This window comes from Cornus florida, unplaced genomic scaffold (assembly GCF_030987335.1).
Source record: "Cornus florida cultivar Cherokee Brave unplaced genomic scaffold, ASM3098733v1 CherokeeBrave_3.0.0_Hap2_Chr04, whole genome shotgun sequence".
NCBI classification, from domain to species: Eukaryota; Viridiplantae; Streptophyta; class Magnoliopsida; order Cornales; family Cornaceae; genus Cornus; species Cornus florida.
The window spans coordinates 70,414,909-70,480,861 of record NW_026775574.1 but is presented as its reverse complement, the minus strand read 5'-3'; the positions used below and the strand labels follow the sequence as shown (position 1 = coordinate 70,480,861).

At 33.6% G+C, this 65,953-nt stretch overlaps 3 protein-coding genes across 3 annotated transcripts; all 3 read right to left on the bottom strand.

Annotated features, from left to right (window-relative positions):
- Positions 1–14,162: 14,162 nt before the first annotated feature.
- LOC132303475 (non-functional pseudokinase ZED1-like) lies at positions 14,163–16,210 on the bottom strand. Its single transcript, XM_059800742.1, has 2 exons — positions 16,068–16,210; positions 14,163–15,467 (listed from the first exon to the last, which is right to left on the bottom strand). Exon 2 carries the CDS (start codon positions 15,447–15,449, stop codon positions 14,469–14,471), a length of 981 nt encoding a protein of 326 aa, XP_059656725.1. The 5' UTR covers positions 15,450–15,467; positions 16,068–16,210; the 3' UTR covers positions 14,163–14,468.
- Positions 16,211–19,306: 3,096 nt separating this feature from the next.
- Positions 19,307–19,612, bottom strand: LOC132305088 (putative disease resistance RPP13-like protein 3). The gene has a single exon (XM_059802770.1). It carries the CDS (start codon positions 19,610–19,612, stop codon positions 19,307–19,309), a length of 306 nt encoding a protein of 101 aa, XP_059658753.1.
- Positions 19,613–22,816: 3,204 nt separating this feature from the next.
- Positions 22,817–25,290, bottom strand: LOC132303474 (serine/threonine-protein kinase ZRK1-like). Its single transcript, XM_059800741.1, has 2 exons — positions 25,063–25,290; positions 22,817–24,169 (listed from the first exon to the last, which is right to left on the bottom strand). Exon 2 carries the CDS (start codon positions 24,143–24,145, stop codon positions 23,054–23,056), a length of 1,092 nt encoding a protein of 363 aa, XP_059656724.1. The 5' UTR covers positions 24,146–24,169; positions 25,063–25,290; the 3' UTR covers positions 22,817–23,053.
- Between the last annotated feature and the right edge of the window lie 40,663 nt (positions 25,291–65,953).

Genomic DNA, 65,953 nt, shown 5'->3' with positions numbered 1-65,953 from the left:
CAGTTTCATTTTGCAAAACCCAAACTAATATATATAAGAGAAAGGATAATATGTGCTGAACAAAGAATTACTCAAAAATGAATCTCAGCTTCTTTCACATAAACAATAAATACAGGAAGCAACCATAAAAAATGTAAAATATATAGTATCTCAGTTACAATTGATATAAAACTTAAATTTATTGAATTCCTTGTACACTGGAACAATGTTGAGTAACTTGAATTGGACTTTTCATACCATTATAGCCAACTAAACAAGATCACTAACAGAATACAACATTGATCTAGCAGAGCTCTCTCCTTTGATGGGAGGCTGCAGCTCATAAGGGCTGTACTTTTCTGCACACAAATGTATTGGAGCACTAAGTTCCTCCTTCCTAAGAGCATTATATTGAGCTTAATGGTGTTTTCAGGGCCTTCCTGTGGTCAGGTCCAATGCTTTAAACAAGAAGGTGCCAAGGTGGCCTGGGAGAATTTTTGTTTAGCAAGAAGGGCTGGTGGGTTAGGTCTTTCTAGTCTCTTCTTTTCTTTTCTTTTTTTATTTATTTATCCTAAGGTGAGGGGAGACTCGAACACAGGCACATCCACTTGGGGAGCTGGCCACTCTACCAACTAGGCCACCGGGTAATACCTTCCTAATCTATTCTCATGGAATAGGATTGCGGTCATGAAGAATTTTTGGAAAATCATCAATTCTAAGCACAACATGCTATGGATTCAATGGGTGAAAGCATACCTTTTGAGAGGTATATGTATTTCGGAAGTTCATGTTCCTGGACAGTGCTCTTGGAATTGGAGGAAGCTTATCCAACTTAGGCCAGCTGTTCAGACCCTTCTCAAACTCAAAATTGGTTTGACAGTTGGTGTCATCTTGGTCCACTCCACCAAAGAGTCTCTGCTCAGCAACTTGGAGACTCCAATTTTGATAGTAAGACCACTGTGAGCTCCTTCATTATAGGGTAATGATGGTCCTTTCCAGCCACCATTAACACAACCTTGCCACACCTGCAACTATTAGCCAACCTTCCCCCACTCCATGTCCACACAGGGAAGACAACTTCAAATGGACCCCCTCACCTTCTCGGAATTTCTCAATTGCGCAAACCATAAAACACCGAAACCAGCATATTCCCTCTTTACCTTGGCCACATCTTGTATGGTCTATTCCCTCAATTCCAATGCATTGTTTTACTCTCTGGGTACAGAAGATGCACATCCCTCTTGAACAAACCACTTCGTGTCCTCTGCAACAACGAACCCGAATCCAACAACAAACCTTTTTTTTTCAAATGCTCCTTTGTGGCTCCCTTGTAGTCATTTTTACAAGCACGTTGTGGGTTCTATATCCTTCCATCATCCCGTACAGAGTTGATTGCTTGAAGTGCTCATCACTGGCAAGGGAACTCAGCAAACTACAATGCTTCTATTTCGAGACTTACTCTTGCATTCCTTGCATGCCTACAATGTCTGGTGTGAGAGAAATCGCAGAATTTTCATAAAGAAAAAGCTATCTACAAATTCAGTTCTTCACCGATCCATGGAATGTCTTGCATTCTCATTGATTCTCCGATGGCCGGACGCCATTGCCAATGAATGGGAGCTTTCGTCCTGTGTTATCCGTCCTCCAGCAAGACCACCAGACCATCCATTTTGAGGAGCCATGGGTTCCACTACTGTCTCTGAAACCGGATTTGGGGAATTATGACTGTTCCAACGGTTAAATACAATTTAAATGATGCCAGATGGGCTTGGGATACCTTTTTGGGTTTGGGTTATGTTGTATTTTTAAATCTCACCCGTGTCAAATGGCTGGTACGGAAGTCCTCCAATTAGAAATTATTTTTTTAACATGGGTTAACTCATATATCATTTAAATTCAAGTATTTTTGGGATATGTGACCTTAATTAATGTCCCGTCTCTTTCAATTACTCCCTCCGGCCAGAAAGACTGTCGTATGTGGGGAGTAAAAATTTTTAAGAAAATATGTGGAACACGTATCGTTCTCTTGAAAAGTTATTAACTTATCATTTTAAGTTTCCAATATTCAAGTTTGAAATTTTAAGTTCTAAGGCCATATATGGAAGTATGTGAAATGTATTGTTTGAAAAACGAAAGTGGACAATTATTTTGGGATAGCTTCAAAAGAAGTATGACATTTTTTTTTTTATTTTTTTATTTTCACGAAGAGAGTAATAAATTCGTTATAATGTTAGAAAACACGTGGTTAATGTCTTGGAATTGTTTAAATTAAATTTCATACAATTCAGACCCAATTAGAATAAAAACCATAGGCCTAAAATGGTTAGTGTCTTAGAAGTGTGCTCGATGCACTGGGCTATCACAATAGTCTATTCTCGCGTGACACTGCACACACCCGTACCCGTGCATGTAGTGCACGAATGATTGTGATGTGCCCGGTGCACGATGCTAGTAGGGGCGGAGTCAGGATTCTATGATTGGGGGGCTGAACTTATAAGCAACATTATCATCTAATATTAGATTATTTTAGCCAAAAATATTTTATTAACGACAATATTCTTAAAAAATTATACCTAGCCAAACTTTGGTCAAATTTTTTCATTTTTTATTTTAAAATGATCTATATCTAGTCAAATACTACACAAATATGTACAAAAATTAATCAAAAAAACTAAATATGTACTACAAAAGCTAAATTCAACGATTTTGAGACAATAAAAATCTTCTATTATGGAATTTGAACTGAAAGTCTTAACAATTAAGCCACCAAATTTTGAAGAACTTTCAATTAAACCTATAAGATGTCTAATTTATAAACAAATACGAAATTAATGTAATAATTGCACAAATCAATAATCAAGCAAAACCTGAAACACGTCGTGTGTAATATCATGTCAACACATCATGTGTGTATATCTATACTATTATTAAATGTACAAAGTGTTTCAGTATTTTAGTATTTCAGTATTTATTTATTAACTGATATAAATTCTATAAAACTCAAAATTACCTAATAAAATTAAAATTAATTAAAATTAACAAAATATAAAAAGTGTTTAATTCAAATTATAAAGTCCCACATTGATTTTGAGTAAAAAGGATTACATGAAAGCCTCTTATAAAACTATAGAGCTAAAGAAATAATAATCACACCTTCTCGGCCTTTTCGCTAAGATTAAGTGTAGTATTAAATTCTTTTAGATCAGCCTTTTGGCTAATCTTTCTTGGTCTTTTGGCTAATATCAAGTATAGTACTACTTTTTTGGTCTTTATGCAAATTAGTATTTATTTATTAATTGATATAAATTCTATAAAACTCAAAATTACCTAATAAAATTCAAATTAATTCAAATTAACAAAATATAAAAAGAGTTTAATTCACAATAAAGAGCTCTCATTAATTATTATATCCCACGATATAAATTCTATAAAACTCAAAATTACCTAATAAAATTAAAATTAATTCAAATTAACAAAATATAAAAAGAGTTTCTCGACCTTTATGTAAAGAGTTTCAGTATTTATTTATTAATTGATATAAATTCTATAAAACTCAAAATTGCCTAATAAAATTCAAATTAATTCAAATTAACAAAATATAAAAAGTGTTTAATTCAAATTACAAAGTCCTACATTGGTTTTAAGTGTAAAGCCTCTTATAAAACTAAAGAGTTAAAGAAATAATAATTACACCTTCTTGGCCTTTTGGCTATGATCAAGTGTAGTACTAAATTTTACAGTATACTACTATTCACACAAAATATTATAAATTCAAATTATACTATACTACTCAGACAAAATATAATAATAGTAATTACCTAATAAAATTCAAATTAACAATTTATTTATTAATTGATATAAATTCTATAAAACTCAAAATTACCTAATAAAATTAAAATTAATCCAAATTAATAAAATATAAAAAGAGTTTAATTCAAATTACAAAGTCCCACATTGGTTTTAAGTAAAAAAGATTATATAAAAGCCTCTTATAAAATTATAGAGCTAAAGAAATAATAATCACACCTTCTCAGCCTTTTCGCTAAGATCAAGTGTAGTACTAAATTTTTTTGGGTCGGCCTTTTGGCTAACCTTTCTTGATCTTTTGGCTAAGATCAAGTATAGTACTACTTTCTCGGCCTTTGTGCAAATAGTTTTAGTATTTATTTATTAATTGATATAAATTCTATAAAACTCAAACTTACCTAATAAAATTCAAATTAATTCAAATTAACAAAATATAAAAAGATTTAATTCTCAATAAAGAGTTCTCATTAATTATTATATTCCATGATATAAATTCTGCAAAGAGTTTCAGCATTTATTTATTAATTGATATAAATTCTATAAAACTCAAAATTACCAAATAAAATTCAAATTAATTCAAATTAACAAAATATAAAAAGAGTTTAATTCAAATTACAAAATCCCACATTGGTTTTAAGTTAAAGGATTACATGAAAGCCTCTTATAAAACTATACCGCTAAAGAAATAATAATCACACATTCTCGACTTTTTGGCTAAGATCAAGTGTAGTACTAAATTTTGCAATATACTATTACTCACACAAAATATAATAAATTCAAATTATATTATACTACTCACACAAAATATAATAACAGTAATTACCTAATAAAATTCAAATTAACAAATTATATTAATTATTATATCTCACGATTGCAGCAGGAACGGATTCAAAACCTAAACCAAACCCAAATGGACCAAATAATTCTTTCCACACTTGAGAACAAACATATTTAAATTAAGTATCATATTTGATCTGAACATTTCGAAATAGCTTTAGAGTTACTGTTGAAAATTCAATCTATAATCAATTGTGCTTGACCAAATGGTCCATATATTAAATTATTTGTCAATTTTTATATTTTTTATTTAATAAAATCCTTGATGTAAATGAGTCGTGAGTTTATTGCTGTAAGTCACACTAAAAATGATATCTTGGAAAGTAAAATTAATACATCAAACGACAGAGACCAACCAATATGCAATAACCAACCAAGCGGGAAGAGTTTAATTCAAATTACAAAGTCCTACATTAGTTTTAAGTAAAAAAGATTACTTGAAAGTCTCTTATAAAAGTATAGAGCTAAAGAAATAATAATCACACCTTCTTGGCCTTTTGGCTATGTAGTACCAAATTTTTTTGGGTCGGCCTTTTGGCTAACCTTAATAAATAGTTTCAGTATTTATTTATTTATATAAAAAATATTTATTAAATGTGCAAAGAGTTTCAGTATTTATTTATTTATATAAAAAAATATTTATTTATTGATAAGAAAAGAGTTTATATATATATATATATATATATATATATATATATATATATATATAACTCTAAAATCTACCTAATAAAATTCAAATTAACCTATTTATCTATTTATTGTTAGGAATCTTTTAATAAAAGAAAATTTAATTTTCAGAGAAAAATACAAAGCTCTACCAAAGTGTTTAAGTATTTATTTATTTATATAAAAAATATTTATTAATAGATATAAAAAGAGTTTTTATCTATATTATTATTAAATGTGCAAAGAATTTCAGTATTTAAGTATCTATTTATATAAAAATATATTTATTAATTGACATGAAAAGTGTTTTTATAAAAAAAAAAAAAAAAAAAAAACTCTATCAAACTCCAAAATCTATCTAATAAAATTTAAATTAACCAATTTATCTATTTATTAAATTATTATTACAAATTTTTTAGTAAAAGAAAATCTAATCAGACAAGAATTATTAATATAAAAAATATTTATTAATTGATATATAAAATAAAATAATTTTTCTAAAACTCTACCACAAATTAGCTTTTATTATGATTATGAGTTTCTTAATAAAATTAAATCTAATTAGACAAGGATATATTTTTAAAAAATAAAATATTAAATGTGTAAAGAGTTTCAGTAGTTCAGTATTTTTTTTATTTATATAATTTTTTTTTATTAATTTATATGAAAAGAGTTTTTATAAAAAAAAATAAATAAAAGAAAAAAAACTCTATAAAACTCTAGAATCTACCTAATAAAATTCAAATTAACCTATTTATTATTATGAATTTTTTAATATAAGAAAATTTAATTTTCAGAGTAAAATACAGTAACTCTACCAAGATGTTTTAGTATTTATTTATTTATATAAAAAATATTTATTAATTGATATAAAAAAAGTTTTTATCTATACTACTATTAAATATGTAAAGAGTTTAAGTATTTAAGTATCAATTTATATATAAAAAATATTTATTAATTGATATGAAAAGAGTTTTGATAAAAAAAAAAAAAAAAAAGTCTATCAAACTCTAAAATCTATCTAATAAAATTTAAATGAACCTATTTATCTATTTATTATTATGTATTTTTTAATAAAAGAAAATCTAATTAGACAAGAATTAATAATATAAAAAATATTTATTAATTTATATATAAAATAAATTTTTTTTCTAAAACTCTACCACAAATTAACTTTTATTACGAGTTTATTAACAAAATTAAATCTAATTAAACAAGGATATATTTATAGAAAATAAAATAATTTTTATAAAATTCTGTCACAAATTACATATTTTATTTTCAATAAAACTCTATCACACTAGACAAAGATATATAATATTTCAAGAGTTTTTATAAAATTTTAACAAAAATTACCGATTTATATATTTATTAAGAGTTTTTTTAATAAAAGGAAATCTAATTAGACAAGTATTATTAATATAAAAAATTATTTATTAATTGATCTAAAAAGAGGTTTTAAAAAAGTTTCTATAAAACTTTAACACAAATTACCTATTTAACTATTTGTTATGAGTTTTTTAATAAAATAAAATCTAATTATACTACAATTATTAAAATAAAAAATATTTATTAAGAATTATTAATATAAATAATATTTATTAATTGATATAAAAAGAGTTTTTAAAAGAGTTTCTATTAAAATCTAACGCAAATTACCTATTTATTTATTTATTATAAGTTTTTTAATAATAGAAAATCTAATTAGATTATAATTATTAATGTAAAAAACATTTTTTTAATTGATATAAAAAATAAAATAGTTTTTCTAAAACTCTACCACAAATTACCTTTTACTGTCTAAAAATTATCTAAAAAAGAAAAATCACAATAAAATATTTATTAATTGATATAAAAATAATAGTTATTTTTTATGGATAATTATCACAATATAATCGGCCCAGTCCAATTATGATTATGTCATTATCAGGAGAGGACACATGTCATTATCCTATTAATCGAAGAAAACTATAAATAGAGGTATGGAGGAAGGGAAAAAAAAATTGAGAATTCTAGAAATCCAGAATTCCAGAGAGAAATTTAAAGGGGGCATAGACCCAGAATTACAAAACTCTGCCAAAGAGTTTCAGTATTTATTTATTTATATAAAAAAATATTTATTAATTAATAGAAAAATATTTTTATCTATAAAATACAGAAGCCCTGCCAAAAAAGAGTTTTATTATTAAATGTGCAAAGAGTTTTGGTATTTCAGAAATTATTTATTTATATAAAAAAATATTTATTAATTGATATGAAAAGAGTTTTTATAAAATAAAAAAAAAACTCTATAAAACTCTAAAATCTACCAAATAAAATTCAAATTAACCTATTTATTTATTTATTATTATGAATTTTTAAATAAAATAAAATCTAATTTAACAAGAATTATTAATATAAAAATATTTATTAATTGATATATAAAATAAAATAAATTTTTTCTAAAACTCTACCGCAAATTAGCATTTATTATGAGTTTCTTAATAAAATTAAATCTAATTAAACAAGGATATATTTAAATAAAAAATAATAATTTCTATTAAACTTTATCACAAATTATAAATTTTATTTTTATTTTTCCTAATAAAATTAAATCTAATTAGAAAAGGAAATATTTAAAGAAAATAAAATAATTTCTATAAAACTCTATCAAAAATTATATATTTTATTTTCAATAAAACTCTATCACATTAGACAAAGATATATTTACAGAGTTTCTATAAAATTCTAACACAAATTACCTATTTATCTATTTATTATGAGTTTTTTAATAAAAGAAAATCTAATTAAACAAGCATTATTAATGTAAAAAATATTTATTAATTGATATAAAAAGAGTTTTTTAAAGAGTTTCTATTAAACTGTAACACAAATTACCTATTTATTTATTTATTATAAATAGATTTTCAGAAAATAAAATAATTTCTATAAAACTCCACCACAACAAAGTATCTATTTTATTTTCTTTAATGCTCTATCACATATAACCTATTTTTATCTATTTATTATGAATTTTTTAATGAAGAAAATCTAATTAGACAATGATATATTTACAGAAAATAAAATATTTTTTTAAAAGAGTTTATATAAAACTCTAATACAAATTACCTATTTATGTATTTATTATTAGTTTTTTAATAAAAGAAAATATAACTAGAAAAGAATTATTAATATAAAAAATATTTAATAACTGATATAAAAAAATTAAATAATTTTTCTAAAACTCTACCACAAATTACCTTTTATTATTAGTTTTTTAATAAAAGAAAATCAAATTAGACAAGTATATATATATTTAAAAAAATAATAATTTATATAAAATTATACCACAAATTACCTATTTTATTTACAATGAAACTCTATCACATTAGATAAGAATATATTTAAAGAATTTTTATAAAACTCTAACACAAATTACCAAAACTTTACCACAAATTAACTATTTTTTTTTTTTTTAAAACTCTACACATATAACTTGTATTTATCTATTTATTATGAGTTTTATAATAAAAGGAAATCTAATTCAATAAGGATATATGTAAAGAAAATAAAACAATTTCTATAACTTTATCACATTAGGCAAGAATATATTTAAAGAAAATATATAATAATATAATAATACATATAAATAAAATATAAATGTTAAAGAATTTGAACATTTCAGTATTTATTTTTTAATATAAAAAATATTTATTAATTAATATAAAAAGAGAACTCTATCACATATAAGTATATAACCCTTGTATTAATCTATTTATTATGAGTTTTTTAATAAAAGAAAATCTAATTTTACAAAGATATATTTAAATAAAAAATAATAATTTCTATAAAACTGTACCTCAAATTACCTATTTTATTTTCTATAAAACTCTATCACATTAAATAAGGGTATATTTAAAGAAAATAAAATATAAGCTAGGGTCTTCCAAAAATGACAAACTTCATATAATAAATTTTTATATCAATTTCAATCTAATGTATGATTAGTATAATTGAAATTTTATTTTAAAATTTAATTAAAAATTAATATAATTGAATTTCTATTGTAAATTAAAAAGTATACTAAATTACAAATTACCTAATAAAATTCAAATTATCTAAAAGAATTTGTTACTTTGCAAAACTCAAATATTTCACTATTAAAATAAAAAAATTATTAATTAAGAAAAAATAAAATATGAAAATAAAAATTGTATAAGTTACAAAACATTCCCCACGTGCATCGCACGTTCCTTTTCCTAGTATATATATATATATATGTATATAGTAAACAATATGAAATTGAAGAGAAATATCTTGTGTTCTTCTACAGGGAACTCTTAATCCCCAAATCAACAAACAAATTCATCATTTATAAATGTAAGTTAATCATTTTTTATATCAATAATCTTGAATTAAAGCATTTCCAAAAAAGAACAAAACATCCAAAAAGAAAAAAAAGAAATTGATATACATGTAATTGTGTGTGTGTGTGTGTGTGTGAATATATACACACACATCGTAGAAAATAGATCAGACAAATAACAATTTTTACTTGAAGCAACTTGAAAGTTTTGAAAGACAAAAAAAAAAAAAAAAATCAATAATCAGATCTATAATCTTTAAATTATTGACATTTTCAAATACAGTAATCAAAGAGCAAAATAAATAGTAAAACTGTAAAAGTGATTAATTAATAGTAAAGCAGCAAAATTTCACTAGTCCACTGTTGGTTTGACATGCTAGTCTTTTTTTTCTTTTTTTTTTTTAAACGTAGTGAAACAACAAATGAAACCATTTTGGGGAGGAAAGAGAGTGAGTGGGAACATTTTTTTTTTTTAGATCTATTTATAGATTTTAATGTACGAAAACAACAAATGAAACCATTTTGGGGAAGAAAGAGAGTTACACACACACACACTGAAACAACTAATGAAATCCACTTTTGTCCGCACAAAAAAACATAGGCAAAAAAGTATAAAACCTTCCTCAACTATTAAAAAATTAGCATTTTACTTTTTAAATTACAAAATGGAGCAAGTCAGTACTACAACTATAAAAAATTGTATAATTTGACCCCCCGGTAGTCCTTCCTGTCACCGCCATTGCACATTTACAAAATTGCACATTATAATTAACATTTTAAAAAAGACAAATAAAACTAAATTTGGGAAATACCATTAATACCCTCATGCTATATACATCTTATATTACTAAAATTTCGTAGTGTAAAATCCAGAGGTCTTCGGTGCTTAGAGAAGAGAAGAAAATGGAGATGACGTCGCATCGGGTGTTGTTGACAGATCCGACGTTGGTGATGCGGGTGATTGATAGAGTGAACGGAGGTACTAGAGGACGACGTCGTTGCGAGTTCCGATGAGGCTACCGGGATTGTTGATTCCGATGAGGCCACCGGGACTGTTGAGCAATAGTGCTTGTCAAATTCTAGGTATGGCGGATTTAGGTCTGTTTCGTTTATGAATTTCACGGACTTTATATCGTCGGCGAATTTCTTGTACAGTTTAGGGATGTTGTTGGAATTTGCATGATTTCGTTGCCCAAATCAGCCTCCGCTCCTTCCCGTGCTTGACAACGGCAGAGAGTTGATGTTGAGGGAGTAAAGGATAGGCTCAATTTTGGTGACGCAATTCCGGCGACGTCGATGATGGTGGAGATGATGACGACGACGACGCCGATGACCTCTTTGTCATAGTTGTACAACAAATTTTCAAGAAATTCGTTATCATTCGATTATCTGTCCTAGAATAAGAGATCGAAGCTTCAACGATTGATCAAATCAATGATTAGAGAGCTGAGAAAACATGAGTTGTGGTACTGTTGTGGTAATCGGAATCCCCGTCCGGTGGTCATTGTTGGTTGGGGTTTCGCCCAAGGAAGATGTTGTACAGATTTTACCCAAAAAAAAAAAAAAGAAATTGTTGCAGAGATTTGGTTCTTGGTTGCACAGTTGATCGTGATCGGTGGTCGTCGTTGGTTGGGGTTTCGCCAAAGGAAGATGTTGCGCAAAATTGTTTTGTCCTCGTGGCTGCAGTACTTTCCCCTGTTCAAAACCTTGTCCTGCCAGTCCGCAACTCACTGCTCGTACATCGCCGGAACAGTCTTTGATTTTCGGCGTTATGAAGTTGTGGTCGCCGGCGTTAAGTATCGGCTCCTCTGACAATTGTTACCCATATGTATATATATATATATATATATATATATATAGGCGCAGGGTTACAATGGTCACATGGCAAGGGCAGTTTTGGAATTATATCATAAAGTTAACTCCCGCGGTCGGAAATAAGCCGGAATAGACTGTCAGGGGGTCGAATTGCTTATTTCTGATAGTTGAGGTAGGTATTGACTTGCTGAATTTTGTAATTCAGGAAGAAAAATGTTGATTTTTGATACTCGGGAAGGATTTTATATTTTTTGCCAAAAAAAAAAAAAAAAAAAAAAAAGAGAAAGCCTATAAGGCCTATTCCAAAAAAATTTCTTGGGGCCCAAGTATGAAATTATGTATATTAAATTTTTATTAAACTATACTAAAAAAAATTTCAAAAATTTTGGGAGAGCCATGGCCACCCCTGGCCTAACCCTCCCTCTACCCCTGGATTATGGTGGGTACACTGAATACTTCCTCCCTAACGAGCCAAAAGACTACGAAGGGACTAGATAGGCAAACCAAATAAATCAAGACAACAAAGCCCAACCAAGATTAGAGGCAACAAAGCCCTTTTCAAGGCCACTGGTAATAACCTTCAATACTCTTATACACTTGACTTTTCAAATATCCATTTATTTTTATTTATTCTTATTATATTTATCTTTGCAAGAAACTTATACACTCACTGTCTCTATAAGGACTTCAATCTCGTCCTTTGACTTTAAAATGCCAAAAACTGTTCGCACATCTATTTAAATGATAAAATATACACATCGATAGTGATACAATAATGATTTAAAGTTCCAAAGTCGGATAACTTTGACTAATTTATATAAGTAAGAATCGATATCATCATGACATCAACTCCTACTCATATAAAATTAATTGACGTGATCTACAATCGGACTCCCAATTAGTACTCGTAGTGATAAGATCATATCATTCTACTTATGCCGGTGTTCACACATTTAATTTAATTTAGAGTTTTGTTTAATTTTATAATTAGTCAACTATTTTCCCCTTCCAAACAGAATTAACTTCCTTCTTTAGCCATTTCTTATATGAATGACTATTATGCAAATTCGTTAATTTGCATCTTGGTTAATTTGAGTATTATGACTATTAGACCACTCTTATAGATCGCAATTGATCAGTGATATTTAATTTTTTTCATATATAAAACAGCTTTTGTAAACATTATATTAAAACAAAATTTTAAACTAATTTATTTCATCAGTGATACTACGCATATATTTTTTCTCCTTCGCTGAGATAAAATGCTTATAAGTTTATTACTTTTTAACTTCTAGGTGTTGTTTAAAGAACAACTTGTTCTTCTTCATGGCGTTTTTATTTATTTTTTATTTATTTTTTTATTTTAGTAAATTGGGAATCTCATTTATTACCGATTACACAGTTTTTGTACTTGCAAAATCCTTATTGAATTTTTTCTTTTCAATTATAAACAGTTTTTCTTTTAAATAATTAATATATAAAGGTTTTGAATTATATAAAACAAAAGGCTTTATGACTTTAAATTGTTAGGGAATTTTTTTGTATTCTATACAAGACACTAAAAATAATACATCAAATTATATTCTGAGTCAAAACAATGAATAATACGTCAATGAATAGCGATGAATGGTACATCAGTAAATAAGACATCAATATGAATGACACTAGTATCCGAATGAGCAATATAATTTAAGTAAAACTATTTTTTTTTTTTTTTTTTTTTTTGTGACACTAAACAAAACAAATTAATTCAATAAAATTAAGAAAGGAAAAATAACAATAATAAAATAAGAATTTCTGAAAAAGAAATTATCTACTTCATGTGGGACCCCTCTTCTACTTAAATTTTTAAAGAATAGTGATACTCACATCCAATACTTACACTGAATTATCTAACATGCAGTGAATTATCTAACTAAATAATTTTTTATTAATTATTTATATTAAAAACAAATAAGTAGAGAATCATTTCTTATTTGTTGCATAAATAACTAATTAAAAAGAATAGATTTAACAATTCTTAGGTGTAACAATCATTTTCTAATTCTTAAAGGTCTGGTGGAGTTTGAATTCTCTTAGCACCATCTTCAAAGAATTAGTATAATAATTTTGACCTTTATTTGTAGGATAGACAATTGTATACGTCTTCCAAGAAAGAAAAAAATTTGTATATGTCACATATACAGTGGACAATGAAATACTTTAAAAGGTCTAAAACTTTTATTGCCGGACAAAAAATTAATATAATCAAATTGAGTAGAAGTAAAGTTCCAAAAATTATCGAGCTCAATGTCATTCTCCGCAATTTGCAGAGCACATACACGCAATAAGAGAACTCTCATTTGTGTATAAATTGTAGAGTATTGTGGAGAGAAATAAATGATAGTAAAATATTGTAAAGTTTTGATTTCTCGAGTTTGAAACTTTTCCAAACAGAAGATACAACGGGGCCATGGGCCCTATTGGCCTCCCTCAAAAGCGTGGGGTTGGATCTCCATTTATTTATTTATTTTTATTTTAAATTTTCTTTGGCAAGAGAGGCATACAATTTTTGCCCGGGGCTTGAATCTCTCCCCCTTCTTTGAGGATGGGTTCGATCTTCAAAGGGAGCACTTATGAAAGCGTATGGATATTTATACCTAACCCAAAAATGTGGGTATTTATACCTAACCCAAAAAATTGATTCAATACTGCCATGACCAACTCAATACTATAAATAAAAGTCTTTTGTTAGATCTCTAAATGATGTAAATAACATTTGGTCCATATTTAATACACATCCCAATATTCATAATAAATTGAAATAAAATCCCTTTCAATGTAATCTAGAAATAGCCATAAAATCTCACACACATATTGGGATTAATGAATTCTTCTTCTTCTTCTTAAAAAACTCGAAGGCATCTATCTCATCAGTTTTAATGTGAAAGAAGCAAGCTCACAATTCAACAAGCATGATGGGTGGTGGGAGAGATTGATTGAAATTTGATAATCCTTCTAATCTCTTTTGCTACTTGCGTCATGTTGGCCTCCCCTCTGGATTTTCACTACAGCATTTGGATGCAAGTCTCCATGCCATTGAAAGCTTGTATTGATCTTCCAAAGTGATATCTGCTCCCATATAGTTTGTAGCTCTCTCAATAATAAATTGATCAAGTTGTGGCATGTCCTCCTCTTCCAGGAAGGCACCACATGATGCCAAAATAGAATCAATATCTGGCTCGTCCTCTTCCATGCTAGGCATTCGTAAAGAAATAATCTTTTCTCCTGACAAAATTTCAATCAATAGCGATCCGAAAGAGTAAACATCACACTTCTCAGTAGCTCGACTTGTTGAATAGTATTCTGGAGCCAAATATCCAACAGTCCCTTGAACACGTGTTTCTACGTACTCCTCCCCTGGAGGAATTGACACAGCCAAACTAAAGTCTGATAGTTTGGCAACATAATTTCCATCTAAATATATGTTTGTTGGTATTACGTGCCTGTGAATGATGGGCGTGGACAACCCAGTGTGGAGATACGCCAAAGCATCAGCAACCTCCTTGGCAACCTTCAACCTACAATCCCAAGGTAGTAGCTGTTGATGATCGCCAAATATATGATCAGAAAGAGCTCTATTTTCTGGATACTCATACACTAGGATCGGACATTCAGTTTCAAGGCAGCAGCCCAAGAGCATGTGTATGTTGTTGTGGTTGTTTAACTGTGATGCAAACACAATTTCATTAATACCATATTCTTTATTGTCGTGGTAAAAAGACTTGACAAGTATTGGACGGCCATTGGAGGAACTCTTGTAGATCTTGTTGCTCTTGTACCAACCATTGGTTGCAATTACAAGGTCTTGAGCTGAGAAAATTCGGAAGGGATTATATTTTCCATCACATGAATGGAGCAGCTCTTCCAATAACATGCCTCCATTGCGCAACATATTTCTCTCCTTTTCCTTTTTTGAGACTCTACTTCTCAATTTCAGTATGCTTAATGAGGTGCCCATAAATAAACAGTAGCCAGCCTAGTAATTACAAAATTAATTGTTCCTTAATTATCTTCAAACCATGCAATTAATTAATTACTTAATTAAATATATCCTAAACAAGTTTACTCACACTAACCCATCTTATCATTAATCATCACCAATTTCGTATAACTAATAATATTTTCCTAAATAAACATATGTATATACTGCCTAATAATTTCCATATTTTATTTATATACCCCAAACAAGAATATAATATATATAAAAAATTAATGAAAAAATATCCTAAACAATTTACTCACGCTAACCATCTTATGATTAATATGGTGGATTGACTAAATTTTTGTAAAACTACTATTATTTTCCTAAACCAACTTATTTATACAGGAAAATTATATATTGCCTAATAATTTTAATTTCCATTAACCAAAAAAATAAAATACCCTTATCAATAACTCACATGTATTGTGGTAGGATTTGTGTATCCCAACTACTAGTTATTACAGAATAAATAATTGCACAAATATATAAAAACTAACCACACATATATATATATATACTTCACAAAAATCAGATTTAAGAAAGCTAAAGAAATTTTACAAAGGGAAATTAATAGGAAAGAAGATAGATCCTAACCTGGTTGTGAGTAAAGAGTCTCGGACACAAACTTAGATCTTTACAAAGTATAAATTGATGAAGATTGAACACACAGCTTTGAAGGGGAATTTTACATGGGGAATTAATAGGTGAAGGAGAACAGGGTGAGAGACAGTGAAGGGGAAGAAGGGGAATTTTATAGAACTGCACATTTGCCCTAACTGCCCTCTTAACACCCTCCAACTGGGCTGATATCAAGCGGGCTCTAACCTTCGGGCCATAGTGGATACTGGTCTGCCTTGTAATGTTGAAGAGATCGGGCCTGGGAATGGCGGTTTTGATCATTGGGCCTGGTGGGTCATTTTGAAGTGGATCGAAGGCCCAATAATGCTCTGGATAGAGTGGACTGACTACTACGAAGCCCAATCCACTTTCTGCTCCTTCAGGGACCAATAAAATGCTGCCACGTTACGCGACTGATTAGGCGACTGACGCTAGCATCCCTCTAATTTTATTAGAATAATGGTTCTAGTGTGTCAGATTTATGAAACTATCATTTCTACCATGATGTTTTAGTTTTAGTTGTGGACCCTCCTTATTTGGTGGTCCGGAGAGAAATTATTAGGTGGTCCGAGACTATGTGGCAATATGGTTAATCACAAGATGTCATGCAACCAAACGTGTCAACTTTATTCAGATTTTTATTGTACGATATCTTGTGATTTGGCCGATAGAACAAGCAGGATAGAAACTACATTAGCTTCCAGACATCGACAACCACCAGGAGCAAAAAACAACCATTTAGAAAAGGCATCATGAAAGCAAGACCCATATCAATTTTGATAGAATTCTTGTCAACTGCTTAATTTCTTAAATACAACCATGGATGGAAGTAGAAGCAGACTTGAGAGTCATAAAAAAGAGAGAAAAGAGAAGGCAATGCAGGACACCTCAAAAGGGTTTAATATCCCAACCAGCAAGTAACCACCTATTATAGGTGGATCTTGATCCTCACAGTGCCAAGAATCAAATTGATTAAAATAGGTGGATCTTGATCCTCACAGTGAGCTTTGGCAAGAGAGACACTTTTTGCCCACATTCGGGTTTGAATCTCTCCCTTCTTCTTTGGAATTCGATCTTTATAGGGGCACTTGTGAGTGTGTGGGTATTTACCTAACCCAAAAAATTAATTCAATATCGCCATGACCAACTCAATATAATTAGAGGTCTTTGTGAGATCTCTAAACGAGATTTTAAAAAATGACATGACTACAAGAGTTGGACCATTGTATTATAATTTTCATATAATTTCCAGTCACCACTCTCTTATATTTCCTCCCCAAAAATATATATATATATAAATAAATAAAAATAAACTCTAATTAGTTAAGCACTACAAGAATTTATCCTCCAATTTTTTTTTTTTTTTTTTTTTTTTTTCCTTTCAAATAACTAATAGAGTCACCATTTCATTTATCAATCGTATAATATAAATAAAATAATTAATTATAACTTCAAATTCAATAAATAATATATTTGTGACCCACTAACATGGCCTGCCACTTTAGAAATTATTTTAAATCCAGCATAGTAGGTGAGTTTGGGCTTGAAGGATGTTGGCCTCACCAGCCCAATGTTGTGATGCGAGCAACAGAGTCCATTCCACATCAGTGCTGGCCCAACAGGGTGCACATTTCATTCACATAAATTGCTTTTCATCTTTTAACTAAAATCCTCAATACTCTCATTGACAACTTGAGAAAATAATCTCTATAATCATAACAAAGGCAGAATAAGTAATAATCTTTGGGCTTTGTTTAAATATTTATTTGTTCTAAATAAGAAATCCAATATGCTAATGCAAATTATATATATACATAATTTTACCATTGTTGTGGTTCACTTCCATGAAACAAAGTTTTTGGAGGGAAGACAAACCTTCTAATCCCACTCTAAAACCATATAAATCGTAAACGGGATAAGCTTTACCATAATGATACACCAAGAGATGACGAAGTTGTTGAAGCTTTAGGATTTGAATAGGCAGCTCACCATTGAATAATATACGCATCAATGAATTGGATATAGGTTCTGCCACTGAGAACATGAGCAATGAACGAAGTTGAGAAAAATGATTTGTATGCTGCAAGTTCCCCACGGTAAAGTGTATTGACAGGCGGCAAACTTTTTCCGGCCCTGTTGTGCTTCCTTTGCTGACTATTGTGACAACGTTTTGTTCTCTTGACTTTGAAGTAATTACTTCACGGAAAAGATTATGGATGCGACACTCTCTAAGCCTTCCAAGTTCTAACATCGTCTATCTTTGCCAGGGGCAGAGGCAGCATGTGCCCAGGCTGCCCCCCTGCCCATGCTGCCCAATAGAATTTTTTATACATAAATTTGTAAAAATTGATAAAATGCCCCCCCTAAAATTAATAAAATGGCCCCTATCCATTAAATTTTATTTTATTTTATGCATATAATTTATAAATATTTATAAAATATCCCCATAAAATTTATAAAATTATCCCCCATAAAATTATCTATTTCTAAAAATGTCTTTAATTCTTTATTCCTTTTCCTTATTATTCTTTAAATTTCTTTTTGTCGCCTTCAAAAATTTTTATATTCTCTTTCTACAATTAAAGTCTATTTTTTCCTTTAAAATTCTCTCATATATAAATTTTTATTTTATTTTCTTCTTAAAAAATTCCTTTTTCTTCTTAAAAATTTATTTTTTCTTCCACTCATGCATAATGTATGTGCAATTAATCTTCTTTTTCTTTTTTCTCTTCTTATTTATTTTTTTTCTTCCACTGTTGTTACATTATTATATTTTAGGCATGTTTGAAAAAATTTATTTTGTCAGTGCTAACATGCTCCCCCTGAACCAAATTCCTGGCTCCGCCCCTGATCTTTGCCACCTGGACCAAGCTTCTATTAATAAGCTCATTGAGGTAGCCTTCAGCAATTTCTTCCATCGTCATTCCCCCTCTCACTTCCACAAATCCTTCTGCGATTCATAGTCAGATCAGTCTCATTCGCTCAATCTTGTAACCCTTGGGGAATATACCCAAGTACAAGAAACAAATTTTCAGATAGTATGGAGAGAGTATCTTTTTTATATTCTCGAGTTTGTCGTTGCCTTCTAACTGAGCGCCAAGGCTACAGTGAAACAATTCCCATTATTGGGCTGTACTATTGTCTTTCGTAGCCAAAACACCACTAATTGCCATAATTGCAAGTGGCAAACGCTCACACTTTTCTAAGATATTTTGTCAGAGTTTCTCTAAATGTGGAGGGCAATGGTTGCCTTGGAATGTCTTCCTACGGAACAAAGTCCAAGACTGTTCTGGGGACAATGATTTCATAGTATAGATGTGATCAGGAGATTCTACACAAGACGTAGAAGCTACATCAACAATGCGGGTCGTGAGCAGTATCTGGCTACCACTATTGTTATCGGGCAATGCATATTTTAGAGCATCCCATTCATTTTTACTCCATACATCATCTAGAACAAGCACATACCTTCGCTGTTGAAGGAAATCTTTGATATTTGCTTTCAAGCTATTGTTGTCCATAGTTTCCAATCTATAAGGTGCCGGCTGCTCGACATCATCAAAAAGTTGTCGAATCAAGTCTTTGAGAAGCTCCTTGAAATCAAAGGATTGAGAAACACTTATCCAAACATCGTATTGAAAATGACTTCATCAAAAAGTTGTCGAATCAATTCATTTTGTTGAATTGTCTTTTATAATTCTCTCAAAACTGTTTTCTATTTTTTGAGTTCTTAAATTTTATTTATTTATTTTAATTTTGTAAGTGCCACACAAGTCTAGTCCTTTAGTGCATCATCAACTTTTGGGCTATATTAAATTCCAACACAATTAAATTTAGTACCTTTTTTTTTTTTAAGAGCAATTTCAAGGCCAAAATGACAATTAGTAAGAAATTTGGCACTTAGCTGGGTAGAAAGTTGGACAGGATGAGTTATTATGAGTAGCTTCAAGTTACATAGTATATAGTAACTGCAATATAGATATATATTCACACACACACACACACACATACAAAATTGAGTTTTCAAGTTAATTTAATGGATTTTAATTTGGGGTCAGACTAGCAGAGGCATTAGTGGGGGATCACAATCCTTCCTCAGGCAACCTAATGAATCATACGAGCTAACATAATCTAGAGTTTAAATATAAAACTTGAATTATTTCGTAACCCCCTTGTTTTTGTGATCCCATGATAGGCAAAGATGGTTGAAAATAATGTTACGTTTTAAAGCACTAATTCCGCGCTTTGTGATTGAAATTAAAGAAAATTTAATTCAAATTTTGAATAAAATTCCTCTGCTTTCAATTTCGAAACAATGGGTCACAAATAAAATAAAAAAAGAAAGAGAAAGCCTATAAGGCCTATTCCAAAAAAATTTCTTGGGGCCCAAATATGAAATTATGTATATTAAATTTTTATTAGATTATACTAAAAAAAATTTCAAAAATTTTGGGAGAGCCATGGCCACCCCTGGCCTAACCCTCCCTCTGCCCCTGGATTATGGTGGGTACACTGAATACTTCCTCCCTAACGAGCCAAAAGACTACAAAGGGACTAGATAGGCAAACCAAATAAATCAAGACAACAAAGCCCAACCAAGATTAGGGGCAACAAAGCCCTTTTCAAGGCCACTAGTAATAACCTTCAATACTCTTATACACTTGACTTTTCAAATATCCATTTAAGAAACTCATACACTCACTGTCTCTATAAGGACTTCAACCTCGTCCTTTGACTTTAAAATGCCAAAAACTATTCGCACATCTATTTAAATGATAAAATATACACATCGATAGTGATACAATAATGATTTAAAGTTCGAAAGTCGGATAACTTTGACTAATTTATATAAGTAAGAATCGATATCATCGTGACATCAACTCCTACTCATATAAAATTAATTGACGTGGTCTACAATCGGACTCCCAATTAGTACTCATAGTGATAAGATCATATCATTCTACTTATGCCGGTGTTCACACATTTAATTTAATTTAGAGTATTGTTTAATTTTATAATTAGTCAACAATTTTCCCCTTCCAAACAGAATTATCTTCCTTCTTTAGCCATTTCTTATATGAATGACTATTATGCAAATTCGTTAATTTGCATCTTGGTTAATTTGAGTTTTATGACTATTAGACCACTCTTATAGACCGCAATTGATCAGTGATTTTTAATTTTTTTCATATATAAAACAGCTTTTGTAAACATTATATTAAAACAAAATTTTAAACTAATTTATTTCATCAGTGATACTACGCATATATTTTTTCTCCTTCGCTGAGATAAAATGCTTATAAGTTTATAACTTTTTAACTTCTTGGTGTTGTTTAAAGAACAACTTGTTCTTCTTCATGGCGGTTTTATTTATTTTTTATTTATTTTAGTAAATTGGGAATCTCATTTATTACCGATTACACAGTTTTTGTACTTGTAAAATCCTTATTGAATTTTTTCTTTTCAATTATAAACAGTTTTTCTTTTAAATAATTAATATATAAAGGTTTTGAATTATATAAAACAAAAGGCTTTATGACTTTAAATTGTTAGGGAATTTTTATGTATTCTATACAAGACACTAAAAATAATACATCAAATTATATTCTGAGTCAAAACAATGAATAATACGTCAATGAATAGCGCTGAATGGTACATCAGTAAATAAGACATCAATATGAATGACACTAGTATCCGAATGAGCAATATAATTTAAGTAAAACAATTTTTTTTATTTTTTTTGTGACACTAAACAAAACAAATTAATTCAATAAAATTAAGAAAGGAAAAATAACAATAATAAAATAAGAATTTCTGAAAAAGAAATTATCTACTGCATGTGGGACCCCTCTTCTACTTAAAATTCTTAAAGAATAGTGATACTCACACCCAATACTTACACTGAATTATCTAACATGCAGTGAATTATCTAACTAAATATTTTTTTATTAATTATTTATATTAAAAACAAGTAAGTAGAGAATCCTTTCTTATTTGTTGCATAAATAACTAATTAAAAAGAATAGATTTAACAATTCTTAGGTGTAACAATCATTTTCTAATTCTTAAAGGTCTGGTGGAGTTTGAATTCTCTTAGCACCATCTTCAAAGAATTAGTATAATAATTTTGACCTTTATTTGTAGGATAGACAATTGTATACGTCTTCCAAGAAAGAAAAAAATTGTATATGTCAGATATACAGTGGACAATGAAATACTTTAAAAGGTCTAAAACTTTTATTGCCGGACAAAAAATTAATATAATCAAATTGAGTAGAAGTAAAGTTCCAAAAATTATCGAGCTCAATGTCATTCTCCGCAATTTGCAGAGCACATACACGCAATAAGAGAACTCTCATTTGTGGATAAATTGTAGAGTATTGTGGAGAGAAATAAATGATAGTAAAATATTGTAAAGTTTTGATTTCTCGAGTTTGAAACTTTTCCAAACAGAAGATACAACGGGGCCATGGGCCCTATTGGCCTCCCTCAAAAGCGTGGGGTTGGATCTCCATTTATTTATTTATTTTTATTTTAAATTTTCTTTGGCAAGAGAGGCATACAATTTTTGCCCGGGGCTTGAATCTCTCCCCCCTCTTTGAGGATGGGTTCGATCTTCAAAGGGAGCACTTATGAAAGCGTATGGATATTTATACCTAACCCAAAAATGTGGGTATTTATACCTAACCCAAAAAATTGATTCAATACTGCCATGACCAACTCAATACTATAAATAGAAGTCTTTTTTTAGATCTCTAAATGATGTAAATAACATTTGGTCCATATTTAATACACATCCCAATATTCATAATAAATTGAAATAAAATCCCTTTCAATGTAATCTAGAAATAGACATAAAATTTCACACACATATTGGGATTAATGAATTCTTCTTCTTCTTCTTAAAAAACTCGAAGGCATCTATCTCATCAGTTTTAATGTGAAAGAAGCAAGCTCACAATTCAACAAGCATGATGGGTGGTGGGAGAGATTGATTGAAATTTGATAATCCTTCTAATCTCTTTTGCTACTTGCGTCATTGTTGGCCTCTCCTCTGGATTTCTACTATGGCATTTGGATGCAAGTCTCCATGCCATTGAAAGCTTGTATTGATCTTCCAAAGTGATATCTGCTCCCATATAGTTTGTAGCTCTCTCAATAATAAATTGATCAAGTTGTGGCATGTCCTCCTCTTCCAGGAAGGCACCACATGATGCCAAAATAGAATCAATATCTGGCTTGTCCCCTATCATGCTAGGCAATCGGAAATACATAATCTCTTCTCCTGACAAAATTTCAATCAATAGCGATCCGAAAGAGTAAACATCACACTTCTCAGTAGCTCGACTTGTTTGGAAGTATTCTGGAGCCAAATATCCAATAGTCCCTTCCACACGAAGTGTTTCTACGTACTCCTCCCCTGGAGGAATTGATACAGACAAACTAAAATCTGATAGCTTGGCAACATAATTTCCATCTAAATATATGTTTAATGGTTTTACGTGCCTGTGAATGATGGGCATGGACAACCCAGTGTGGAGATACGCCAAAGCATCAGCAACCTCCTTGGCAACCTTCAACCTACAATCCCAAGGTAGTGGCTGATGATGATGATCGCCAAATATATGATCAGAAAGAAGTCCATTTTCTGGATACTCAAACACTAGGATCGGATATTCAGTTTCAAGGCAGCAGCCCAAGAGCATGTGTATGTTGTTGTGGTTGTTTAACTGTGATGCAAACACAATATCATTAATACCATTTTCTATATACTTGTAATAAGACTTGACAAGTATTGGACGGCCATTGGAGGAACCCCTGTAGATCTTGTACGAACGATAATCTTCGCAAAATAGGTGAGAGTAGTGATTGGTTGCAATTACAAGGTCTTGAGCTGAGAAAATTGGGAAGGGATTATATTTTCCATCACATGAATGGAGCAGCTCTTCCAATAACATGCCTCCATTGCGCAACATATTTCTCTCCTTTTCCTCTGAGCCTTCTTCTGAGGTGGCTCTACTTCTCAATTTCGGTATGCTTAATGAGGTGCCCATAAGTATGTAGAAACAGCAGCGAACCTAATAATTACAAAATTAATTAATCTTCAAACCATGCAATTAATTAATAACAAATATATCCTACTCACACTAACCCACCCATCTTATCATCAGTCATCATCAATTTCGTATAACTAATAATATTTTCCTAAATAAACTTATTTATATACAAACTGCCTAATCATTTCCATATTTTATTTATATGCCCCAAACAAGAATATATATTGTTTTTTCCAACTAGAAGAAGTAAAAGTCTAGTTTATTAATTTCTAGCTGCTTACTAAAAAATAATAAACATTTAATACTATATAAATTCATGTCATGTAGTTGAATGGAGAAATTTCACCTTTTGCAAAAGAAGAAAATAAAAAAAATATATAAAAAATTCTGTTTTTAATTATCTTCAAAGCAATCAATTAATGAAAAAATATCCTAAACAATTTACTCACGCTAACCATCTTACGATTAATATGGTGGATTGACTAAATTTTTGTAAAACTAATAATATTTTCCTAAACCAACTTATTTATACAGGAAAAATTTATATTGCCTAAACAATAATAATAATATTAATAATAAAATCGCCTTTAATTATCTTCAAAGCAATCAATTAATGAAAAAGATATCCTAAACAATTTACTCACACTAACCCTATCTTATGATTAATATGGTGGATTGACTAAATTTTTGTAAAACTAATAATATTTTTCTAAATCAACTTATTAATTATACAGGATAAATATATATTGCCTATTTGTGTATCCCAACTACTAGGTATTACGGAATAAATAATTGCACAAATACATAAAGACTAACCAAATATATATATATATATGTACTTCACAAAATCAGATTTAAGAAAGCTAAAGAAATTTTACAAAGGGAAATTAATAGGAAAGAAGATAGATCCCAACCTGGTTGTGAGTAAAGAGTCTTAGCTTGGACACAAACTTGGATCTTTACAAAGTATAAATTGATGAAGATGCAAGACACAGTTTTCAGTTCTCTTCTCTCTAGAGGAAGGAGACCTGGTAGTCAAAGTCTTCCTTCTCTTTTTTCCATAGCAGAAGCAATGCGTGGCTTAGACAATGGAAGTAGGTCCTTCGTGTACTGAGTTAATTTTTAGGCCACATCTTTTCAAAATTCTATAGTATAATAAATGATTTCTCACGAATTAAAACTATACATTTAATGTCCTATATGAATGCCGTATCATCCTCCTCCTCCTTTTTATTTATTTATTTATTTTTTAGGCACAAAGGCCAAGCCGAGGTGGCAGTATAAAGGCATAAGCCAAGCCAAATAAAGATATACAAATCATGAAGCAATACAATAAAATGAAGAACATACTTCAGATTTGGTAAGAAAAACTCTAAAAACGGAAACTACCAAGGGAGAAGAGCAGCAACTGGAGTGACTAAAGGTCAGCCATCAACAAGGCAACAGCTCCGAAACTGCATCCACGCCTCCACACATCCAACCCCGCACAAGATCAAATCAAGTCAGGGAAAAACAAAAATCGACCTAGATCAGAGATCTAGCCGAAGGAAAAACAATAGATCTACCCTGTCGAGTCAGAAACAAATCAAACAAAAGCAGATTTAACCGTACAAAAACAAAAAACGACGTGAAAAACTACATACAGGGCGAACTTATTATGACACGCCGATATTATTAACCTATGAGAGGCATGCAAGGTCACCTCCCCACTCCCATGGAAGGAAGCAGGGAGCAAAATGGAAGGGCTGGGCGGCTGCAAGAGAGAGAACAGTGGGAAAAAAAATGTAGTATTACTCATTTGATGCTTTAAGTGTGTGCACTAATGAAAAAATTCAAATTAAAGTGTTGACATTTTTGTTTAAGGCTTCTGTAAAATATTCTTTTTGAAATTTACAAATATATATATATATATTATTTTGTTCGTGTTTAGTAAAGATTTACGTCGAGATTGAGATCAAGTTCATCGGACGAGATATGTATAACAACTTATCGAAAATTTATGAATAAATTATTTTTTTTAAAATTTTAATATATATTTTTTCATAAATATTTTACGATAACCAAACATCAGAAAATAAAAAAATATTTTCTGAAAAATATTTTACGTCCAAACAAACAGAGTTTAAATCTATAACTTTTTCAAGGAAATAAAATCTGTTGATATAATGTTATTAGAAGAGTGGTTCTAGTTCTAGTGTGTCAGACGAGTGAAACTATCATTTCTACCATGATATTTTAGTTTTAGTTGTGGACCCTTTTTTATTAGGTGGGTCCGGGAAAAATTATTAGGTGGTCCGAGACTACGTGGTAATATAGCCAATCATAAGATGTCATGCAACTAAATGTGTCAACTTTATTCAAGTTTTTTGTTGTATGATATCTCGTAAATGGCCGGTAAAACTAGCAGATAGAACATCAACAATAACCAGAAGCAAAAAAAACCATTTAGAAAAGGCATCCGGAAAGCAAGACCCATATCTATTTTGATAGAATTCTTGTCCCATGGATGGAAATAGAAGCAGACTTGAGAGTCATAAAAAAGAGAAATGAGAGGGGCAATGCAGGACAACTCAAAAGGGTTGAATATCCCGACCAACAACTAACCACCCATTATTGTCCATGTTATGGCGTTGGAATTCAGAGCGAAGAATCAAATTGATTAAAATAGGTGGATCTTGATCCTCACAGTGACCTTTGGTGAGAGAGACACTTTTTGCCCACGTTCAGGCTTGAATCTCTCCTCTCCTCTTTGGGGTTCAATCTTCATAGGGGCAGTTGTGAGCATGTGGGTATTTTCCTAATCCAAAAAATTGATTCAATACCGCTATGATCATATCATTAGAGACTTTTTGTGAGATCTCTAAACGAGATTTTTAAAAATTACATGACTACAAGAGTAGGACCCTTGTATTATAAATTCTCAAAAAATTTCCAATCATCTTCTCAATCACCACTCTCTTATATTTCCTCCCCAAAAAATATATATATATCAATAAATAAAGATAAACTCTTATTAGTTAAGCACTACAAGAATTTATCCTCCAAATATTTTTTTTACAAAAATAACTAATAGAGTCACCATTTCATTTATCAATCGTATAATATAAATAAAATAATTAATTATAAGTCCAAAAACAATAAATAATATGTTTGTGGCCCACCAACGTGGCCTGCCACTTCAGAAATTATTCTAAACCCAGCATAGTGGGGTGAGTTTGGGCTTGAAGGATGTAGGCCACGCCAACCCAATCTGGTATGGCCTTTGAGCTCATGAGTCATGTTGTGATGCGAGCAACATCAGTGCTAGCCGAACAGGATGCACATTTCATTCACATAAATTGCTTTTCATCTTTTAACTAAAATCCTCATACCCCCCCCTCTCTCTCTCTCTCTCTCTCTCAATTGGTACTCACACACATGTTTCTACTGACGTATGAATCCACGACCTCCTTTTAAAAAATTGGAGTCTAATACCGCTAAACCACTGACCCGTTGGTAAATCCTCATACTCATTGACAACTTGAGAAAATAATCTCTATAACCATAACAAATGCAGAATAAGTAATACTCTTTGGACTTTGTTTAAATATTTCTTTGTTCTAAATAAGAAATCCAATATGCTAATGCAAATTATATATATACATTTTTCCCTTGTAACAAAACATACATCTTATTGCTTAAGAAGGGCCAAAAAAAAAAAAAAAAAAATCCAAATGTCAATTAACCTATAGAAAATATATTTCCCAACGACCATTTAGGAAATTTCCAATCCAAATCTTGGGGATGTGTGACATTTTCCAATAATCCCCGCTTGTTTTGTCTCGATTCAATGTCATAATCAATTTATTTGACATATTATAGAGCTTGAGAGATTTAAGGTTCATCAGATGTTCAATGCCCATGGGTATCTCTTCTACCAACTGACAATCCTCAAAACTCAACTTTTCAAGATGAGGCATTGATCCCTTTTCCATTCTCACCCACCTCAATCCCTCTAATCATGCAAGCCATAATATCTTAAACTTCTGGAAACCCGCCGCATTGATACACAATTCCTCCCCTTCATAAGCCCGATGAAGTGAAATTTCTACCACATTGGGCAAATATTGAACGTACTGCAATAGATCATACCTTAACTTGCTATACAAAAGCCGTAATTTCACCTAGTTATGAAGAGAAGTTATCCAAAGCGGCAACATTTCCAAACGTCCCTTCAAATATAGCCGTTGAAGAAACCGGGGAGGAGAAGACAAGTGTTGAATGTCAATGATCTTGTCCTCTTCTACAGAATGTACAAACAATGCGAGAAGGTTGCTCAGGTTTTTCAAGAGAGGAGCACAAAGCCACCCCATCTTCCCTTTTCAACTTTGTAATCCCCAATCTCCTTAGCTGTGTCAGTCTCCCTAGCTTTCCGCTACAATCCCACAATTGTTGTGGTTCACTTCGATAAAACAAAGTTTTTAGAGGGAAGACAAACCTTCTATTCCCAGTATCGCTTTAAAAACATATAAATCATAAATGGGATAAGCTTTACCATAACGATACACCAAGAGATGACGAAGTTGTTGGTGCTTTAGGATCTGAATAGGCAGCTCGGTTTCGTAGGTGCCTTTGAGATCCAAAGTTTCAAGGTTTTCAAGCTTAGAGATGGATTTCGGAAGCATTTTAACATTTGTTCCCCTCAAGCTTAAATACCTAAGATGAAATAGTTTGACAATTTCATCCGGAAGTGTCTCTAAAGAATCACCTCTCAGGTCCAAAACCTTCAACAACCTAACCCACCATTGAATAATATAGGCATCAATGACTTGGATATAGGTTCTGCCACCGAGAACGTGAGCAATGAACGAAGTTGAGAAAAATGATTTGTATGCTGCAAGTTCCCCACAGTATAGTGGATTCATAGACGACGAACTTTTTCCTGCCATGTTGTGCTTTCTTTGCTGACTATTGCAACAACGTTTTGTTCTCTTGACTTTGAAGTAATTACTTCACAGAAAACGTCATGGATGCGACACTCTCTAAGCCCTCCAACATCGTCTATCTTTGCCACTTGGACCAAGCTTCTATTAATAAGCTCATTGGGGTAGCTTTCAGCAACTTCTTCCATTGTCATTCCCCCCCTCCCTTCCACAAATCCTTCCGCGATCCACAATCGGATCAGTCTCATGTGCTCAATCTTGTAATCCTCTGGGAATATACCCAAGTACAAGAAACATATTTTCAGATAGTATGGCAAATCGTAGTAACTGAGAGAGAGTATCTTTTTCATATTCTCAAGTTTGTCTTTGCCTTCTAATTGAGCGCCAAGGCTACGGTAAACCAAATCCCATTCATGCATTCCACTTTTGTTTTTCGTAGCCAAAACACCAATAATTGCCACAACAGCAAGTGGCAAACCCTCACACTTTTTCAAGATAATTCGTGAGAGTTCCTCTAAATGTGGAGGACAGCAGTAGGTGTCTAGGAATGTCTTCCTACAAAACAGAGTCCAAGACTCTTATGGGGACAACGGTTTCATAGTATAAATGTTGCCATGGGGTTCTACGCAAGACATAAAAGCTACACTACCAATATGTGTAGTGAGCAGTATCCGGCTGCCACTATTGTTGTCAGGCAATGCATATTTTAGAGCATCCCATGTGCTTATACTCCATACATCATCATCAAGGAAATCTTTGATTTGTGCTTTCAAGCTATTGCTGTCCATAGTTTCCAATCCTTGAGGTGCTGATTGTTTGGCTTCATAAAAAAGTCGTCGAATCGAGTCTTGGAGAAGCTCCTTGAGATCGAAGGATTGAGAAACAGTGATCCAAACATGGCATCGAAAATGAGTCTTCACCTCTGCATCATCATAAACTTTCTTTACCAGAGTGGTTTTTCCCATTTCCCCCCATCCCCACCACCGATACAACTTTGAGCTCCGGAGCATCCTTCACAAGCCACCCAATCAGCTCCCTCTTGGGCCCGTCCATCCCCACAAGCTCAGCTTCTTCCAGTAGAAGTGCATCACCTCGACGATCACACCACGTGTTGTTGACAATGGTGGAGCTTGATCCATGCTCAGAGATAATAAATCTGTCTTGGTATCTTTGACGTATATTTTCGACTCTGGACTTTATCCCGCGTATCTCAGAAGCAATTCGATGGCGAGCTTTTAAGTTCTTAATAGAACAAGAAATCTTACCAAGAAAACCATACAATCCATCCCCGTGATGATGAGCAAAGCGAAGCATGAATTCATCAAGAAAATCTTCAGTGTCATAAGCAACTTCCCTCACTTGCTTAACCCATACTTGAAGCTGTTGGTCAATCTCTTCCTTTTCATCAGCATCTCTCAGGAAAGCTCTCATCTCCTCCAATTCATTTCCGATGCACTCGACATCTTCCCAAATTCCTCCCTGAAGTTTGGCCTCTTCTTGAAGGAGCGGTGTCAGCTGGTTGAGCAAAAGGTTACTGCACTCTCTGCCATTCTCTCCACTTTTTTTGCTCACTAACATCAACAAAGACAATATTAATGCCAATAAAATCAAGCCATTCTTGGTTACTTTGGATTCTGTTTATACCAGTGAATATAATTATGCTTTGCTTTCCTTCATCACTTCATGTTGTGTCTGTAAATGGCAAAAGTACCCTATTCTTGTTGACAATCAAAGTGATTCATCTCTTTAGACGGTGAATCAATGCCTCTCTTTGAGTGTAAATTAAGTTGGGAATAAAAGATATTAAAAGAGAAGTTGATTCTTTCAGTTTGAGTTTGGCTGTACATGCCACATCCTTCTTAGTTTTCAACATGCAAATAATTCTTATTTGTGGGTTTATATTTGGATAATTCTGAATTAATCCAATTTTCTCGTGAATTTCAAATACTAAAAGTTCAAATAGTTGAAATCCAGAAATTATGAATTTATGATCATTTTTTTTTTTTTTTTTTTTTTTTTTTTTTTTTTTTTTTTTTTCTAATTTAGATTTTTTAAACAGAAATTGATTATTATATTTACTCAAAGATCCAATTTTTTTCTTTCGAACGTTTCAACCTCAAAAAACAACTCTATCTTGAACAAACATAAAACAAAAACAGACCAACAAATCAAATAAAAATAACAAAACAGAAAACAGGCATAGACAGTTGTATAAGAGACAATAAAACAAATTATATTGCAGAAAGTGATAATTGTGTGGGCAAAATAGGTGGGTAATGAAAGAGTGAAAAAAAGAAGTGGAGAATCAAATGAGCTTATTGATGGGCCAAAAGCATTTTAACAGACAGCTTACAGAAAGAATAAAACATGAGTGAATCTATGCTTTGCCTCAGCTTCAGGTTACTGAAGAATAAAGGACTATGAACCCACAGTGGTACAATGAAGTCATAGTACATATACATCATGTAACAGTAGTTTTTTACTGCTCCTTGCTTATGAGGGAGCAATTGAACACTACTACATCATGTAAAACGTAACTTAAATTGTTTTCTTTGTCATGACGCAACGTAATTTAAATTGTTTTCTTTGTCAAGTAAGCTGTAGTAACCCGCATGGTGGTCCAGTCGATAAGGTATCATCTGGGACGAACTGTAAACTTGGACGTTCCTGAATTCAATTCTCACAAGGCGCAAAAACACTCGAGTTTGAATGATGTGTGTGGTTTACAGGTGATTGCACATAACCAAAGTTTGCAAACTATCCGAGAGTCCAAAGTGGCTGGAGGGTGGAAAAAAAACCATCCGAGAGTTCAACGTGGCTAACGGGTCGGTTAATTTTCGTTACCCAAAACCAAAAACAAAAAGATGTTAGCTATGCTTTTAAGCTGCTATTTTTATGAATACCTAATTGTAGACTGAATTTAACTTATTGATTACATGGAATCACAAGTGGAATCCATTCATGGATGAGAAATGAAAGCTATGCTATTTTATGAGAGAACCATCCAAACTTCTCGAAAAGAGTTTCAACTTCGAGAATGATCATTTAAGCAGGTGAGATTTCTAGTGGGACTCACATGGTACTCATGTCATGCAATAAATGAGTCCATGCTATTCAGATGTTCCTCTTAAGTACATTTCACATTAATGCAGTTGGAAGTGTCCGACTATCAGTCACTGTATCACGACTCTTAAATTAAAGACATTCTAAATTTAAGATCTTTCATTACAATCCACCTTTTAAATGCAAAGCCGAAATCTCGCTCCCTGAAGCAAGATGGAAGAACTAATGTGCAAGGGACTGCATCTATGAGTAACTTAGTTTTCTGGATATTTTTTTTTCCCTAACATACTTTTCTTGATTAGAGTTGGTGTTGATGGTGCAAAAAAGCTGTGCTCCTATTGGTAACCATTGAAATATACAAAATAGTACCAATATTGATGTTGACTTTTTTTGCATATATGATAATTAAGAATAAACAGGAAAAAGATCAAGAGATGAAATAATTGCAAGGAAGAAGATCATCTCCAACACAATTGTTTTTCTATTTTTATGGGATTTAAGCAAGTTTTATGTGCCCACACCCTCAACTAGAGGTGTAAAAACTTTAAATCATATTAGAGACCTAGATTCAAATTCCGCCTAGATTCAGTTATTAGGGAACAGAAAGATGAAAGAATCAGGATTTAATTATTCTATGTGAAATTTTTTTGTAACTAATTACAATTTTTCACAGTAATTATTTAGGTATATATATATATATATATGAAAATCTCCTTTTGTGCCCATCCCTTATTTTTTCACAGTTCTCTACTATTAACAAAAAGGTGCCTGGGAGAATGTTTGTTTACCACAAAGGGCTGGTGGGTTAGGTCTTTCTAATCTCTTCTTTTTCTTTTCTTTTTTTTTATCCTAAGGTGAGGGGAAACTCGAACACAGGCACATCCACTTGGGGAGCTGGCCGCTCTACCAACTAGGTCACTGGGTAATGCCCCCTTCCTAATCTATTCTCATGGAATAGGATTGTGGTCATGAAGAATTTTTGGAACATCATCAATTCTAAGCACAACGTGCTATGGATTCAATGGGTGAAAGCATACCTTTTGAGAGGTAGATGTATTAGGGAAGTTCACGGAGGAAGCTTCTCCAACTTAGGCCAGCTGTTCAGCCCCTTCTCAAACTCAAAATTGGTTTGACAGTTGGTGTCATCTTGGTCCACTCCACCAAAGAGTCTCTGCTCAGCAACTTGGAGACTCCAATTTTGATAGTAAGACTGCGGTGAGCTCCTTCATTATAGGGTCATCATGGTCCTTTCCAGCCACCATTACCACAATCTTTCCACAGCTGCAACCATTAGCCAACCTTCACACTCCATGTCTACACAGGGAAGACAACTTCAAATGGACCCCCTCACCTTCTCGGAATTTCTCAATTGCGCAAACCATGAAACACTGAAACCAGCATCTTCCCTCATTACCTTGGCCACATCTGGTATGGTCTAATCCCTCAATTCCAAAGCATTGTTTTACTCTCTGGGCACAGAAGATGCACATCCCTCTTGAATACACCACTTCGTGTCCTCTGCAACAACGAACCCGAATCCAATGACAAACCTTTTTTTTCAAATGCTCCTTTGTGGCTCCCTTGTAGTCATTTTTACAAGCACGTTGTGGGTTCTATATCCTTCCGTCATCCCGTACAGAGTTGATTGCTTGGAGTGCTCATCATTGGCGAGGGAACTCAACAAACTGCAATGCTTATACTTCGAGACTTGCTCATACATCCCTTGCATGTCTACTATGTCTGGTGTGAGAGAAATCGCAGAATTTTCAAAAAGAAAAAGCTATCTACAAATTCAGTTCTTCACCGATCCCTGGAATGTCTTGTACTCATTGATTCTCCGATGGCTGGACGCCATTGCCAATGAATGGGAGCTTTTGTCCTGTGTTATCCGTCCTCCGGCAAGACCACCAGACCATCCATTTTGAGGAACCATGGCTTCCACCACCGTCTCTGTAACCGGATTTGGGGAATTATAACTATTCCAACGGTTAAATCCAATTGAAATTTTGCCAGATGGGCTTGGGCTACCTTTTGGGGTTTGGGTTATGCTGTATTTTAGGTTAGCCAATGGCTAACCTGATATAAATGATTAAATCTCACCCGTGTCAAATGGCTAGTACTGGAAGCCCTCCAAATTAGAAGTTTTCTTTTTTTAAAAAGGTTAACTACACATATCATTAATGTATGACTAACCTGTTTCAAATCTCACCCGTGTCAAATGGCAGGTACAGAAAGTCCCCCACTTAAAATATTTTGGATAAATTAGGTGCAGACCTCCTGAGATTAGGTTATTTTTCACCTATATGAAAATTTTGATATTAACTTTCACTTACATCCTAATTTGCTTTTTGGCCTTTGACACATGTGAATTGACCTGTTTACCCTTAATTTTTTTTTTAATACACAAAAATCTATAATTCTAAAAGACAAACACGAAATGATATCATACAAACTCTCTGTATCTAACACAGAACACTCTCTCTAAACCAAACACAAACCTAGCCGCCTTTCTTCTTTGCTATAGTTCAGCTACCACCGATCGACACTCGAAGACGCGCAGAATATCAAGCTCTTCACAGGCTAAGCCAAGGTATTAGAAGGATGACGTAAAGGTATTCACACCCTCAAAATCACTGAAGTCCAACCTGCCGCCGCAATTGAATTAGCCATAGTCCCCTTCGATTGATCTACCAACGTTCTTTTAGCATCTCTCACTCCGAGCTTATTCTGTTGCCGCTATCAATTCTCTCTCTTGAGTCGTGGTCTTCTTTTGGATTTTGTCATATAAATTAGTTTTGACAACTCAAGCAAATGTTAGAACTATTTTTGACGAGGCTTTGGTGATGATGAGGAATAATAGTGATTATGTGCTTATTGCTGTTGTGGCAAATTGAAAGTTATCTTAAAATATATTTAATTTTTTGACAAGGCTTTTGTGATCGAGGACACTAGCATAGTCAGCTTTGCTTTGGGTTCCAGATGCTGTCATTTCTTGGTTTGCCTATGATGCATTTATCTGTACGTATTATTAGACATACTAATGATGATTAGGGGCGGAGCCAGGATTTTATTTCAGAGGGGGCACAATGCACTTGGTGAAAAAAAAAAAAATCAATAAATATGACAAATACGAAGTATAATTTTTTTAAATCAAAAGGCAAATAAGAAAAAAAAATAGTTGTAAAATAATATACTAAATAAATACTATATATATATATATATATATATATATATATATATATAAATATAATTTTTTGTTGATTATTTAACCTTTTCTGCTCATTTTTCATAAAAAGAGCCATATTATTTATCCTAGTAGGAGGATTCACAGGCCAACTCAAAGGATGGTGGGACAACATCCTCACTCCAGATAAACGACAAGCCATTCTTAACTCTGTCAAAACAACTCCTGAAGGAACAATTATCAAAACAGAAGAAGGTGCAGATATAGAAGATGCAGTTGCTACTCTCATTTTTTCTATCGCCAAACAATTCCTCGGTGACCTCTCAATTGTTAAAGACAAGACCTCAGAAATTCTAGCCAACCTTCGATGTCACAAACTTCAGGATTTCAGATGGTACAAGAATGTCTTCCTCTCAAAGGTCCTCACCAGGACTGATTGTAACCAAGCCTTTTTGAAAGAAAAGTTCATCGCTGGACTCCCCAATCTTTTTGCTGAGAGAATTCGCAAGCATTTCAGATCAAAACACAATGGCCATATGTAATACCCCTAATTTAAAAGGATAGGTTTGGAATTTATTTTATTGTTTACATTATATTTTTATTTATTTAACTATGAATTGATTTGTTTTAATTGAAAATTTGTTTATATTTCAATGTGAGTTTATTTTGTTTTATGTGTATGTCTTATTTTAATTTAAATTGTTCATTGCTGTGGTTTAATTGCATTTAGTTATTTAATAGATTTAATTGTAGTTTTCCTTTAAGTGGGTTAAATTAGTTATTTTAATTAGGATTAAATAATTGATTTAATTTAACTATTTAGGTGATTTAATCTAATTTAATATAATGGTTAATTATTTGAATTTAAGTGTTAATTATTTTCATTTAATTGTTGTTTTAATTAGGGTTGTGTTTTTTTTTAAAAAAAGTCATGTTATAGCCGCCGTAGGAATCTAAGTAAGTTGGATGGGACGGTTAGGATTACAGTTGGGTCTTGCATTAAGCTAGGGTTTAGTAAAATCCTATAAATATATGTGTGATGTTTGGTTAGGGTTTTAGGAAAAAATAACAAAACCAAGTATACGTCTGTGGAGGCAGAGGAGGAACAGAGGAACTTTTGCAGTAGGAATCGCCGGAAAACTTAGAAGAAGACGTAGAGATTTTTAAACAAAGGTCTCAAAGGCAAGTTCTTCTCTTTATCCTTCCCTTTTGGCTTGTGTTTTGTGCACCTAGATAGTCTCTAGGGTTTAATCAATTAATAATTGGAAGTTATGTGATTAATATATGTTATTGACGATCTGTTTGTTTTAAAATCAAATCTATTTAAAATTCGTGCATGTCTGTTTCCAGTTTTGTTCCTTTTAAGCATGATGAGTTCTGTTGTAATTTAGTTTACTGTACTGGCTTTTAGTAACTGTAAACAAATCATAGGGATGTTAATGGGATGTTCTAAGACCTTAGGTACAGTATTGAAGAGGAACAGAGGGGATGGAATAGAACTGGGGTTACAGATTAGTTTCAGTGTTGTTCTTCAACAATGCTAGTTTAAATGGCTTTGTTTAATCTCTGTAATTGATTTTAAATTGTTGTGAACAAGTCATGGAGATGATATTAGGTGTAAATAGGACTCTTAAACTCAGTATTAAAGATGAACAAAAAGGTTGGAAGAGGCCGGAGACGGAAAAGACAAAGCAGAAGGCAGTTCAGGGCTCTCAAGAGGGAGAGAGCCGGCTCCATGAAAGAGGGAGCCGGCTCTAGGAGTAAAGAGCTGGCTCTAACCCTTTTGAGCCGGCTCCATGTTGTAATGGAGCCGGCTCCATGTGAGTTTTAGAGCCTGCTCAATGTTTTGAAAGAGCAGGCTCTCTAATTTTGGTGAAATTCGGATTTTTCAGCTACTGTGTGAACACTTGGGGTTCTAGAATAATTTTGAAACTTTAATGGGGGTTTAAATAATTAGTTTAACATGTAATCAAAGTCTTGAATTGCATAAAATACCCTCTTTATATTAATGGAATTAACAGTGCGCTAATTAACAACTTTGCGTGCAGTTATCGGCTGGAAGGTAATAAATTGTCTAGTTTTAATTTGACAATTTAGGATGCTAAAACATGATTCTAAATTAAGTTTTAGATGCATGGAGAAGTCTTTTAGTTAATAAATCAGACTTATGGATTAGTGTACGGCCCTGTGTTGAAAGGAATAAAACAGAGTACAAATACGCAACTTAGTACGCTGTTACCGGATGGAAGGAACTAAATTGTTTAGAATAATTTTAACAATTTATTGGACTATAACATGATTATGGAATGGATTTTAAATGCATGATAGAGTCAATGATATATTAGATTTGATCTATGCATGTCTGGATGTTTGTTGTTGAATTATGAAATCATTCCTTACAACTATATGGTTTAAATGCTTGGATTTAATTACAAATACTTGGATATTGGTTTTGGATTATAAATCACTAAACGATTATATATATATTTGGAATTTTAATTGCTGAATTAATAGATTCTGTCAATTACATGGTTGTGGAGGATGGTATGAACCGGTATGGGACGGTGTCATACTAGGGATGGTTTAGCTCAAAACGCATAAACCTAACCTATTGGATTTAAGGGAAGGATTGTAAAATATTGAATCCTAAACCTTGTTTAGTCAGATCGACTGATTAAGTTAAAAGACTATCTGGATTAATTGTGTTTGTGTGTAGTCGGATCGACTGATTAAGTTGAATGACTACCTGGATTAAATGTTGGTTATGTTTAAGTCAGATCGACTGATTAAGTTGAATGACTAAACTGGATTAAAATTCTTATGTCAATTCAATAAACAATAAAATGGCATACCTTGGGTTAGACGGACTTTATATATATGTTATGGCACCACGATATGGGCATGAGTCTCAGAGTCGTTGGTTAGGGAGCGTATATGCATTGGGATGCATAGCTGGATATGATGGTTGAGGTGTACCCTGTTAGGTTTAGGTATTCATGCCCACCTTTGGGTGCGTTTTTTCATGTTGCCTTCTACTCAGGTTGAGACCCCATTATAGTCCAGTGAAGGTCCTATAGTGTGTATATATATATATATGGACTAGATAGATATTGTGAGGTATTTAGGTGTATCTGCGTATCGGGTCACTGTATGGATTGCAGTTAGATTAGAACTTGTTCGTGGGCCTGACCCACTCTTATTTTTCAGGTATCGGACGGTTCCAGGCTTAGGCTTGATCGTGCTGTGCAGGGATTATCATTCATTCCACCGACGACGTAGGATGTCCTTCCATATTTTAGTATTTGGTTTTATGTCAGTTGTTTACGTTTCAGTTGAGATTTTTATTTAGGGGTCCACTAGATGGATTCCCGAGTTGTAATTCATGGAAGTTTTGGAAGTTGGATTTTATTAAGTTTTATCAGGCTATTGAGGATTTTATATTAGTATTCTGTTCAGCTTTTACTAGTTATTCTTATTTCATTTTTTTCATCTGTGCTCGTTTTAAAATACTTTAATTCTTTGATTTCCCTCGGGTTTGGGCCTGGGCCTGATCAACTCATGTCTCGGATCCGAGGGGTATCACACCATATTCCTTATGACTCCCTCACCTATGGTGACATCATCAATACCATCACAGCTGAAGGAATTGCTCTTTGCACCGATTTCAAACTCCAATAGCAAATCAAGCATGAGAATGCCACTAGCAGAAAGGAATTAGGAACTTTTTGCCAACAATTCGGCTTCGAAAACCTAACCCCTCCTTCCAAACGAAAAAGTCACACCCGCTACCGAAAGCCTTTTCCCAAGAGATACGTTTACAGGTCACGGTATAACAAGAACAAACCCTCCTTTGCGGATAAATATCTCTCCTCTGAGAAAAATAGACAGAAAAATGCCCCTCCTCCAAAACATTTTCAAAAGAAACCTGCCACCTCAAAAGCAGAGATAAAATGCTTCAAGTGTGGCAAGATGGGTCACTACAATCGATGAGCCAAACAGAAGATCAATGAGCTCGATCTCCCTGAAACCGTCAGGAGCCAACTGATGCAAATTCTTTTAAACTCTTCAGATGAAGAATCCGAACATGATATCAATGGTATTTAAGAAGATGACTATCATGCTGATACAGATTATGATTCTGATTCTTCCAACCCATCTTTGGATGACCAACCTATCAAAACCAAATGCATCTGTATGATTACTAAGGACCAGGAATTCATGTTGGAACTCATTGATAAAATAGAAGATCTTGATTAGCGCAAGGAATGCTTGATTAAATTCACCAACAGCATTGGCCAAAGAAATGACAAAGCTCCCGTTGTTATACCAAATACTTACAACCTTACTGATATCTTTGAAAGATTTAGTACATAACTCCAGATGCCAATTATAATTCAAGATCTCCATAAAGAAATCAATCAAACCAAGCAAGAGATTTCACTCCTAAAGCAAGAGGGCAAGGCTTTGAAAGATTCCACTGCTCATGATATTCTTACCCTCAGAAGCCAAATTCTTTTTCAACAATCCCAGATAGATGCCTTACTACCTAAGTCCTCTGCAAAACTTGAACAACAAATTTCTAAAAATCTCATCAAGGATAATGAGACTTACATCAACCTTCTGACCCAAAAAACATTTCAGGAATGGCATGTTAATCTAAAAATTGTCATCAACAAAGACTATACCATTCATACAGTGGCTCTCATTGACTTCGGTGCTGATCTCAATTGTATCAATGAAGGACTTGTCCCTACGAAATACTTTGAGAAAACCAAAGAACGACTTCAAGGTGCTAATGGTTCACGACTCACTGTTCAGTACAAGTTAACCAAAGCCCATGTTTGTAATCAGGGTCTTTATATTAAAACACCTTTCATCCTTGTCAAAGACCTCAATACCCCTGTTATTTTGGGAACTCCATTTATTTCTCTTCTTTACCCGTTCAAAGTTGATAGCCAAGGCATTTCAACAAGTCTAGTTGGACAAGAAATTTGCTTTCCTTTTGCTCATCCTATAGACACCAAGGACCTCAATACCATTAAAGATTCCTATGTTACTCAGGTCCCTGCTGTCAACAGGATTGAGAGCAAAACAAAGCATTTAGACTTTCTCAAACAAGAACTAATCTTCAAACAGATTGATGAACGACTCAGTCAAAAAAGTCTCCAAGACTTTATTCAAAGGTTCAGATTAAGACTTGAAAGTCAGGTTTGCTCTGATCTCCCAAACGCTTTTTGGCACAGAAGACAACACATTGTTGAATTACCTTATGAAAAATCTTTCAATGAAAAGGATATCCCTACCAAAGCCCATCCTAGCCAAATGAGTCAAGAACTTCTCGATTACTGTATGAAGGAAGTACAGGAATTATTGAACAAATCCCTCATCCGAAAAAGCCGTTCCCCATGGAGTTGTGCCGCTTTCTATGTCCAAAAGAATGCTGAAATAGAAAGAGGTGTTCCCAGATTAGTTATCAATTATAAGCCCCTCAATGAAGTTCTTCAACGGATCAGGTATCCCCTGCCCAATAAAAAGGACCTAATCCAACGTCTTGTTTATGCAACCGTTTTTTTAGAGTTTGATCTCAAGTCAGGATTCTAGCAAATCCAAATTGCTGAAAAAGATAGATACAAAACAGTTTTCACGGTTCCTTTTGGCCATTACGAATGGAATGTGATGCCTTTCGGATTAAAAAATGCCCCTTCAGAATTCCAAAAAATTATGAATGATATTTTTATTCATCTTACGAATTTTTTAATTGTTTATATTGATGATACACTAATATTTTCTTCTTCTATAGATGCTCATTGGAAACATCTCAATGTATTTGCTCAAACCATCATGCATAATGGATTAGTCCTTTCTTTATCAAAGTTAACCTTGTTTCAGACCAAGATTAGGTTCTTAGGTTTTCAGATCCACCAAGGAACTGTCATCCCAATCAACAGATCCATCCAATTTGCTAATAAATTCCCTGATGAAATTAAAGACAAAACCCAGCTTCAAAGATTTTTAGGGTGCCTAAATTATCTCTCTGAGTTTTTCAAGAATCTTTCTCTTCTTTGTGCCCCTCTACGCCAAAGATTAAAAAAGTCCCCTCCCCCATGGTCCGATGAGCATACAAAAACAGTCAGAATCCTTAAAAGCAAAGCAACAAACCTTCCTTGCCTATCTATTGCTGATCCAGAGGCCTTCAAAATTATGGAAACTGATGCCTCTGAATTAGGATATGGAGGTATCCTAAAACAAAAAACAGGTGACAATGAACAACTAGTTCAGTTCGCCTCTGGCACATGGAACCAAGCACAACAAAATTACTCTACAGTCAAAAAGGAAATTTTATCTATAGTTTTATGCATTTAAAAATTTCAAAGTGATTTACTAAATCAAAAATTTTTAGTTCGTGTTGATTGCCAATCTGCAAAAACTGTTTTAAAGAAAGATGTTCATAACATAGCCTCAAAACAAATTTTTGCCCTATGGCAAGCTATTCTTTCTGTATTTGACTTTGATATTGAATATATAAAAGGAGAAAACAATTCTCTTCCTGATTTTCTCACCAGGGAATTTTTGCAGGGAAAAGCAGGAGCTTAAGGGCGGTTACCATGCCTCCCAAGACAGGTAGAGGAGCCTCAGTTGCAAGCTCAAAACCCTACAAAACAAAAGATGCATATGCACAATCATCCTCTTCTCAGAACCCTTCCAAAAAAACCTGGTATGATAAAGTCGAGGAAGATGAAGAAGCTATGTGTGTTAGTCCATCTCCATTAATTACAAACCAGTTTTCAGCCCTAACCACAATTCCCCAACATGTCATAGACATGTCCCCAATCCAGTATGACCCCATCCAAACATACTTACAATCCCAACAACCAGTTTTTCCTCCCCTTCAAAAAACTTATGCTGTAATTTCTTCAGTATCAGATAAACAAATTTCCTCAAGACCTGTTTCACAGCAAGTGATGGTCAACAATCCCACTCTAAAAAAATCTCGTTATTTTCAAAAACCAAATTCATCAACCATTTGTGTGGTTGGAAAAGAACTTTTTAACTAAAACCCAATTTTACTTTCTCAAAATCATTTTGTCAAAGGTTTTCATTATCCAACATCAGATTTTCGGAAAACACAAAATTTTTATGAGTTTATTTTAGTGGACACTGATTCCATCAAAATTCGAACTCATTCAAAACCAGGTGATGAGTCTTTCATTTCTCACACCACATGTACCATTCAAAAGGTCCTTACTCCGGCAGCCTGGGGTAAAAACATCAATGCTCCGAGGCAATTTTCTCAGCCTCGCAACCTTTAAACTTTCAATTACTGGGACTATCAGGATGCCTGGTACAATACCTTTTATTTCCAAAATCAGGATTATAGCCATTCCTGGCTTATCCTTTTCCAAAAGAATTTCAATCTAAATGTCCCCAGATGGTTCATTGACTGGTGGCATATGTTTGGTCCCTGCCAAGAAATTATCCTTGAAACGGTGTCCAAGGGATTTTCAATTTTCAATGAAAAATTCCATGCTCCTTCTGAGCTTTCCGAATTTCCCAAATCATTCTTATTTTTTGCAAATTTCGCATTATCATGGATAGTTCTATAGCAATTCCAAATCTTCAAAACCCTTTCTAATCTTCCTCTTTTAGGAAGGATTTTCAAAGTCAAATGGTGGGACCAATTCTCTATCAAAGATGTCACTCCAGAAGCAATTTCAGAATGGTTCTCAAAGCACCCTGCAATATCATGTTCTGGCTTAGGAGAGTCTTCAGCTTTCCTCCTATCCAAAAGCCAGGCCCAAGCAAAGCTTTCCTCTGCAAAATCCCAAGATGAGTATGAAGCCTTCCTCATGGAAGCTTTAGCCCAATTCAATCCCATAGCTTTCTCAAAAATGGGCTCCAACAGAAGTGAAGGCTCAGGTTCTTTCCATGGTTCCCAAACAGATCTGGCCCAACCCAATGAAGATGACTGTTTTGGTATTTTTACCCAACAGCTCCAGTAAACAATATTCTCAAAAATCATCATTTCATTACAAAAAAGTTTCTGACCTCGGTCATTCAATGCCGCTGCATAGCGACAAAAAAAAAAAAAAAAAAAAAAGGCAAAATCTACAGTTTAAAATTTTATTCCACAGTTCTCCATTTTCAGGCTTTTAGCACCTTTCGGTGTTCATGACAGACAAACATTTAAAAAAAAAAGGAATCCAAGGCAAGTCAGTGGCCATCACCTCAATTCAGCCTTTCAGGCTTTGCACATAGCCTCTAGCATCATTCAGAAGACATCACCTCAAATCAGCCTTTCAGGCTTTGCACATGGCCTCCTGCTGCATCCTGATCACCAAGGAATCCAAAGCTCCCCAAGGCTCCTTCGAGGCCCTATAAATAACAGCTCCTCAAGACATTGGAGGCAGGCTCATTTTCAAGTTTAGTTCTTAGTTTCCATTTCAAAAGTTCTCAGTTCAAATTGTAATTTTTAAGTTTAAGTTTTTAGTTTTACTTCATCCAAGGAGCTCGGCTCAGAACAAAAGTATTGTATTCAAAGATCAAAGTTGTAAGTTCCATGTTTTAATCAAAAGTTCTTCAAAGTTATTCATGTTCTGTTGTTTATTATTAACTTGCATATTTCCATATGTTATTTCATTATTTCGTTGATTATTTAATCTTTTCAATATTCTATTTCTCGCATCGTTGATTATCAGTTATTTATCCTGGGTTCTTATGGTATCAGGATAAATAACTGATAATCAACGATGAGAGAAACAGAATATTGAAAAGATTAAATAATCAACGAAATAATGAAATAAAAGGTATTGTACCAGGCATCCTGATAGTCCCAGTAATTGAAATTTGAAGGTTGTGAGGCTGAGAAAATTGCCTCGTAGCATTGATGTTTTTACCCCAGGCTGCCGGAGTAAGGACCTTTTGAATGGTACATGTGGTGTGAGAAATGAAAGACTCATCATTTGGTTTTGAATGAGTTCGAATTTCGATGGAATCAGTGTCCACTAAAATAAACTCATAAAAATTTTGTGTTTTCCAAAAATCTGATGTTGGATAATGAAAACCTTTGACAAAATGATTTTGAGAAAGTAAAAATGGGTTTTGGTAAAAAAGTTCTTGTTTAACCACACAAATGGTTGATGAATTTGGTTTTTGAAAATAACGAGATTTTTTTAGAGTGGGATTGTTGACCACCACTTGCTGTGAAACAGATCTTGAGGAAATTTGTTTATCTGATACTGAAGAAATTGCAGCATAAGTTTTTTGAAGGGGAGGAAAAACTGGTTGTTAGGATTGTAAGTATGTTTGGATGGGGTCATACTGGATTGGGGACATGTCTATGACATGTTGGGGAATTGTGGTTAGGGCTGAAAACTGGTTTCTAATTAATGGAGATGGACTAGCACACATAGCTTCTTCATCTTCCTCGACTTTATCATACCAGGTTTTTTTGGAAGGGTTTTGAGAAGAGGATGATTGTGCATATGCATCTTTTGTTTTGTAGGGTTTTGAGCTTGCAACTGAGGCTCCTCTACCTGTCTTAGGAGGCATGGTAACCGCCCTTAAGCTCCTGCTTTTCCTTGCAAAAATTCCCTAGTGAGAAAATCAGGAAGATAATTGTTTTCTCCTTTTATATATTCAATATCAAAGTCAAATACAGAAAGAATAGCTTGCCATCGGGCAAAAATTTGTTTTGAGGCTATGTTATGAACATCTTTCTTTAAAACAGTTTTTGCAAATTGGCAATCAACATGAACTAAAAATTTTTGATTTAGTAAATCACTTTGAAATTTTGAAATGCATAAAACTATAGATAAAATTTCCTTTTTGACTGTAGAGTAATTTTGTTGTACTTGGTTCCATGTGCCAAAGGCGAACTAAACTAGTTGTTCCTTGTCACCTGTTTTTTGTTTTAGGATACCTCCATATCCTAATTCAGAGGCATCAGTTTCCACAATTTTGAAGGATTCTGGATCAGCAATAGATAGGCAAGGAAGGTTTTTTGCTTTGCTTTTAAGGATTCTGACTGTTTTTGTATACTCATCGAACCATGGGGGAGGGGATTTTTTTAATCTTTGGCGTAGAGGGGACTTTTTTCGAATGTGGGTTGGCCTGGCCCACACCCGAATACCCGGGGATATCAAAACAAACTGGCAATAAACAAACACAAAATACAAAAGGATAAATAAGAATAAATAAATTGCTGAAAGAAAACTAAAGTGATAATCCAATAATTAAATCTTTAGAATAAATTTTTATTAAATAATAAATTATTCTGATACAACCAATCCTCTAAAATACAACTCTGGAATCCATACTGTGTGGACCCCTAAAAAATCCCAAACCAATATAATTAACAATAACAACTATCTACAACTAAATACTAAATCATAATGGAAACTCCTATGTAGATAATCCGGCAGAATGATGATGACTGGTCTCTGCGCTGCATACTCCATTCTACATTAACCTGAAAAATAAATAGTGGGTTAGGCCCACAGACAAGTTCTTTCTCCTATATCTAACAGAGACCTAAGGAACAAATACATTCTAGTCAACTCATGCAATAGCTTCATAGTCTGTACATATATAGATACACACTAAAGGACTCTCACTAGACTTTAAGGTAGGTTCATCCTGATACTAGGTATCACGCAAAACACATAGGTAGTCATGAACACTGTCATCTATCAAGGTACACCACATCCTCTATATCCAATTATACATCCCAGGCAATATATACTCCCTAACCATCGATCTTGAGACTCTAACTCATATCATGGCATATATATATATATATATATATATATATATATATATATATATATATATATATAATCCATCTTATCCAAACATAAAAATAAACTATCCAACCATATTATTTCAATGGCATGCCATCCAACTATTCCATTGACTTGACATGAATAAGTAGGACTTAACTCTATGGTTAATCCATTCCCTTATAAATACAAATAGGTAGGACTTAATGTGACGTTTCTGATTTTCACCATTTTTATTTTTTTTTAGAATTTTGTCGCCGCAAGGGCATTTTCGTCTTTTCATGTTATGTGTACGGGATTGTGGTTGGGTCTATTTGCATTATGTACATTTTAAATTATGTGGATTAAGTAGTATTTGCATGTGGTGCACTTGTATGTGTATGTAGTGTAAAAATTAAAGCAAAAAGAAAATGAGATAGTGGTGGGACCCACCACTAACCTATTCCTTGTCTTGAGACCACATTTTTGGTCTCTCAACTCTCATTCTCCTGTAGCTCTCTTCTTCCCTTCTATTTCCATTTCATTTTCCTTTTGTTTTGGCTTCAATCTTTGAGGCTTAATAACTTCTTCAACACTTGGTATTTTGGAGTGCCGTTTGCGGCAAAACGGAGAGCACGGCGAGCTCTACGCATGGGTACCAACAATTTCAGTCTTTGTGCAGCCTAGGGAGTCCGAAAATCATGACCCATTTTGAGGGTTTTCGCATTTTAAGAGGTAGGGGCTTCCTAATTCACATTATTCATGCACCTTTGTGAGTTAATCTACATGAATTGTGTTATAGCATGCTTATTTGTGTTAATTGTAGCCTAAATTGTCTTGGTTGTATATATGTGAATATGTGAAGACATGTCTTGATTGTGCTATATGAGAAGTATGCTTATATAATGAGTTTTATGCCTATTGTATTGTTCACATGCTGTAAATAATGTATGAATGCATGCCCTATTGTATTTTGTGATAATTCATTATTGTTTAAATATTAAAAGTATGTTTAAATATTAAAAGTATGAGAACATGCTTACTTGTGTGGTGTCAAATTCCCCATTTTCATAGTATTGAGATTATGAAACATGCATATACACCATTGGGTTGCATGAAGGGATGAAACTGTTTTTGAAATGAAAATGGGGAGTTTTGGGAAAGAATGTATTGATGAAAGTGTTTTGATAAAACCCGGTCACTGCGGAGTCACCAACGGGCCGGTAGATTAATGTAACCTAGAGGGAACTAAGGAGATTGCCCTAGCGTGGTTGAGCTATCTAGGCCCCATAATGACCCTGCGGAGTCACCAAAGGTCAGGGACAGTAGCCAATCCTTCTCTTGGCGCTGCGGAGTCACCAAAGGGGGTTACATTAACAGTTTGAAAGCGATGATTCTGATTGTGAAAAGGGGGAGCGACATCAGCATGCATTGCATCTCCATTACATCTTATTATTTGTGTTGAGAATGATAACCATGTTGTATTCTCACCTATGTTGTATGACCCCAACTCCTATTGGCCTATTTTTTGTTTTGGATTCACGGGGTCTCATGAGGTGCGTCTTAGGCACCACCTACTGAGCAATTCGCTCACCCCACTGTATATATTATATTTTTTAGGTCATAACAAGGAATTGGCGGATGATAATCCACCACAGAGCTAAGGGAACTTAAAGGCATTTTTGAATGTATTTTATGGGACTTGAACTATTCTTGTAGAGTGCATGACACAAAATGTATTATTTTGCAATATGTGAATTATTTGGATTTATCATGTATATGGCCATTTGGGTAATGTTATCTTAGTTTATGTACGTGAGTGTAGTGGCACAGGTGTTTGGACAGTGGGTGAGGATAACCCAAACCAGTCGACGTAAAACCCCATATGTCGACCGAGTTGCATGAACTAGTCGACGTGTAACTTCCTATACGTCGACTGGTATCCTGACAGTGGGCTTTTAAACGTGAATGACCCAAACCAGTCGACGTAAAAATCCTATACGTCGACCGAATTACGTTAACCAGTCGACGTATGGCTCCCCATACGTCGACCGGTATCTTTATAGTGTGGTAATGTTGTACACGTTCCAAACCAGTCGACGTGTAGCTTCCCACACGTCGACCGGTATCTCGGCAGTGGGTATCACCACTGTTCATAACCTAAACCAGTTGACGTATGATGCATATACGTCGACCGGTTTACGTCACATATGTAATTACTATTTAAGTTCTTAAATTACACTTTGGCACCAAGTGAAATTACACGTAATTATTTTATTTGACCCACTAAAGTGCCATAATTATATTTTAACCCCCGAAAGGACTATATTGCCCCGAACCTTATTTTATTTACTATGTGATACAAGTTAATGACTGTTGTACCTCTAGTCTCAATTTATTGAATTATAACAAATTACCATTTTGTCCTTTTGGACCTTGTTATTTAAATTAATGTGAAAAGACCGTTTTACCCTCGGATGATTTTGGGCCGGGTAAGGAACCGTTTAATGATCCGGATCCATAAGGATTTGGGTCGTTACAGAATGGTATCAGAGCGTTAGGTTCGAAAACCTTAGGACGACGGGTAGAGGCCTATGTAAGATTGCGTGGGAAGTTGTTTGCATTGTGTATGAGATTAATTGTGACGTGTTTTGATATTTGAAGGAGCATGCTAAATTGTTTACTTGCTTACCTGCTTAATTGCCTACGTGTTAATTTGCTTATGTGATCACATACTTATACGTTATATGTGTGTAGTACTAATCGATGAAATATGTGTTATCTTTTCAGTATGCAATTGTTTTGCATGCGCGCTTCTATGTTGTTCTGTAAGTTGTCACCTATAACTGGGGAGGATATCAGCATTGTGAGCAAGGGTGATGTACATAGCACGGTCTTTTGAGTCCGGTTTGATCTGAACGTGTCGTTCCATTAGGAGTCTTTTTCCTAAGGATTGGCAATGGTGAAAGGATTTGATCTTAGGTGTCTTCCGGGACGGAAGTCCTCATTTTTTTATTTTTATTTATTTATTTATTTTTTTTTATTTTTTACACAGGCAAGAGTTTGTGTTGTGTTTCCTCGGTGTAGCGAATGGACCCTTGGGATGATGGATTAGTAGAGTAGGGTATGTGAGTCATGGGATCTTTCAATGTAAGTAAAGTTGCTTGGATGTCATAGTACGTGAGGTGGGTTGCAGAGTGTGACTTGTGAGATTCAAGTGTTGTACGGGTTAGTATTTGGATTCTTATTTAGAAGTTCACTGATGTTTAAGGTTGAGAGTTTGTTCTTTAGATTTTTATTTTGAGAATATGAATTATGGTTGACCTTGGGTTGGCGAGGAGATGAGTAGGTTGCACCTTTTGTTTTGATTTCTAGTGAGGAAGACAAAAGTGGATGTTGTTTGGTGACTATAGAGTGTTGGTCACAGATTGTGTTGAGCCAAGATGAGGAGTGGCCTCTTGGGCTTGGTGGCTTGTTCTATTTGATTTCCTTGTTTTGTGGCCCTGTGGGTGGGTGTGCGTGAGCGTGTGCAGGTGGCACCAGAAGGCTACCACACTGAGCGAGCTATGGGCACATAACTCAGATGAAATCAATGTAAACATTCCATTGTGTTAGATGGTAGCCTTACCGATTGATTGGGAAATGATAGTTTTAGGGATATAAGAGTTGTGTACCCTGTTGTTTAGCCAGAAAAGTCAGTTGTAGGTATGACCCGAGTGTCTCATTAGATACCAATGAGAGACTATTGTTTTGTAGTTGTCTTAGAGTGTAGTTTGTGTGGTTGACCGTTTGGCGTGGTGTTTGTTTTCCTTTTTGGGATTGTTTCTGTAGTGTGCCACGTATAATTCTTTTTCTTATAACGGTAATTGACTCTTGGTGAGTTGATTGTACAGCTCGATCGATGAGCGGAGTTTTGGGTTAGCATGACTGTCTAGAAGGTCTTGGGTGAGGTATGGTGGTCAGCTTTAGTTGTGTAGTGCAGGGTTACACGATAAGGTAGGTAGTACGGGGTCATCGGAGAGTTTGAGTGTTTATGGATGAAGTGATAGCCGGTGAGCATGGCATTGTCAAGTGAATTATGTTTTAGAATTTGAGAATTATGGATTCGGGTTGCACTTTAATTGTGTCTGTCATGTCAGGAATTAGTGCTTGGTGTTTGAGGATTCGAAAAGATAGACTGATGATAAGGATGATTAGGACGATATTGGTCATATAGGTTTAATTGGTGGAACTTTTGACTTTTGTTGGGGTCAAGTGTTCTAAGAAATAGTGAGGAAAGGAGGTGATGACGTTGAACCTGGAGTATGAAGTTTTCCCATTTAGGCACATAGATCACCTTAGAAATGGTGGATTAAGTTGTCAGTTAAGCTAGTGATTGATGGCATCACTGATGGTTTTAAGGAGACAGTTAGGTGTTAAGCATTTTGGATTTCTATGCTCATTTTCATTTGTGGATTTGTTGGCATGGTGTTGCCGTGTGGATGTCCTTCGCTAGTGGTAAATAGTGGTTGTTAGGGGGGAGCAGTGAGCGTTATGCTTGTCCCTTGTTTATAAAGATATTATCTTAAGGATGTTTGGGAAAAATCTTTTAATAGTGACTTGATGGTCTGATGGGGTAATAAGTTTGACTGGTTATCGGGATGGGTGATAGGGGAGGTGTTGTGATGTTGTGGTGTGATCTTTAGTGCGGATGAGCATGATGGTTTCAGGTATGATCCGAGGACTGATTAGGGATTGTGAGATAGGGTTGTGTGTTAGTTGAAGTGATTGGGGGCAGTTTAGTCTCTTGAGCTGGTGAGAGCGGTGTTGCCAGATAGGCACTTTTTCCTTTGACGAGTCGTGGGTGGATGTGACTAATGTGACGAGTCTTGTTCCTTGTGTTTCTGTGACGTGAGCGTTAGTACTCTTATCTTAAGTGTTGCGGGGTAGCTATGCAAGGTTCTGATGTTGACTATGTATGACGGTCCGTTTTTGGTGAGGTCGCCTATAGTTGCGGTCGTAGTCTCGTATGTGTATCTAGTTGGTTCTTCTCTTTTGTGCGTAAGGAGTTCTTTTTGTCTCAGGTGAGATTGAGTGTCCATGGCTAGACGATTGATGAATAACGTGTAACTAGTCGCTAGGTGCACTCAGGCATGAGTCGTTAGTCTCTTATGAGAGCCAGGCTTGTTACCCTTTCTGTTGTTCCAAACCTGGTAAGGACGTTGTTTATTGTGAGTCTTGTCTTTGCCTAGGAATTTTTTGCGCGTCTGTAGGTAGGCAGATTGTAAGTAGGTATTGCGCCGTTAGAATTTATCAATTGAGGTTTTGATTGAAAGGGGGTCGACTTACTTCCACGGAGGAATGTATAGTCTTTGGTTTTTTAATGGTGTTTGTTTTGGGAATGGTTTCGATTGGTGGGATGTGTGGCACGGGTTGCCGAATGAGGGTTATGTTTCTGATGATTAGTGCTAGCGGTGATGGCTAAGGAATGTGTCGTGAATTGTAGTTATTTGAGAATAATTAGGTGATATGACTCATGTATTTGGATGATTTTAGAAGTGATTGATTCTAGTAGTGTCTTGAGGACAAATGTCGGTATTGTTTGAATGTTTTGCAGCTAGAGCGTGATTGTGGGATTCCGTTGAAGAACTGTAGGAGTGATTGACCTTGATTTTGAGGTTTCAAATATGAGACAATCGTTTTAAGTGTTTTGAAGAGGTAAGAATCAAAACGAATGGTGACTTGGAGTCATTTACCTGGTGTGGATGTTATGAGGAGATCGAGATCTTTTATACTAGTTGGTGATTGTGATGTTTGGTGTCGTTTTGTTTCCAGCTTGTTAAGGGTTGCGTAATTAAAGTGCGATTGGGATTTTAGAGCTGATATGTGACTGTATGGAGGACGAGGTTACGTAGAGTGATAGATTGATTAGAGAGTAGATCTCCTGGTTGTTTTGCGGACGGTATAGGGTTGTGTTTGAGGTTTAGACCTGAGGACAAGAACGACGTCTGTGTCGAGATCGGATTGAGGATGAGGATGGCTTGGCCAACAATTTCTCTTGAACCAATCCCTCTTTGGCACGATATCGGGTCAAGGGTCAATGATTGCTCCGACTTGTTAGTGATAGTGAGAGTATGGTAACAATGTGGACTTACATGATTTATCTTGAGTGATGAAAGGTGTTAAATGGTATTGGGTGTTTGATAGCAGGTTAGTGGTACGATCATTGATTTTTGAGAATCTCGTTTTGAGGATTTGTGTTCAGAATGCAGGGTAGTACATTTTATTATTTTGGTGACTCACGATTATATGGTTGTTGGGAGATTCATCATTTAGTTATCTTGAGGTTGATCAGTATGATGATCGTCGATTGGTGCAATTGGTGTTCGTTGTAGGATCATGTGGTTGTATAGTTGTATGCTGGATGACAAGTATTGGTTTGACGGAGATGCGTTGATCTGAGGTTAAGTCTGATCCTCGTTGGAGTCTAGTTTGTTCTATAAAGGGGCGGTGGAGATAGGATGTTGTCGTGTTCAGGGGTCTTGTAACCATTTTCCTTTTAAGCCTTGTATAGTCATATAGAGAGGACCAGTGTTGGTTTTAAGTTGAATATAGAATTCAACGGGTTTTGTGTATAACGTTATGAGTGAGGAGTATCCTCATAGGGTGGTGATTATTGGGTTTTCTAGCGACAAATTGTGATTGCCTGTTGACGTCCGGTGTCAAAGGCAATAATGTTGGTGGATTTATAGTCTCGGAGTTTTGTAAGGTGTTCTTGGAGAGTGTACGACTGTTGTGCCCCCTTCTTGTTAAGGAGGGTAGATTTCGAGGACGAAATCTCTTTAAAGAGGGTAGATTGTGACGTTTCCGATTTTCACCATTTTTAATTTTTTTTGGAATTTTGTCGCCGTAAGGGTATTTTCGTCTTTTCATGTTATGTGTACGGGATTGTGGTTGGGTCCATTTGCATTGTGTACATTTTAAATTATGTGGATTAAGTAGTATTTGCATGTGGTGCACTTGTGTGTGTATGTAGTGTAAAAATTAAAGCAAAAAGAAAATGAGATAGTGGCGGGACCCACCACTAACCTATTCCTTGTCTTGAGACCACATTTTTGGTCTCTCAACTCTCATTCTCCCGTAGCTCTCTTCCTCCCTTCCATTTCTATTTCATTTTCCTTTTGTTTTGGCTCCAATCTTTGAGGCTTGATAACTTCTTCAACACTTGGTATTTTGGAGTGCCGTTTGTGGCAAAACGGAGAGCACGACGAGCTCTACGCATGGGTACCAACAATTTCAGTCTTTGTGCAGCCTAGGCAGTTCGAAAATCATGACCCATTTTGAGGGTTTTCGCATTTTAAGAGGTAGGGGCTTCCTAATTCACATTATTCATGCACCTTTGTGAGTTAATCTATATGAATTGTGTTATAGCATGCTTATTTGTGTTAATTGTAGCCTAAATTGTCTTGGTTATATATATGTGAATATATGAAGACATGTCTTGATTGTGCTATATGAGAAGTATGCTTATATAATGAGTTTTATGCCTATTGTATTGTTCACATGCTGTAAATAGTGTGTGAATGCATGCCTTATTGTATTTTGTGATAATTCATTATTGTTTAAATATTAAAAGTATGTTTAAATATTAAAAGTATGAGAACATGCTTAATTGTGTGGTGTTAAATTCCTCATTTTCATAGTATGGAGATCATGAAACATGCATATACACCATTGGGCTGCATGAAGGGAAGAAACTATTTTTGAAATGAAAATGGGGAGTTTTGGGAAAGAAAGTATTGATGAAAGTGTTTTGATAAAACCCGGTCGCTGCGGAGTCACCAACGGGCCGGTAGGTTAATGTAACATAGGGGGAACTAGAGAGATTGCCCTAGCGTGGTTGAGCTATCTGGGTCCCATAATGACGCTGCGGAGTCACCAAAGGTCAGGGATAGTAGTCAATCCTTCTCTTGGCACTGCGGAGTCACCAAAGGGGGTTACATTAACAGTTTGAAAGCGATGATTCTGATTGTGAAAAGGGGGAGCAACATCGGCATGCATTGCATCTCCATTACATCTTATTATTTGTGTTGAGAATGATAACCATGTTGTATTCTCACTTATGTTGTATGACCCCAACTCCTATTGGCCTATTCTTTGTTTTGGATTCACGGGGTCTCATGAGGTGCATCTTAGGCGCCACCTACTAAGCAATTCGCTCACCCCACTATATATATTATATTTTTTAGGTCATGGCAAGGAATTGGCGGATGATAATCCACCACAGAGCTAAGGGAACTTAAAGGCATTTTTGAATGTATTTTGTGGGACTTGAACTATTCTTGTAGAGTGTATGACACAAAATGTATTATTTTGCAATATGTGAATTATTTGGATTTATCATGTATCTGGCCATTTGGGTAATGTAATTAAATTTGTATCATGTTAATTCCCGTATATCATATAACGTGTTGTAAATTATGTTATCCAGTGGTGGTTATTATTGCAATTTAATGTTGAAATGTATCTTAGTTTATGTACGTAAGTGTAGTGGCACAGGTGTTTGGACAGTGGGGGAGGATAACCCAAACCAGTCGACGTAAAACCACATACGTCGACCGAGTTGTATGAACCAGTCGACGTGTAGCTTCCTATACGTCGACCGGTATCCTTGGGCTTTTACACGTGAATAACCCAAACTAGTCGACGTAAAAATCCTATACGTTGACCGAATTACGTGAACCAGTCGACATGTGGCTTCCTATACGTCGACCGGTATCTTTACAGTGTGGTAATGTTGTACACGTTCCAAACCCGTCGACGTATAGCTTCCCACACGTCGATCGGTATCTCGGCGGTGGGTATCACCACGGTTCATAACCTAAACCAGTCGATGTATGATGCATATACGTCGACCGGTTTACGTATTACTATTTAAGTTCTTAAATTACACTTTGGCACCAAGTGAAATTACACGTAATTATTTTCTTTGACCCACTAAAATGCCATAATTATATTTTAACCCCCGAAAGGACTATATTGCCCCGAATCGTATTTTATTTACTATGTGATACAAGTTAATGACCATTGTACCTCTAGTCTCAATTTATTGAATTATAACAAATTACCATTTTGTCCTTTTGGACCTTGTTATTTAAATTTAATGTGAAAAGACTATTTTACCCTCGGATGGTTTTGGGTCAGGTAAGGACCCGGTTAATGATCCGGATCCATGAGGATTTGGATCGTTACACTTAACTATTCCGTTAATCCGTCTCTAATATGCCCCCATATCCTAACAATGGTGCATTAAATCCACATAATCAAATAATTGATGTAACAAATATAATGATACATCAATTAATCCAGAATTAAACATGAAAATAATCATACAGATATTCATTGCATTTAATTAAGCAATATACAACTTTAAGTAGCATGTAATTAACTTATAACACAAGTAATTAATCTACATCTCAATTAAATTGTATAATCCTCCATATCATTGCATATTATTGTATATTATGCATACTTTAAATTAATCAACTTGTCATCCAATATATATATTCATAAATCACATTATGATTATCATCATTTATAATATGATTAATATTATCTATTAAAATATCTAATAATAACAATGATACAATTAAGATCATTTATCAACGAGAATGAATAATTATGCTTAATAGCGTTTATCATATTATACCATATACTCCAATCATGATTATTATATTTTAATATCATACCTAATATGTTTTCAACATGATTAATATTATCTATCAAACATACATCCTATATTTAACTCATCATTTAAAATTTATCGAGTTTTAGTACGACGAACGAAATTTCGAAAATAAGCCTAAAAAAATAGAATATCTCTAAAAATTATGGGGAAAAAAAAATACGAAACATAATCAACAAAAACAACTAAATTTAAAATATGAGGATAATCGGACTTCGTTTTAGCCTCCAACAAAAATCACAAAAATACAGCGATGCCTCATAACAATTACAAAAACGCGATTTTGAAACCCTAAACAACGGTTTTCAGCTATAAACTAATATGGCCCACAAGCCAAAGCTAGTGGGTTTTTCTCAATCGATTGTTTCCACCCAAAAAACACTATTATTTGATCGAAAATGGAATTATCGAACTACTGTTCAGAATTATGTCCAGACAGACAGAATTGTGTCTTAGTTCGTCTGAAGATTATTTTCTAATAATTATACAAAGTAATTTAATAATTTAATTATAGTAATTAAGCATGTAGATATCAAGTTGTAACAACAATTCATGCATCAAATTACAAAATCATACAAAGCATGCATACATATATTTAAACATATAAACTTTTTGTTTTAATCCGATTTAAACATGCTAACCAGTTTATTAATCTTGTTTAATCTTCTTAAAGTTATCCTAAACATATACTGAACACTAGATCAAATGAGAGGAGTAGAACATAGAACTTGCCTTAAACTTTTGGATCGAAAGTTAAACTCATTCTTTCTTGTTATTATTCTTCTCATTCTTCTTTTTCTTCCTTCTTTCTCTTCCTCTTTCTCTGTTTAGTTTTCTCTTTCTGGGTATGAACGGGAATATAGTTTTCTAACCCTTTCACAAACCCTCAATACATATATATATATATAGATAACTATAAAATCATATTCCCAATCCAACTTATAAAATATAAAATCATATTCTCAATCCAACTTTACCTTCATAATTAAGAAAAGAAAAAGAAAAATAGACAATATAAATATACCAAGTTTTTTTACATACATATATATATATATATATATAATATAATATAATATAATTCTAACTATCCATAATAATAATAATATTATTACTATCCATATATACATATATTCCCATAAATATATATATACAACTATCCGTGGGTAAATATCTGTACCCATTAAAACTCATATCCAAGTAGTCCATGGAACCCAAATAGTTGGTCCATTACTACTATCCATATCCAACTTCTTTTAAAATAAAATAAAATCAACAAACAATTTAAATACAAATAAATACATAATATTTAAATAAATACACAATTAATTACATAATCATATTACACAAATACACACAAATAAAACATATCATACACATCAAACAATTAAATCATTTAAGTACATAACACATAAACACATAACCACATAAGCAAATAGCCACATAATTAATTAAAATGTAATAAAATAAATAATTAAATCCCATTTATATCCTTTTAGAAATTAGGGGTATTACATATAGTTACAAATATAAGAATCAAAATATTGATTAATAATATTTTAATTAAATACAATCACGATAAAAAGAAATAAGGGAAAAAAATAGAAATATACATAGAAAAGAGAAACAAAAATTATAAAAGGAAAAATATATTGTATTACTTGAAGAAGGGGATATATGTAACTTTTTTTTTTTTTTTCAAAAAGAAATTTGAAGAATTTGAAGTTTTGAGGGGGGGCACTATCTAAAATTACCATATAAGTATATATATATAGCAAAAATATGTACCTATGTATACTAGGTTGGAGCAAGGCGAGGGGGGGCACGTGCTCCCTCTGGGCCTTAATTGGCTCCGCCCCTGATGATGCTATGTGATTGTCACTACCTCTGAGGCAAAAACAAGCCTTTACTAATTGAGATCTTAACTAGTCTGTATATTGGTTCCTCAGTTAGTGTAAAAATAATTAGGTTTATGATATTGTCAAAAACTCACTGAATTGTCAATAGATGAGAATAAGTTCTATTTAAGTTTGATTTATTGTTATATTTTTCTTTAAACTATTGTGTTAGTTATTTGTCAGGGAAAAAAATAATAATAAGCAAAAAAATAAGTGCTGCTTGTAAAGTCACTCCGGGATATTTTTGTTATGAAAAAATTGAAATACATTTTTTAGGGCAAATTACACAAATCACCCACGAGGTTTCTTTATTGTGCATGTAGATAGAAGTTATAGCAATATTACACAAAGGTCCATATTGATCATTTGACCACAAAAAATCAATATAAATTTACACTTTTGACCTTAAAATTAAAGCATTTATTTTTAATATTTTAAAATTAATTTACTTATAAATTTTCCGTCTAAGTTATTTTATATGCCTGCATGATAGGTTCGACATCAATCTCGATCATGCCTTTGCCAAACACTGAAAAAATAAAATATATAAATATATATATTTTACTTGAAAATGAAAAAAAAAATTAAAAAAATATTTTATGTCCAAACAAACAAACAGAACAAGAAACAAATATGGCTGTAAGACTATGCCTTAAGGTATTATTTATGAGTCCATACTCAACTACTAAAACCCATAAGAAGAGTTCCAAAATCGAAAGTCAAAGAAAAAAATTCATTTTTGTTGTGATCATTAATATGTAGAAAGTATAGTACCAAATAAAAATAAAAATAAAATGGAAATATTAAAAATAAATGCTTTAATTTTAAGGTCAAAAGTGTAAATTTATATTGATTTTTTGTGGTCAAACGGTCAATATGGACCTTTGTGTAATATTGCTATAACTTTTATCTACATGCACAATATAGAAACCTCGTGGGTGATTTGTGTAATTTGCCCTTTTTTTTTAAGTCAACAGATGGTCAAAAGGCTAGAATAGTTATTTTATACCTAAAAACTATTTTGACGCCACTACAAATTGACATTTGGGGTGTAAGTGAAATACGAAATCATTCTTTCAACTATGAGTGAAAATTAAAACCAAAATCTTCATTTAGGTGAGAAATGACATAACCTCAGGAGTCTGAGTATAATTCACCCAAGTATTTTTGGGATGTGTGGCCTTAATGTACTGTCGCTTTCAATTACTCCCTCTGTCCAAAAAGAGTGTCGCTTTTGGAGAGTAAAATTTTTTAAGGGACATTGTCTCTGTGAAAAGTTACTCATTTTAAATTTTGAATATTCAAGCTTGAAATTTTACGCTCTAAGGACATTTATGGAAAGATGTGAAATGTATCATTTTAAAAAGGAAAGTGGATAATTATTTTGGAACAGCCCAAAAAGGAAAGTATGACACACTTTTTGTGACACAGAGTGTAATAAATTTGTTATAATGTTAGGAAACACGTAATTAGTATCTTGGAATTGTTTAAACTAAATTTCATACAATTCAAACCCAATCAGAGTAAAAACAATAGGCCTAATGAGGAGAATATATTTAATGTGCTCGGTGCACTGGGCTATCACAATCGTCCGTTCTCGCGTAACACTGCACATACCTATACCAGTGCGTGTAGTGCAGGAATGATTGTGATGTGCCCAGTGCACAATGCTGGCACACTAAATACTTTCTCTCTAACGAGCCAAAAGACTACAAAGGGACTAGATAGGCAAACCCAATAAATCAAGACAACAAAGCCCAACCAAGATTAGGGCAACAAAGCCCTTTTCAAGGCCTAACATCAGTAAATTTTCTTTAATACTCCGTATCATTTTTTTTTTTCATTGACAAAAACACGAACACCACTTGCACTCCCACTTTGTCCCTTTTGGGATTACAACCCTCAGCATCCATTTTGTAAGCTAGAGATGATATGTAACAGGTCGGGTGCTTTACGGTTCAACCCAAAAGTTTAAGCTATTGAGACTTGTAACATTCTCCCCCACCTAAACTCACAATTCGTATATACCTATTAACTTTCCCACCTGGATCCAATGTAGGATAAGTCCGACTTGCAAGATGATACCACTAGCTAGGATACAAGGCCATTGGTAATAACCTTCAATACTCTTATACACCTAATTGTTCAAATATCCATTTATTTTTATTTTTATTATTATATTTACCTTGGCAAGAAACTCATACACTAACTATCTTTATGAGGACTTGAACCTCGCCCTTCGACTTTAAAATGCCAAAAACTGTTCAAACATCTATTTAAATGATAGAATACACGCATCGATAGTGATAGAATAATGATTTGAAGTTCTATAGTTAGACAACTTTGACCGATTTATATAAGTAAGAATCGATATCATCATGACATCAACTACTACTCACATAAAATTAATTGAAGTCGTCTACAATCGAACTCCCTATTTTTACTCATAGTGATAAGATCAGCATATCATTCTAGTTATGCCGGTGGTCACATATTTAATTTAATTTAGAGTTTTGTTTAATTTTATAATTAGTCAACTATTTTACCCTTCGAAACAGAATTATCTTCCTCCTTTAGCCATTTATATGAATGACTATTATGCTAATTCGTTAATTTACATCTTGTTTAATTTGAGTATTATGACTATTAGACCACTCTTTTAGATTGCAATTGATTAGTGATATTTAATTTTTTTTCATATATAAAACAGCTTTTGTAAACACTATATTAAAACAAAATTTTAAACTAATTTATTTCATCAGTGATATATATTTTTTCTACTTCGCTGAGATTGGATGCTTATAACTTTAGCTTCGTGGTGTTGTTTAAAGAACAACTTGTTCTTCTATATGGCTTTAGCAAATCGGAAGAATGCCCCACTAGTAATTTGAAACCCTCTTTGAGGGAATCATTTTTTGAATGGGCTCCATTAGGACTAGAAATTGAAGAAGAATTTGTCGATTCACTGTCCTCAACCAACTACAAATGATGCTATCAAAATTTGTGTCTATGTGTATATTGATTTGTACTTCTCTATTTTGTGTCTATTGTGTGACAAATCCCTTGTTGCAACAAATATGCATGTTTTTTCCTATTTTGATCAGTATTCACATTATTGAATATTTAGCACAACTGAAATAAAAAAATATATATTACCAAATGAATAATAGGCCAACTGGTACAAGTCAGAAGGTCGAATCGACCCTCGCATGATCTAATATTATACAAATTGTGAGCTCAAAGAGCTTACAATGTATAAATTGGTATTTATGTTTAAATAAATTATTAAGGAAAAAAAAAAGAAGAAGAAGAAGAAGATAACGTTCTTGCTCCTTTTTGTATTTATTTTGATAATCTTAAAGAAAGGTTCTTTTTCATACCATGAAAATCATATTTAAAATGTTATCATTTATCTTTAAATCATATCACTTGTAGAAGGATTGCACAAATTTAAATATAAGGAGTTAGATTATCTCTTTAAATCCCTCTTTGTCCATTTTTCTTTTTCTCTTTTCTTAATGACAAAACAAACATGAAAATTTATCCTTCCTTTTCTTTTCTTTCCCTTTCAATTCCATTAATCCAAACCAAGTTTTTGTAATTACAACATCTAAATCTATCTCCCTCTCTCTTCCTTGAAGGCTTTTTTTTTTTTTTTTTGAATTAATCCAAACAAAGTTTCTTTCTCTAAATATCTCTTTTGAATCTCCTTAACTCCTTGTGGAGCATTGGTTCTTCAAGTTGTCCATTAATTAAACTCGAACTTTCTATCTTCTTATAAAAAGTTCAGCAAATGTTCAGAATTTCTTATCTTATTTTAATTAAATCACAATTTTAGTAATTAAATTTAGTGCGCACTTAGGGGCAAGCACCCACGGGGGATTTGAGAGCCCTCTATTTTAGTGTGCACTTAGGGGCAAGCACCCACGGGCTAGTAACCCAAATGATGTTTGGTGTCGGTTTTATTTCGGCGTGACGTCCAAGATTCCACTTGTTTGATTTCGCATTTTAAATTCCAAATTGTTTACTTTGCGAATTTATATTTTGTTGTTTGGCATTTGATGTTCAATGTTGTTTAGTTGCTTATATATTGTGGTTTATGATGTGGATGTTCTAATGTAGCTTAGGATGATCCCTTAGTCTCACCTTGGACATAGATGTTAGGTAGCATAAACCACATGGATTGATTTATATCAACTTATAAGGACTTACAAAACTTTAGGTTATACGCATGTTTATTTCGTACGAGTAAACTTGTTTACTCACCCTCGTTGTTGGGAAATTTTTCAGGTAAAGAACCTTACTTTAGGGATGTACAACATCCTTGAGCTTGCTCATGGCTTGATGAGATTGGAGTATTTCCAATCATGCACTTACTAGCATGATTTTGTTTTTTTTTGGTTAAATATGTCAAAACTTGTAACTTCTATTTGGGATATGTAATAAGTACCTAAATGCATCATTTGAGACTTATTTGACATGTATGTGATGAGGCCAAGGGCAAGAACCTCATGCTTTACTTTTATGCTATTTGATATTATGCTTAAAAATGAGAAAAATTGGAAAATGCGAAGCTTTAGCATCACAATTCCAGCTTGGATGGTGGTAATTGTGTTTTATCATTTTTCATAGTATTCTTATATCATATATGACGTGTGGCCATGGGCCAAACAATTCTTTGAATGGATCAATGATGGTTGACTTCAAATTTTGCTTAAAAGGGCCATTTTTCATGATTTTGGGGTTTGGACATGTCATATTTTGTATATGGTGTATTTTGAAGCCATGGGCCAATGGAACGCATTTTTTTTATGTATATTACACTTGCTAAAATGATTACATTGCAAAAAATATCATAGTTGTAGGTTATGGTTGATGGTAGGTTTTAATTTCCCATTTCAAGGCATTTTTGGGGTTTAATAGGTCGGATTTTACATTAGGCATAATTGGGGGTCATGGACCATTCTCACACATTTGAAAACACTTATTACGCTTGCGTGTACAATCGTTTTAGTCGACAACTTCATATTTAGTCATTTGAACACTTGGTTGCTCTTATTTTTATATTTTTCGCAAAATCTGGTTTAGGGGCCTTTTGGGAATTTTCCTTCGAAAATAAATTTCGGTCTTGACATGGTCACTTAGAAAATGTGATTTTAGGGGGAGTTTCTTCACAATATTTTTCTAACAAATGTTGTCTCGGTCTCAAAAACCCCGCATCAAATCTGATTTCTTGGTGCGTGCACTCTAAAAAAAAAAAAAAAGTTTGATCTCAAGGGTATTTTGGAGATTTCACACCAAAAATAAATTTTTCTTTCAATATGGCCAGTTTGGAAAAATTATTTTAAGGGGGGTTTCTTTTTCGTGTTTTTCCAAAAAAAGTCGTTTAGTGCCTCAAAACGGCACAATGTTTCAGCATGTTTTTTTGCCCAGCACTGTTCACTACCGTCAAAACATTGTTCACAGTCGCAATGACGTCGAAACTTTGTTTCAACTTTTCTCCTCTGTCTGGATTCCGAATCAAGTGATTTTTGAGTCTATCTTTGTTAATTTTTAGTTGTATATCCAATGGTGTGCTCAGTAGCACCCATAACTTTATGAAAATTATAATTTTGCCCTTAAGACTAAACTTGTCCCCTTTTAAAAAAAAAAATTCGCTTCCGTATTTTGTTTCTTTTATATTCCGTGGCTTCATGGGAAGCTATGTTTGTGTCTTAAGGATGACGTACATCACTTGAGACTTTGTTTGCATGTGAAATGACTATTTTGCCCTCGGGGACATACTTGGTCTATTTTCACCTTTTTGTTTTCGCATTTGTTTTTTGTTTTCGTTTCCACATTCCAAATCCGTTGTTGGGACAACTTATGGGTCACATTGACTATCTGGGTTTGTGAATATTCGGAACGTCACAAGGTGTGTTTTAGGTACCTCCTACTAAGCCGTTGTGCTTACCCTTTATATTATTATTTTCAGGTTACGGGAAAAAAGTAATGACCGACATAGCCTTATCCACCTGCAATTGTGAGTGTTTTGTGATGTTAGAGATATGATGTACTGTAAGCCTTGGGATGTCACGTATATTATGTATCAACGTTAGAATTGACCATAATGCCCTTAGACGACCTCAGGTTCGGGTAAGGACCCGGTTAGCAATTCGGACTTCTGGGTTTGGTTCGTTACAAATTTGGTATCAGAGCTCTAGGTTTGACTACCTAGGGACGATGAGAATATGTAGACGTGTATTGGTGGGGCATGTAGTAGTTAGTCGTGTATGTGTTTCGTGTTAATTCATGCATGATAGGTGTGTTAAGTTAAAGCATGCTCTATGTGATTACATGCTATTTGCTTAAAGTTATGAAACATGTTATATGACAAGTCTGACTATGTGCTAAGTGATATGCATGCTTATGTGTTATATGTGTGTTGTACATGACTTAAATGACCTATGAGTAGGTGTTATGTTTCCAGTATGTATTAATATAGCAAGTGCGTTTCTATGTGGTAATAGTTCCATGAATTGTCATCTATGATGGGGAAAGGTACTAGCGTTGTAAGCAGGGGATGATGTGAATAACACAATCTCTTGAGTTCAGTTTGATCTAGACGCGTTGTTCCATTAGGAGTCTTTTCCCTAGGGATTGTGACCGTGTTAGGGGTTTATTCTTAGGTTTCTTCTTGGACAGAGGTTCTTTTTTCCTTGCACAAGTGACAGTTTATGTTGAGTTTCCTCTGTATAGTAAGGTGGGTTTTTATGATGATGGACTAGTGGGGTATGGTGTGGGAGCCATGAGTTCCTTTCATGTGACCAAAGTTAGTTAGATATCATTGGATGTGAGGCGGTGCACTCTATGTATGACTTGTGAGGTACAGGTGTTGTGTAGGGTTGAGCATGATTAGTATATGGATTTTCATTAGAGGGTTGTGTTGTCTTTCCTTGGTTTTGTAGTTGGATTGTTGAGATGATGGGTCATTAGGGTATGATATGAGTGAATCATAGGCTCTTTTTTCGTGACAGATTTGACTTGAGGTTATGAAGCGTGTATGGTACTTGTGGTACGCTATTAATAGTTGAGAATAGTGTATGGTTGAGGAGTGTAGGTTTCTATCGCTTATTGTCGTGTCGGAATTAAGACATGGCGCTTCCCTTAGAATTTATCTCGAAATATAGGAGGTTTTGGGTTAAGTTTAACTTTAAGTATACTATAAGAGAGATAAGTTAGATATTTTCTTCATGCTCCAGCAATGGGAGCCAGGTGAGGTGATGTTTTATAATGATCACGAAGTGCTGATCATAGATTGTATTGAGACAGTATGAGGAGTAAACTCTTGGCTTAGTGGTCTGACCTAATTGATTTATTTGTTTTGTGGCCTAGTGGGCGGGTGTGCGTGAGCGTGTGCAGGTGGCACCAGGGAGCTACCACACTGAGCGAGGTACGGGCGCATAAACCAAATGAAATTGATGTGGACATTACTTTGTGATGGACAGTATTCGAATCGATTAATTGGGAAGAGATAGTGATGGGATCGTTAGAAATGTGGGACCTTTTGTTTGGTTGAGTATGTTGTTTAAGCAGTATGATTCGAGTGTCCAGTATGTGATCATTGTTTTACAGGAGACATTATGATACAGTTTGAGTAGTTAACCGTTTGTCAGGATGTTGTTTTCTTCTCAAGGTTGTTAGCGTGGTATTGCCACGTAGGATTTTGTCCTCATAGTGGGTTGTTGACCTTGGTGTGGTGAATCGAGAGAGGTGTGTACTCTTATGTTGAGTTAGTATCATCTTGAATGATTAAAGGAGAGGTCGACTATTAGTAATTTGTTCTTTTCATGAAGTGAGAGGGTTGTGCAGTCATTTTGGGAGAGGATGTTAATAGAGGTATATGAATGTGAAGTTGTTTGGGCAAGTGTATATTGGACTTAACTTGTTTCTTAGTTTTTTATTTTTATTTTATTTATTATTATTATTCATGAGTTATTTTTATATTATTTAATCAAATTTTATCTCGGTATATGTTATATATATAAAAGTGTTATTGTTTAGTGCTACTGTAAACGCTAAAAGTTAATAAATGTAATGACACAAGTTGGACTAAGGTAAACATGATAAAAGGCATCATTAACAATGGAAATTGTTAGAATGTATATCTTTTATAATGTTGGGTCATTATGTAATTACCCATAGCAGTTAAGGTTATTGTGTAATTGTGTAATTAGGGTGTCTAACCCTTGTTCTCTATATAAGCCTTATTTAGAAGGCT

Bases quoted from the DNA above. Each gene is read 5' to 3' on its own strand.
- LOC132303475 (XM_059800742.1), bottom strand. From the start codon at position 15,449: ATGGGCACCTCATTAAGCATACTGAAATTGAGAAGTAGAGTCTCAAAA.
- LOC132305088 (XM_059802770.1), bottom strand. From the start codon at position 19,612: ATGGACAACAATAGCTTGAAAGCAAATATCAAAGATTTCCTTCAACAG.
- LOC132303474 (XM_059800741.1), bottom strand. From the start codon at position 24,145: ATGGGCACCTCATTAAGCATACCGAAATTGAGAAGTAGAGCCACCTCA.